At 41.4% G+C, this 72,089-nt stretch overlaps 2 protein-coding genes and 1 pseudogene across 5 annotated transcripts; all 3 read right to left on the reverse strand.

Moving 5' to 3' along the window:
• Positions 1-32,047: 32,047 nt before the first annotated feature.
• Positions 32,048-57,437, reverse strand: LOC137647128 (putative zinc finger protein 66). 3 transcript variants are annotated; one of them, XM_068380379.1, is made up of 2 exons: positions 57,171-57,437; positions 32,048-33,813 (listed from the first exon to the last, which is right to left on the reverse strand). In XM_068380379.1, exon 2 carries the CDS (start codon positions 33,758-33,760, stop codon positions 32,663-32,665), a length of 1,098 nt encoding a protein of 365 aa, XP_068236480.1. In that variant the 5' UTR covers positions 33,761-33,813; positions 57,171-57,437; the 3' UTR covers positions 32,048-32,662. The 3 variants fall into 3 exon arrangements, with proteins under 3 accessions (XP_068236480.1, XP_068236482.1, XP_068236481.1); XM_068380381.1 differs by lacking the exon at positions 57,171-57,437 and adding an exon at positions 56,757-56,852; XM_068380380.1 differs by lacking the exon at positions 57,171-57,437 and adding an exon at positions 39,492-39,612.
• On the reverse strand, positions 42,818-42,936 carry LOC137647377 (5S ribosomal RNA; annotated as a pseudogene).
• A 3,625-nt stretch (positions 57,438-61,062) lies between the features above and the next one.
• LOC137647129 (POU domain, class 6, transcription factor 1-like) lies at positions 61,063-70,863 on the reverse strand. 2 transcript variants are annotated; one of them, XM_068380382.1, is made up of 4 exons: positions 70,659-70,863; positions 69,054-69,137; positions 67,714-67,850; positions 61,063-65,814 (listed from the first exon to the last, which is right to left on the reverse strand). In XM_068380382.1, the coding sequence occupies exons 1-4, from the start codon at positions 70,736-70,738 to the stop codon at positions 65,594-65,596; spliced, it is 522 nt and encodes a 173-aa protein (XP_068236483.1). In that variant the 5' UTR covers positions 70,739-70,863; the 3' UTR covers positions 61,063-65,593. The 2 variants fall into 2 exon arrangements, with proteins under 2 accessions (XP_068236483.1, XP_068236484.1); XM_068380383.1 differs by lacking the exon at positions 69,054-69,137 and having other exon boundaries at positions 70,659-70,862.
• Between the last annotated feature and the right edge of the window lie 1,226 nt (positions 70,864-72,089).

Here is a 72,089-nt window from a genome sequence, read left to right on the forward strand (position 1 = left end):
CTCCCCCTCTCCCTCCCCTGTGCATTCGTGGCTCCCACGCCACCCCCAAAGTGTCTTTAAACCGCGTCGGTTTTCGCTCGCTGCCTCCGACAACCAACCTGCAAGTAGAAACTAAAAAGCTCCATTAATCAGTCAGATGTAATTTTGAATTTTTCAAATTTTTAACATGGAAATATACTTAACTTTTAGGTTCTGTGATGATCAGCTGCTGCAGGCGTTCGTTGGTAATTATTGCCATAGTTCTATAGTTTGTCATGCTTCAGGCAAGCTGTTAAAAGAAAAAGTTATTTGCTTCAGGCAAGTAGTTAAAAAGAAAAAGAAAAGAAAAAAAAAGGTTCTTGATTAGAAATAAAGATTGTATTCAATTTGAGCTTTATGGAGTAAATTTAGCAACTATTGGTCTTATTCCACAGTTTAAAAAAAAAAATTATATATAAAAGTTTTGCTTGCTTTGAGCAAACTGTAACAAGAAAATTAACATCCCTAAAATATCTACTAAAATTTAGCAATTATTGCTCTTATTCTAGGTTTTTCTAAATAGTTTTGCTTGCTTCAGGTAAGCTGTAACAAGAAAAATAACAGGTTCACTTAAAATGAATTAATTCTTGTTAATTTGACCTTATCAAAATATAGAAAATTTAGCAAATTTTGACATTTCTGTCTACTTACCGTTCGTATTTGTTGAAGTCTTTGGTCGTCAATATTACTCTATAATTAGCTTCTTGAAACTGTTATCGCCGTTGCCCAGTTTCATACAATCTGTCGAATATATAGTAGATTAATTCCTGACAAATTTAGAGTGTTCGTTAAGATTAAATTCTTTAGTCAAGCAGCAAACTGGAAGTTGCCAATTTTGGAGTCAAATTTACTAGTCAAATATTTTAGAGAAGCAACAGTGTTTTAAAGTTATATTTTAAACTTAAGGAAAGCCTAGTAAAAATTAAAATCTTTAGGTTAAAAAATCTTTGGGTTAAAAAACTAAAATTATTAAAGTTTAATGATGAAATTTATGGAGATTTTAAATAAAAATTGTTAAAAAGAGGAAAATGATAATTATATTAGATTAAATTCTTTTATAATTACATAAATAAGCATTAAAAAAGTTTAATGTTAAAATTTATGGAAATTAAAAATCAAAAATTTCTAAAAAAAAAAAGAAAAAAAAAAAAAGTGATATTCATTAATATATCACTTCATAAAAAGTTACTCAAAACACCAATAAATGTAAAACATTTACTGGTAGTCTGGTTGCAGCTATTCACTGTTAAAAAATAAAAAGTAATAAAACACAAAATATTTCGAAAAAAAAGTTATACAAGAACTAATTTTAAGTTACAAATAATGTGAAGCAATAAAAAATAAAAAAGTTATATAAAAAATTTTCATTGTAAATTAAAACGCAGAGCAAGGGATAAAATCCCTTAAATGAGCAAAATACTCTAAACTTTAATTACTTTAAATTGAAAAGTGAAAATACATAAAGCAAATTATTTCTGAATGGGCAAACTACATCAGAACTTTAATTACTTTAAATCAAATTGCGTAAAGCAAATTATTTCTGAATGAGCAAAAACCTAGTCATTAAAAAGAAAATATAAAGGAATCAGTACCATTATACTTAACTTTGCATGTAGGCAATCTTGTGCAGTACTGCAACAGGCATCCGAGAATATAAACCCATAAGTAATATTAATAAAAAGGCAAATAAAAAAAAAATTGCATATCGGCTTAATATTTCAAGATCAGCACTCAATGTATACAGATTGCCACATGGATAAGACGCTCAAAACACTAACCTTTCTATATTGGTTCAGCTTAGTTCATACTGTACCTAAAACGCAACAGAAAGTTATGACAAAAGTACAGTATATGTATGAAAATAGTCAACATAATCACCTTTATATTGCTTCTGCTAAAGTCAAACCATTGTTTAAAAGGTAAAATGAATAGCATATGCGTTAACATTTATAACTTTTTACTTTATATTATTTCTACTAACTTCAAACCGTAGCTAAAATACAAAATAATCTAGTAAAAAGGTCATATAATTACACCAAGACTATAAAAACAAGAAAAAGCTGTATTGTAAAAACTCACATCATTTTATGTCCACCAGCACTGGATTGGGTTAAGGTTTTCTTTTCAGAATAGCTTTTAAACTTCAAAAGTTCCATAACACATTAGGAAGATCCTTCAGCAATCCAGTCACAGCTGGAAAAACACAAGTCATAAATACATTTTATTCTTGAGCCCTATGAAGAAAGAAGCAAGGAGGTTTGAAATTTACTGCATATCTAGTATCACGACCGAATAGTATTGTCAGGGAAAATTTAACTGCTAAGGGCAGACCTCATAATATGTAAGTAACATCATTGACATGGAATGTTTTATGGCAAAGACTGACCTAGCAACAATTTATACCATTGTCACAAATTTTATTGCAAAGGACAAACCTAGTAACACTTAATTGAAAACATATGGAAAATTTTTATTGCAAAGAACGAACCTAGTAACACTTAATACCATATCATGGAAATTTTTTATTGCAAAGGAAGGACCTAGTAACACTTAATTAATAACATGCCAAGGAAATTTTTTATTGCAGAGGACAGACCTAGTAACAATTAATAACATTGTATTGGAAAGTTAAATAGCAAAGGACCGGACCTAGCAAAACGTAATTAATAACATTGTATTGAAAGTTAAATTGCAAAGGACAGACCTAGTAACACTTAATAACCTTGTCATTTAAAATGATATTGTAAAGGACGGACCTAGTAACACGTAATTAATAACCTTGTCACTGAAAATTTTATTGCTAAGGACGGACCTATTAACACGTAATTAATAACCTTGTCATTTAAAATGATATTGCAAAGGACGGACCTAGTAATACGTAATTAATAACCTCGTCATTGAAAATTATATTGCAAAGAACTGACCTAGTAACACGTAATTAATAACCTTGTCATTGAAAATGATATTGCAAAGGACGGACCTAGGAACACTTAATTAATAACCTTTTCATGGAAAATGATATTGCAAAGGACGGACCTAGGAACACTTAACCTTTTCATGGAAAATGATATTGCAAAGGACGGACCTAGGAACACTTAATTAATAACCTTTTCATGGAAAATGATATTGCAAAGGACGGACCTAGGAACACTTAACCTTTTCATGGAAAATGATATTGCAAAGGACGGACCTAGGAACACTTAATTAATAACCTTTTCATGGAAAATGATATTGCAAAGGACGGACCTAGGAACACTTAACCTTTTCATGGAAAATGATATTGCAAAGGACGGACCTAGGAACACTTAACCTTTTCATGGAAAATGATATTGCAAAGGACGGACCTAGGAACACTTAATTAATAACCTTTTCATGGAAAATGATATTGCAAAGGACGGACCTAGGAACACTTAATTAATAACCTTTTCATGGAAAATGATATTGCAAAGGACGGACCTAGGAACACTTAACCTTTTCATGGAAAATGATATTGCAAAGGACGGACCTAGGAACACTTAATTAATAACCTTTTCATGGAAAATGATATTGCAAAGGACGGACCTAGGAACACTTAATTAATAACCTTTTCATGGAAAATGATATTGCAAAGGACGGACCTAGGAACACTTAACCTTTTCATGGAAAATGATATTGCAAAGGCCAAACATAGGAACATATAAATAATGACCTTGTCATTGAAACTTATATTGCAAAGGATGGACCTAGTAACACTTAATTAATAAACTTAGTCATTGAAAATTATATTGCAAAGGATGGACCTAGTAACACGTAATTAATAACCTTGTCATTGAAAATTATATTGCAAAGGACGGACCTAGTAACACTTAATTAACAACCTTGTCATTGAAAATTATATTGCAAAGAACTCACCTAGTAACACTTAATTAATAACCTTGTCATTGAAAATTATATTGCAAAGGACGGACCTAGGAACACTTAATTACTAAACTCCATTGAAAATTATATTGCAAAGGACAGACTCAGGAACATGTAATTAATGACCTTGTCATTGAAACTTATATTGCAAAGGACGGACCTAGTAACACTTAATTAATAAACTTAGTCATTGAAAATTATATTGCAAAGGATGGCCCCCGCAACACGTAATTAATAACCTCACAGAAAATTTTGTTGCAAAGGACTGACCTCGTAACACGCAGTTAATAAAAAAAAAGAAAAAAAAAAAGAGGAGCCAGACTTCGTATTACCCAATGAATAGCACTATCGGGGAAAATTTCTGTATAAGACCTGGTATGACGTTATGAACAAGTGTCGGGGAAAACTTTATCACAAAGGACTGACCTAATATCACGTAATAACACTAAATGCAAATTTGAGAGCATAGTTATGTAAAACCCCATGCAACGTGCAATTAGATAAATAACTGACCATGAGTTAAACTGATTTTAAAAAGAAATTTACAATAACAGAGAAAATCTTTAAATTAATTATCTAAAAAGGGTCCATCGAAAATAACAGTATAATGGTATATAAATCAGGTGGAAAATACTCTTAGCAAGTATTACACATTAACAGATATAAACCAAAGAAAAATTCAAGAACCTAAAACTTACCTGTTCAGTTAGACGACTCGCTTCCAATGCATATGCAGTCTGTTATTAAATTTCAGAACTTCGTGACAAAGTTCCAATGCATGGGCTGCCTTTTCTTATAAATTTCAGAACTTCATGACAAAGTTCCAATGCATGGGCTGCCTTTTCTTATAATTTTCATAACTTCATGCCAGGGTTTTCCTCCAGATTAGAGTTTTAGATGTAATCACCTGCCTAAACGTCAGTCATCGTCACCTCCCTCCACTAACAGCGTCTAAACCTATTCCTACCCAAGTTTCAAGTCATGCGTCACATTCATCTCTTAATCAATACATCCATATCACAGACATATCTGTCGTGCAACCTTTAGTCATTCCTAACCTAACTCGTGCCTAGAAATGGACCCACAAATCTAAATACCACCCCACAACCTACCTAAAATAATACGCTAAAAAGATAAAAGACAGTTTCGTGCATGGCACGTTCACTGGCATATGCAATATTCACAATTTCGATCACTAAAATCACCTCAATGAGCGTACATTATAATCACTAAATCCAGTAATATCACTTCAATACGCATACAGTTTAATCACTTCGCGTATAATCACTTCAATCATTAAACACTTAACTCACTGATATGTGTAGATTAACTACAATGTATAGCCAATTATTATAGAAACTCTTAGGAGAGAGTTCTAGTTTGTACTGACCGGCATAACTTCGTCAGATACGAAGAAAGCGAATAACAGGCCTAAACTACCAACTATTTTTACTTCAACAAGGTGCTGCTAGTTAAGATAGTTAGGAAACCAATAGGCCTTTACCGGCTTCTTGTTAGCTGATTACAATTTCAAATGTATGCTATATCGCTAATTACAATAAACGTTATTTTGAAATAACTCTAATTTCTTTATGTTGTTTCCGATTGATTCACGCGAAAATCGAAATTCCTTGCATTATATTTTTTCAAATATCTTATAATACAACTACGATTCACTTTAAAGTAATTTATATTTCTCTTGAAATTAATCTAGTTTTAAATTTCATTTGCGTATTGGTTTTACCAAAATGTTTCCTTAATAATTCAAGTAGTGACTTTTATTTCCTTTATAAATAGCAGAATTAAAAAAAACCTATTAACGTATTCAAGTCATACATATTTTTCTTAATTTTAAAATCTATTGTAAATCTCGTATTTTATTGATATATCAAAGAGTTTCATTAATATAAATATTTTGACCGTGAATTTTATTTATGTAATAAACAACAGAATTTACACCCCCCTACCAAAAATTAATTATTGATATATCAAAGTGATTAATTAATATTAACATTTTAACCATGAATTTTATTCATTTAATAATAATAAAAAAAAATGAGAATTAACAAAAGCAATCGGGGACGTCAGAAATAATTCACTAGTATTTCGAGATCGGAAATTAGGAATAATATTAGTGAAATTAGTAATAATAATTGTCACGAAATAAAGGTAACATTAATGTGATTAATAATAACAATTATCATGAAGTAATCGTAATAATAATACGGTTAATAATAACAATTATCACGAAATAAAGGTAACATCAACGTGATTATTAACAACTATCACGAAGTAATCGTAACAATAATGTGATTAATAATAGCAATCATCACGAAGTAATCGTTACATTAATGTGATTAGTAATAACAATTATCATGAAGTAATCGTAATAATAATGTGGTTAATAATAACAATTATCACGAAGTTATCGTAACATTAATGTGATTAATAACAATAATTATCACGAAGTTATGGTAACATTGTGATAATTAAAAACAATTATCACAAAACGAGAGTAACTTTAATGTAATTAACAATAACCATTATCACGTGTTGTTAACAATAGGGGTACTAACAATATAAACATAAATCCTGCATATACTCACTAAAAATAACACTTTAAAAATATTTAAAGGATACGATAGAACATTAATACAATTAATAATTATCGTTGTTGTGTATTGTTGACGATATATACAATAAAATCATGAAACTTGTATATGGTTACTATAAAATAATACATATATATATATATATATATATATATATATATATATATATATATATATATATATATATATATATATATATATATATATATATATATATATATTAAAGGATTTGGTAGTTATTTCAGTACGAGGAAATTATTAATGCTAAGCCAACTCACAATTGGGAAATCCATTAAGTGACAATTGAGAAGTTTTTATCGCTATTAATGTCAAACTTAATCAATTAGTTTCCCGTTGTTCATTCCTATTTCGAGAAAGGAGAATAGCTACGGAGGGGTGAAGATAGGCAGTGAGAGTTATCAAGAATACGTTAAAGGAAGGATTATACAGTAATACGATAATGAATAATGATCATGATGAAAGGCCAGAAATAACCGGGTGAGTTCGCCCACACCCCTTCTCTGTTTGTTTGTGTGTGCGTGTTTAGCAAGTACCCCAACGATGGGTAATACCATTCGGTAGTTACAATCAGTTTCTGGCTCTGGACTCTTTCCTTAAGGACAGAAGTTGACAACTGACCAAAATGAAATCTAGACAACAGTGAACATCAAACTTGCCTCGAGACGGGAGCTGCTGAAGTTCTCACACCAAGAGATCACAGTAAGTAAAGGAGTTTCAAACTATTAATTTTTTGTGTTTAAGCATAACGCAAACCTTTTTTTTTTCTTTTCTTTTTTATATGTATCGTTGGATTTTTTTTATTAAACTTTAATACTTCTTATGTTTTTGTGAATTTATTCTTCTATTTTTTTTTTATTGTACTATTTATATATCTTCAAATAATCTTATTGGGAATTTTTAGTTATTAGTCTTGTTTCTTGCAGTAGATGACTTTGTACCTGTATTTTAGGTGTCTTGATAATTTTCAAGAACTGTTTTTGAGGACCTTTAATTTGGTCTTTAAATTATAGATATTTAGTTAGACTTCGTTATGAGCTTAGCGCAATACATCAACATTTATACCACTGTGACTTTTGAAAGGCATTTGTTCCGTAAATTTAAACCCCTAACTTGTAATTAACTTTTAATATATGCATAATGCTAAAATTCCATATATTTAAATCATTAACTTGGTACTTCAAGTATAGACAATGCTAAAATTTCTAGGCTTCCTAATAGCTTGAGTTATGGACTTTGAATTTGAATAATTAGCTTTTAGACTATTTAAAACCAACTTGGTACTTTTAATTATAGAGGCTTCATACTTTGATACTAATGTTTTAAGACATTATTGACAAGATTAATTTGGTCAACTTTAAGTATTAAACTCTGTTGCATTACTTTGATTTAACGCTCGGTTCAGTTCAGTTAGATTGCCTTACCTTATTCTAGACACGGGCTCTTGCGTTGGCAGCCCGTACGATTTTAAACGCTGGTTTGAATTCCTTTGTACTTTATTACTAGATCTTCATTATGTTAACGCTACGTAACATTTAACTTTCTTTTATCCAGGTGGCAGTTATATTCGCTATAGGAAGAACATGCTGGAGCCTCGAGCCATAGGTCTTGTGCCCCCAACAATCTACGAAGCCCGTTACCCCTTAACAGAAATAATTGACACTAAATGTGATCACGCAAATGACAACCAGGTTGCTGCGAACTCGCAAGACTGACTTTAAAATCTTGACTGAAGTAAATGGATGGCTACACTTTAATAATTGGATAGCTGAAGTCTTCGCTTACTAGATGGACAGCTGCAATTTTAATAATTATGAGCAGACAGCAGAAATAAATTTACGTAGTTACTCTTGTTTAAAAACTTTTTCTTTGCCGTGCATTTTGTTACTGGGTTTATGATTTGGCCTGGTTTCCGAAAATTGTTAAAATAAAACTTTTTAATGGCTAATTTCCTGTTATTTTATCCTGACTAATTAATACATTTACTGTCCTCTTCATACCATATTGATATAGTCATTGAAAGTTAAATACTTCCTGTAGTTTAATTGGGAGGTTTTCTGACTGTGCAAGAAATTTAATTTTGGATAACTTGTTAAAACTGAAATTACCTAACCGAGCAAATGCGCTCATTTAAAACTGTACGGAAGAGCAGACCAAGATCTAAACTAGCTACACTATTAACCATAAATGCAAACCGGAATGAGTAGCGATTCAACTTTGCATAAAAAAACCATACGATGGACTCTCCTAAACTAGAAAATAATTGTGTTTCTGGAAACTTACCTTTTGGAGCAGCATGATCTCTAGACAAAATGATGGTTTTCAGCAAGAGGTTATTTTTTATCCACTATTGCATACTGCTCACTCACAGGAAAGTTTCCTAGTTCATCGGTTACTTTTCTTAAACTGGGATAGGACCAAAACTGATTTTCAGATTTTAGACCACAATCTGAAAGGACAAAAATCTGTGTTCTCCACCCTCTGGAATGTGACATAAGATATATCGTTTAGTTCGCTTGTCTTAAGTTAGTGATTGAGGGTGAAAACCGTGCTTCAGATAAGGTCTCGAAGGCTTTATGCATTTAGGTTTGTATGGGGGGTTACTGGAAGGCATGTAGATCCTAGGTCGCCTCCCAGCAGGGCAAAGCTGCTCAAAACTTCTAAGGTTGAGTTCCTAAGTGGTACCCAGTCCTGTCGGTTTGAATAATTGGCTCGAGGCCAAGCGGTAGCCTTAAATTTCAACTACATGAAAGGGTCTCTCTTCCACAGTAATTGAAAACAAAATGTAAGTCTGGAGTAGCGGCCTTGATTGAGCAATATTCCCCTTATATCGCCAATCACAGAATTGGTAAACTGCTGGTTAGATTTGAGGTATCCTGATAGAATTTAAGTAGTTGGTTTTGGAAAACCTTTCCTTCGAAGGAGAGACTGGATAATCTCCAGCCGTGAAGGGATAGGCACTGTACTGCATCATGGAATTTTCTTGCGTGGTTGGCGTAGCAGGTTTGGTCATCCTGGAAGTTCTCTGCATTTCCGTGAGAAGTTCCAGTAGGTCTGAATACCACTCCACTGCTGGGCACTTTGGGGCTACTAATGTTACTGACTCCTTTACAAGTTCCTATTCTGTCCAATGTCTCGCGAATCAAACTGTTGGAAGGCGTAGAAGTCTAGACCATCCCACAGGTGTTGAAATGCTTTCTCCATCACTGCAGCTTGGTCTGGGACTGGAAGGAAATACACCAGGAGTATGCAGTTCAGGTGGGTAGCAAACATGTCCTGAGACAGGGAAAGTCAAGTATCTTTGCCACAAAAGGAAGCAAAGACCATTCTATACCAACTGTCATCCCTCAATGGGTCAGATGATCTGCAATTAAGTTTCTCTTCCCAAGGATAAACCTTGCTGAGAGAGATCACCTAGGACTGACTCCACTTAAGAATCTCTACTGCTAGAGTGCATACCAAAAGAGAGGCTATACCTCCTTGTTTAGAGATAAAGGTCACTACTGTGGAGTGGTAGTCACAGAGTGACCTTTCAGTGTCATTGCAAAGTGGAGTAATGTTAGTTGCGCCACTTTTATTTCCAGGAAGGTTGTGGAAGCTCTTGTCCTCTTCTGACCATAAGCCTGAAATTTGTTTCGTTCCAAGATGAGCGCTTCACCCCTGGCGAGATGCATCTGTGAACAGCATGAGCTGTGGGGCAGGAGCCAGAAAGGGGTTCCTACTAACGGTCTCCTTGTTCAGCCACCAAAGCATGTCTGATATCACCATCTGAGGTACAGTATTTGCAACAGGGTTGCATGATGGTTTATGACCACTGGGTCTTTAAAGCCAACTTCACCAAGTCCTAGATGCAACCTCCCCATGGGAACGAGTTTCTCGGAGGAGAGATTGCCTAACGTCACGGCAGGCAAGAGATTCCCTTTCAGAAAGGTTATTGCTAATGTCCTTAATCTTGCTATTCTGTCTGCTGCAGGGAAAACTTTGGCTGCCCCCGAGTCAATGTCCATGCCCAGATACCTGATAGACTGATTGCGGATTAGAAGAGTTTTCTGCCAAGGACCCCTAGGTGTACGAAGAAGGCCTTTCTCATTAGCACGAGTTGGAGACTGGTAATTCGGATCCTTAATAAGGCTGCCACGGGGGGAGTTGACAAGGTCAACTCTAAGGTCCCTCCGGGAATGAGATGCTTTCACTGTTTTGATAGGAGACACTTCTGAAGGGGTGAACATCTTATCTGCATAATCTGGTAAATACAAATCTGCCCTTAGTGCACTCATAGAGGGTGAGGGAGGTCTAGACATAACCAAATAATCAGGTATAGAAGCATCTAATAGAATCGGGTATAGAAGCATCTAACAAATCTGGCTCGGAGCGCAGCAGCAGTAGCCAGGGGATCCCAAATAAGAACAGGATCAATCTCATAGTGCACAGTACTTACACTAGGTGATAAAATTTTAACAAATTTATGGCCATCGTCCTCCGTGACAGAAACCTCAAAGGGTTCCTAACACGAAGACCTAAGTAGAGAAACAACGTTTGTCACCGAACCCATCTTACACTTCTCACAGAATGATACCCATCCCACTCCCTACAACACTCACATGGAGATTCCACCGATGATCTTTTACCTCGACACGACAGACATACCAGGTGAGGATCCACTTCTACCCGGTTCATGAAGGTACCACAGGGGCGACTATTATGGCCTGGGCAGGTACGCATCAAATTCAAGTGTCGAAAAGCTCATCCTTGTAACTCACAAATACGGAAGTACGCAAGTGACAAATTATGTAAAAGACACAGAAGACAAGTACAAGCACTATAAAGGCAAGAGTAGGTGATGCGGATGTCTGATCATAGAAGTGAAGAAAGGCACGTTCGACCTCCTTCATAGCCAGAAGCAATGTGGGGAAGTGCTTAATATAAGCGGAGTGGGTCATGTGCAGCAGTTGCCTAGCAACGCAACATGACGTAATCTACCAATTTCTTTTTGATTGTCTGGCCATAGAAAACGAAACTACAAGTAACCCCATGTAAATGACTCCGAAGTTTGTATCTGCATAGGAATAAATATTTTTTTCCTTTCAATCTCATGCTTATCTATTTACAATTATTTTACAGTATATTAACATGTACATTTTTAAGTTAAAAAACACAATGAACAGTGTTGGATTGTATGTACATACGCACAATGCTACTGCGCTATTGGCTGATTTTGTAGATCGCGGATAGCAGACGTTGATTGGTTGTTGTGAACGTGGCGTGGTCAGTTTTGCGCGAACCATCGACTTGTTAGTTGTTGTGTTCTAGTGCTGTTGTTTGCTGTGATTTTACTATCATCTTACGCCCTCAGATGCCACCTAAATGTGCAGCTTCTTTCAGAAGAAAGTAATGATGCTGTCGAAGAAGGTAGCCCTTCTTGATAAGCTTAAGGAAGGTAAATTGTGTTCTGCCATGGTTCGTGGCTACGGCATTAATGAGAGTACTATAAGGTATATCAAGAAGAGGAGGCTGAGATTCGGAAGACTGTCAACATAAGTACTGTATATTGTGGCTAAGCCAAGGTGGTTTCTACAGTCTGGGATAAGGCCATTGGAGGATGGAGTCAGCCTTGGAATTGTGGATAGGGGATTCCAGGAAGAATGCCCAGCTCAATATTGTGGTAATCTTAGATACGCCCTTGAAAGCTCTACAAGCGGTTTTCTAATGATGCTGCAGTAGTGGTGGACAACAACAATGACATCGAAGAAGAGGCAGGACCCTCGATATCACCCAAAGGTTTCCTTGCAAGCAAGGGGCAGTTTCATAGATATATTTTAAAACTTTTAATGTGCAAAGTGTCGAGTCTTCCTCAGACGTTGAAGCGGCTCAAAAATATCCACCTGAATTAAGAAGATAAATGAGGGAGGTAATTAGTCCACAGCAAGTCTTCAACAAAGACGAGACTGGTTTGTACTGGAAAAAGCTGCCTTCCGATACTTTAAACATGAAGGATGAAGTGCGTGCCTCTGGGTTTAAGGCTCAAAATGACAGAGTCACACTCATCATGTGTGGCTATGTTGCAGGATTTATGTTGAAGCCAGGCCTTATTTATAAGTCTGCAAACCCCAGGGCATTGAAGAATAAAAACAAGAATTCTTTGCTTGTTTTGGATGCATCACCAAGGTCCTCCCCTCCTACTGGTTCACCCAGAGCCTCATCCCACAAGTCAAGGAATAACTTGATGATCTCTGTGTGGAGTTGAAGGTTCTACTCCTAATGGATAACACTGGTGGGCACCCAGCTGATCTGTACAATGATGGTGGGCGCCTAGAGTTTCTGCCTCCCTACACCACTTCACTTCTTCAACCAATAGATCAGGGTGTCATCCGTGCCTTTAAGACACTTTACACTCGGCATTCCCTTCCTATCTTGTGAAAGAGATGGATAGTGATACCGAGTTTGCCTTGCAAGTGTGCTGGAAGAAGTACACCATTGTTCATTGTCTGAATGAGATTGATCAAGTTATCAATGAAATGAAGAAAGTGACCTCTAATTCCTGCTGGAAGAAGTTGTGGCTGGATATAGTGAACAATTACAAGGGCTTCTCTCCTAAAGATATACAGCAATCAGCCATTAAGAAGGCTTTCCTACTACAGTAGCGAAGTATCCTGGAGGCGATGGGTTTGATGACATCACAGAAGTCAGTTCCCTCATCGATACCCACTCTGACCCCCTGACAGATGAGGATCTTTGAGGAGTTAAAGTCTGCCAGCAAAGAATATTCCACATGTTTCTTCTTCTAAGGAGGGGGAAGAGGGCCTGTTATTCGAGCGTGTTGCTTCCATTATCCGTGACCTCATGAGTGCCAAGAAGTCCATGACATGGGATTCTTATATGGACCACTCCATTAGATTTGAAAATATTGTCACGCCTGCTGTAGAAGTATACAAGGTTCTCCTTAATACACTGAAGAAGCAACAGCAGCAGCTCCCGATCATCATGTTCTTCGAGCATGTACCGAAACCTCAACAGCCTCCTGATCCTGAAGAACGGGAGGAGACAACCCCAGAGGAGATGTAACTCCTCAGCTTTGCTGTGCAGTCATCTCTCTTATCGTCATTCATCACTGCACAGCTTATTCATCATCACCCTCATCTTCAATCAAAATTTATCTTAAGGCAAGTTAAAATACTATTTACTGTACAATTAAAGTTTATTAATTCTACAAAGTAAGTACACATACATACTAACATCAATGAATCTTGCTTGTATTACAATAAAATAGCTTAAAAATATGTGTGTAAAAAAACCAGGTTATTTATTGACGTATCATCAGTGAATCTTACTTGTATTACTGTAGAATAAATTAGCTATGGTTAAAAATATGAGCTTAAAAATATGAGCGAGTTAAAGAATACGGTTGGTTATGCCCGATAGAAAACGCACCTCTTTCCAGTAAGGGTATTATTAATAAAATACACTATGTACGGTATAGTTCGTATATGTACAGTGTTGTACTATACATTACTGTATGTACAGTATTGAGTTATGGTAGTGCGTTAACAGGTGTTCATGAGCCACATTCAGTATATTTTTCTGGAAAATGTCTTAACACTATTCTTAAATGATTCTAAATTGCTTATGATGACATTTCTTGATGTTATTACGTGTTTTAAATATCAAAATAGGCATTTATAAGAATTTTTGAATGGCATTTTAAGTAATCACAAATTTGACCTATTCGCAGGGGTCTGGTCCCTAACCCTCACGAATAAGGGGGTTAACTGTATATATATGTGTGTAGGAGTTATCTGGAGGTGAAACTCCCTAAAATCCTGACAGCATCAAACATTATAAAATTAAACCATGTTCAGTTATCGCCAGAACATTTCTATTGAGAGAGAGAATAATATTGCCATGTTCACTTGTTCTCTCTCTATCTGGAGTGACCTGAGGCAGATCAGATCTCGATACTGCCGCCCATTCCCCATCCCAATTTATGCGACAAGATTTTCGGTTGGAGCAGAATTATCTGTGCTAGTACAATGGGGTAAAAAGCCCTCAGTTTGAAGCAAAAGCTGAAACAGATTAAGTATATGAAAAGGATTAATTTGGCTTCTGTATTATAACAGGTCCAAATGCAGTCAGTATGCAGTCTTGATAAGGTTTAAAAGTTATTAAAATATGTGGTGTGAACTGAGCAACCAACCAAATAAGGTATACAGAAACTTTTGATAAAGTACAGGTCACATCAAAACCATACACCACTGGTCCCAGTCTAACTCATCTTGCTCGTCTGCAGCACTGTCCCACAAAACCTTGGACTGTGGATATATATGAAAAAGTTCACCCAGTAGCATTTGTAGTATCCACACACACACACAAAACAAAACCAAAAGTCAGCACTGGTATTGAATGTTCTTGAACTCTGTCTCGAGACAATATATACAATTGGTCAGAGCGATAATGGGCATGCCAAGTCACAGGATGTAGACCTGAATAAAAACTGACAAAAACTGGGGGAAAAGGGAGTAGATAAAGGAGATCTGGACCTGATATTTGGTTTTACAGAGAAAGTAACAAATAGAACTCACTTCGCATCTAATCTATGAAGGGAAAATTTGAATTAGATGTATCATGATAATGAAGAAGGGAAAGAATATAAGCTTAAGGACACACATGATCTCAGGAAGAGCAACTGAAATATTTCCGGTCAAATCGTCATATACAATCTGGAAGACCAGGAAAAGAGCAAGAATTATGGGATCAACTATTCAATACTGTGACTGAAATGCCAGTCAGATGGGACACTGACAGGACCCCTAAATGGTCAGAGCTGGTTTTGAGGACATGTGTAGATACAGTATAGCAGGAAGAAAAGTTATGATATGCCATTTGCAATGTTCCCAAAGAAAAAGACTAGAGTTTGTGAACATTGTTTACAAAATACAGAAAAGTATAATATTCTGAAATGAAGACTGAAAGAAGTAAGGCTTAAATAACACAACACAGACTTTTGAGAGTTGATGCAATTGTGAAAGATAAAGTCAGTGTAAAGTTTAAAAACACAACTTGAAGATCAAGTCAAAAAGGCATAGTTATATAAAAAGTCATTCAATATATATAGCAACAAAAAACAGGTGACTGTAACCATTGATGCTGGTGGAGTGTGTCCAGTAAAGTAGTGTGACATCCAGGAAGTTTAGAGGGAAAGACAAAATAGTGGAATGGAAATATTAAAAAAAAAAGGAGACCGAAGGAAGACAACCCTCAAGTTCTGGGCAATCGACATTGTATCAATGTAATTAAATGAGCATTATGAAACAAGAAGATACCATTAAGTCTCCTTGTGTTCTTGATAACGCTCCACAACAACTTAAGATCATGCCATCACATAGTTGAAGGGGTGACAGAAGATCTTCATATAAATATGTTACTTTCATTAGTAAAATAAATTTTTGAATATACTTACCCGATGATCATGTAGCTGTCAACTCCGTTGCCCGACAGAATTCTACGGACGGGATACGCCAGCGATCGCTATACAGGAGGGGGGTGTACTCACCAGCGCCATCTGTGGTCAGGTACTCCAGTACTTCTTGTCAACACCACCTCAATTTTATCCTCGGTCCACTGGTTCTCTATGGGGAGGAAGGGTGGGTCAATTAAATCATGATCATCGGGTAAGTATATTCAAAAATTTATTTTACTAATGAAAATAACATTTTTCAATATTAATCTTACCCGATGATCATGTAGCTGATTCACACCCAGGGAGGTGGGTGAAAACCAGTATACATGTTAATCAAGAAGCTAAGTATCCCGTATTTCATTTTTATTAGTTATTCAAAATAACAAATAAAATCGATAAGTACCTGGTAAGGAAGTCGACTTGAACCATTACTCTGCCTTTAATAAGTACGTCTTCCTTACTGAGCGCAGCGGTCCTCTTAGGATGCTGAACGACTCTTAGGTGCTGAAGTATGAAGGGCTGCAACCCATACTAAAGGACCTCATCACAACCTCTAACCTAGGCGCTTCTCAAGAAAGAATTGACCACCCGCCAAATTAACTAGGATGCGGAAGGCTTCTTAGCCGACCGTACAACCCAAAAACAACAATAAAAGTATTCAAGAGAAAGGTTAAAAAGGTTATGGGATTATGGGAATGTAGTGGCTGAGCCCTCACCTACTACTGCACTCGCTGCTACGAATGGTCCCAGGGTGTAGCAGTTCTCGTAAAGAGACTGGACATCTTTGAGATAGAATGATGCAAACACTGACTTGCTTCTCCAATAGGTTGCATCCATAACACTCTGCAGAGAACGGTTCTGTTTGAAGGCCACTGAAGTAGCCACAGCTCTCACTTCATGTGTCCTTACCTTCAGCAAAGCAAGGTCTTCTTCCTTCATATGAGAATGAGCTTCTCTAATCAGAAGCCTTGTGTAGTAAGAAACTGCGTTCTTAGACATAGGTAGTGAAGGTTTCTTAATAGCACACCATAAGGCCTCCAATTGTCCTCGCAAGGGTTTTGACCTTTTAAGATAGTACTTAAGAGCTCTGACAGGGCAAAGAACTCTCTCCCGCTCGTTACCTACCATGTTGGAAAGGCTAGGTATTTCGAACGATTTAGGCCAAGGACGTGAAGGAAGCTCGTTTTTGGCCAAAAAACCGAGCTGTAAGGAACATGTAGCCGTTTCAGATGTGAAACCTATGTTCCTGCTGAAGGCGTGAATCTCACTTACTCTTTTGGCTGTTGCAAGGCAAACGAGGAAAAGAGTTTTTAGAGTGAGGTCCTTGAAAGAGGCTGACTGGAGAGGTTCAAATCTTGATGACATAAGGAACCTTAGGACTACGTCTAGATTCCAGCCTGGAGTGGACAACCGACGTTCTTTAGAGGTCTCAAAAGACCTAAGGATGTCCTGCAGATCTTTGTTGGTGGAAAGATCCAAGCCTCTGTGGCGGAAAACCGCTGCCAACATACTTCTGTACCCCTTGATCGTAGGAGCTGATAGAGATCTAACATTCCTTAGATGTAACAGGAAGTCAGCAACTTGGGTTACAGTGGTACTGGTAGAGGAAACTGCATTGGCTCTGCACCAGCTTCGGAAGACTTCCCACTTAGATTGATAGACTCTGCGAGTGGATATCCTCCTTGCTCTGGCAATCGCTCTGGCTGCCTCCTTCGAAAAGCCTCTAGCTCTTGAGAGTCTTTCGATAGTCTGAAGGCAGTCAGACGAAGAGCGTGGAGGCTTGGGTGTACCTTCTTTACGTGAGGTTGACGCAGAAGGTCCACTCTTAGAGGGAGAGTCCTGGGAACGTCGACCAGCCATTGCAGTACCTCTGTGAACCATTCTCTTGCAGGCCAAAGGGGAGCAACCAACGTCAGCCGTGTCCCTTTGTGAGAGACGAACTTCTGAAGAACCCTGTTGATGATCTTGAACGGCGGGAATGCATACAGGTCGAGGTGGGACCAGTCCAGCAGAAAGGCATCCACGTGAACTGCTGCCGGGTCTGGAATCGGGGAACAGTACAATGGGAGCCTCTTGGTCATCGAGGTAGCGAACAGATCTATAGTTGGCTGACCCCACAGGGCCCAAAGTCTGTTGCACACGTTCTTGTGAAGGGTCCACTCTGTGGGGATGACTTGACCCTTCCGGCTGAGGCGATCTGCCGTAACATTCATATCGCCCTGAATGAACCTCGTTACCAGCGTGAGCTTTCGACTTTTTGACCAAATGAGGAGGTCCCTTGCGATCTCGAACAGCTTCCTCGAATGAGTCCCTCCCTGCTTGGAGATGTACGCCAAGGCTGTGGTGTTGTCGGAGTTCACCTCCACCACCTTGTTTAGCTGGAGGGACTTGAAGTTCATTAAGGCCAGATGAACTGCCAACAACTCCTTGCAATTGATATGAAGCGTTTCCTGTACCTGGTTCCATGTCCCCGAGCATTCCTGTCCGTCCAATGTCGCGCCCCAGCCCGAGTCTGATGCGTCCGAGTAGAGATGATGGTCGGGGGTCTGAACAGCTAACGAGAGACCCTCCTTGAGAAGAATGCTGTTCTTCCACCACGTTAGAGTAGCCCTCATCTCTTTGGAAACAGGAATAGAGACCGTCTCGAGCGTCATATCCTTGTTCCAGTGAGCTGCCAGATGGTACTGAAGGGGGCGGAGGTGGAGTCTCCCTAACTCGATGAACAGGGCTAGCGATGAAAAGAGTCCCTGTTAGACTCATCCACTGCCTCACCGAGCATCGGTTCCTCCTCAGCATGCTCAGGATGCACTCCAGGGCTTGGTTGATTCTTGGGGCCGACGGAAAAGCCCGAAAAGCTCGACTCTGAATCTCCATCCCCAGGTAAACGATGGTTTGGGAAGGAACGAGCTGGGACTTCTCTATATTGACCAAGAGGCCCAGTTCCTTGGTCAAATCCAAAGTCCATCTGAGACTCTCCAGACAGCGACGACTTGTGGGAGCTCTTAAAAGCCAGTCGTCTAAATAAAGGGAGGCTCTGATGTCTGCCAAGTGAAGGAATTTCGCAATATTCCTCATCAGTCGCGTAAACACAAGAGGTGCCGTGCTCAGGCCAAAGCACAGGGCTTGGAACTGGTACACAACCTCTCCAAAGACGAATCTCAGAAAAGGTTGGGAGTCTGGATGGATGGGAACGTGAAAGTAGGCGTCTTTCAGATCTAACGAGACCATCCAGTCCTCCTGTCTGACCGCTGCTAGGACCGACTTCGTCGTCTCCATTGTGAACGTCTGCTTGGTGACATAAGCATTGAGCGCACTGACGTCCAGCACCGGTCTCCAACCTCCTGTCTTCTTGGCCACCAGGAAGAGACGGTTGTAAAAGCCCGGGGATTGATGGTCCCGGACTATCACCACTGCCTCCTTCTGTAGCAGGAGCGACACCTCTTGATGTAACGCTAGCCTCTTGTCCTTCTCCTTGTAGTTGGGAGAGAGGTTGATGGGAGATGTGGTCAGAGGGGGATTGCGGCAGAACGGAATTCTGTAACCCTCCCTTAGCCACTTGACAGACTGAGCGTCTGCACCTCTGCTCTCCCAGGCTTGCCAGAAGGTCTTGAGTCTGGCTCCTACAGCTGTCTGGAGAGGAAGTAAGTCAAAGCTTGCTTTTCGTGGACTTGGCACCTTTCTTGGACTTGCCCCGGTGACTGTCTGCACGGGTACTTCCTCTACTGGAGGCTCTGCCACGAAAGGGCGGAATGAATCTGGTAGCAGGTGTATCAGCCACAGGGGTGCGGTAAGATCTCGGCACGGAAGGTAAGGTTTTAGCCTTACGTGCTGAAGAGGCCATGAGGTCATGCGTATCTTTCTGGATAAGAGCCGCAGCCATCTCCTTGATTAACTCCTCCGGAAACAGGAACTTGGAGAGAGGAGCAAACAGCAACTGTGACCTCTGGCAAGGGGTGATACCAGTCGATAAGTAGGAGCATAGATGTTCCCTTTTCTTGAGGACTCCTGAGACAAAAATAGACGCAAGTTCGCCAGAACCATCGCGAATTGCTTTGTCCATACTGGACATGATCAGCATGGCCGAGTCTTTGTCAGAAGGGGCAGTCTTCCTGCTTAAGGCCCCCAGGCACCAATCGAGGAAGTTAAAAATTTCGAAGGCGCGAAAGACTCCCTTCATCAAGTGGTCCAGATCAGAAAAAGTCCAGCAGACCTTCGAGCGTCTCATAGCCGACCTGCGGGGAGAGTCAACCAAACTTGAGAAGTCGGCCTGGGCAGAGGCAGGAACCCCCAAGCCAGGTTCCTCTCCCGTGGCATACCAGACGCCCGACTTAGAAGCCAGCTTAGGAGGAGGAAACACAAAAGAGGTCCTTCCCAGTTGCTGCTTGGACTGCAACCAATCCCCTAAAACCCTCAAAGCTCTCCTTGATGATCTGGCGAGGACAAGCTTGGTGTAGGCAGACGTAGTAGGCTGCATGCCTAGAGAAAACTCGGATGGAGGAGAACGAGGGGTTGCAGATACGAAGTGTTCAGGGTATAACTCTCTGAACAGAGCCAGGACCTTGCGAAAGTCTAAGGAAGGCGGCGACGACTTGTGTCCCTCCACATCAGATGTAGGATCATCCAGGTGAGCAGCTTCATCCTCAGAAACCTCATCGCCTGAGAGTTGAGTAGCGAGAGGTAAAGGTAGAGCGGCAGGCTGAATGGCTGAATCCTGCAGAACGGGTGCATGCGCACTTGCGGATCCATCATCATGCCTCTGCTGAAGAGACTGAGGGCTGGCAATGACAAAGTCAGGAGGCTGGAGTGAGGGAGGTTCTGCGGTGGTCTGAGGAGCAAGCGTGGTCAGAAGCGAATGCTGGAAGGCATGAGGCTCATGCTGCATGGTAAGCGGCTCATGCTGTATGAGATGAGGCTCATGCTGCGAAGAATGCGGCTGCTGCATGGTAAGAGGCTCGTGCTGCATGCGTTGAGGAGGCTGCCTCATAGCATGAGGCTCCTGCCTCAAGGGTTGCGCCTGCCTCAAGGGTTGAGGAGGTTGCTGCGCAGAGTGAGGCTCCTGCCTCAAGGGTTGCGCCTGCCTCAAGGGTTGAGGAGGTTGCTGCGCAGAGTGAGGCTCCTGCCTCAAGGGTTGAGGAGGTTGCCGCATAGCATGAGGCTGCTGCCTCATGGGTAGAGGAGGTTGCCGCATAGCATGAGGCTCCTGCCTCAAGGGTTGAGGAGGTTGCCGCATAGCATGAGGCTCCTGCCTCATGGGTAGAGGAGGTTGCTGCATAGTGCTGGAACCTGGCAACTCCCAAAGCGGCAGCTCACGCATGGAAGCAGGAGGAGCCTCAAGAACATGCGTCTGGCAGGGAGGACTGCGCAGAGGTGGAGGAGCGCTCGCAGGAGGAGGTGTGTTAACCTTCTCTGCCTGATACTCCTGCATCAAAGCCGCAAGCTGAGACTGCATAGTCTGCAGCATAGACCACTTGGGGTCCACAGAAGTTGGAGCAGAGGCCTGTTGAGGCACCGCCTTACCTCTCTTAGGAGGTGTGCAGTCATCAGATGACTGCGGCGAGTCCGAACTGGCCCAGTGGCTACACCTGGGCCGTTGGACTAGCTCGGAAGGGACCTTACGTTTGAGAGGTCGTGAGACCTGGGTCCACCGTTTCCTCCTGGAAACCTCTTCCGCAGACGAGGAATTTAAGGGCTCAATCGTCTGGGAGTGGAAGTGACGATCTCTATCAGATACGCCCGCAACCACTGAGGATACAACTGTGCGCCGATCAAGGCCTGCCGAACCCTTTTGCCCTTCGACGTTGCTTCTCCCCTGGGCTTGGGAGCTTGCAAGAGGTCCCGGACTGGGAGGAGGACTGGCACGCACAGAAGTATCCTCATGCGCAACACTGACACTGACACTAGGCACAGCACTGGCACTAACACTTCCCACTGCACTCTTCACTTTAAGTTCCTTGACATCTGCCAAGAGAAGATTGTGGTCACTAACTAAAGACTCCACCTTATCACCAAGAGCCTGAATGGCACGCAACATATCCGTCATATCAGGCTGAGCACTCGTAGCAGGTTCGGGGGTCACCACCACAGGGGAAGGAAAAGGTTGAGGGTCATGGGGGGAGGAATAAACCAAAGAGCGAGAAGAACTCCTCCTAACTCTCTCCCTCTCTAACCTAGTTGTATATTTTAGGAATTCATTAAAATCGAATTCCGAAAGCCCAGCACATTCCCCACATCGATCTTCCAACTGACAGGATTTTCCCCTACAGTCGGAACAAACGGTGTGAGGATCAACAGAGGCCTTCGGAAGACGCCTATTACAAGTCCTAACACTACATCGCCTAAATTTAGGAGCTTGAGAGTGGTCGGACATCTTGAATTTAGAGAACAGTCAAGGGGGAATTCCAAAGTAAAGCAAAGATCGTTAACCAATAAATCAATTTAATTCCAAAAGCTATCTAAGCTAAGGGAAAAGCTTCCTGTACAGCGAAGGCTAAATTTTAGAGCAAATACTTCACCAAAACCGTGAACAAAGACTCCAAAATCAACAGCGTATCCATGTAGGTCTTGCCGGCGGCACGACAGAGGAAAAATTGAGGTGGTGTTGACAAGAAGTACTGGAGTACCTGACCACAGATGGTGCTGGTGAGTACACCCCCCTCCTGTATAGCGATCGCTGGCGTATCCCGTCCGTAGAATTCTGTCGGGCAACGGAGTTGACAGCTACATGATCATCGGGTAAGATTAATATTGAAAAATTGATGTTTGTCAAGGACCAGTTCTTTGCTATTTGGATGGATGTATGGAATAAGGGCGATAAGGAAGGCCATTCAGCACTTAGGTATATTAGGAATGAATTTCACAGTTATGTTACAAAATATAAGTCAAGAGAGATTGGATATCAATGATGAAAAAAGGCTGCAGGATCAGAGGTTAAAAAAGTTAAAGTTGCGGGTTTTAGGTCTCCCCTGAGACGATCTACATCATTCTCCTCGGGCGTCCATAAGCCAGCAGGGACTATCACTAGCCCCCTCTAACCTCCCCCCCCCCCCCACAGGCGCCACCCTGGTGAGTAACCCCCGGTAGAAGGTCTCACATATTCACGTCCTAGCAGGGACGCAAACTCGGGACCTCTGAAACAGAAGCCCGCGACACTACCAACCTAGATATCCAGAGTATAGAAGAGGATTTATAAGCCCATTTAGTAATGTTGTTTACAGTACACCCTGAAGGTATTGTCACCTCATACGGGCATTTACAGTTTATAATTAGAGTGGCACTCAGTAGAGTGCAGACCTCCACCGCGGCAGCTTAATTCACGACCTTGACCATAACATGTATTAATTGGCGTGGATTTTCATACACTCAAATATGAACCAAGTTTGAAGATGCTGTGATAACGATGTCAAAACTTATGGCTGATAATGTGAATTAGACATTTTGCTTGACAGTGACCTTGGCCTTCCAAAATTTAATCATTTCAAGCATTTTACAAAACAGTTAATCCGTGCAAGTTTCATTACTCTACGATTAAAATTGTGGCCAGGAAGCTGTTCCCGAACACACACAAATACACAAACATGGGGTAAAACATAACCTTCCAACTTTGTTGGCAGAGGTAAAAATAATGAAGGATGCTAATAAAGAGAGCAGGAAAGGGAATCTTGGTAGTTAACTCATGAACTGACCTGGCATTAATCATACATACATATACCAAAGGCACTTCCCCCAATTTTGGGGGGTAGCCGACATCAACAAGAAACAAAACAAAAAAGGGGACCTCTACTCTCTACGTTCCTCCAGCCTAACCAGGGACTCTGCATTAATAAGAGGATAGAAAAGTTAAAAATGAGAACACCACTCCAAAATCAAACCATTGTTCTCTAGTCTTGGTGGTGCCATAGCTTCTGTACCATGGTCTGCCACTGTCTTGGGGTTCTCTTGCTTGAGGGTACACATAGACACACTATTCTACCCGTTTCCTTATTTCCTTTCATCACCGGGCTATTTTTCCTGTTGAAACCCTTTGGCTTATATCATCCTGTTTTAGAGTTGTAGCTTATGTAGTAATAATAATGATAATAACAAAGGGCAGAGAAAAAAACAGAAATCTAATTAGATAAAAAAATAGCTAATCATCACAGCAAAACAAACCTAGGAAAGGGGTTATGGGATTACAAGATTTGAAATGTCTGAAATGGCGAAGAAAGAAGAACAATATGTTGATATCTTATGGGTAGGCCTTAGAAAAGGTAGAGGACTGTGTTGTTTTGGAGACATGCTGGATTTTGAGGCAGAGTTGAAAAAACACTCAATTCAAGAGAGTATCAGCAGACACAAAGGTGGAAGTGAGAGAAAAGCCTTGATGACTGGTAATAAAAAATCCCCTACAAGAAGAGAGAGCAATAACAGCAGTCATTGTTAGTAAAAAGATCCTAAAAGGTACTTGAAACCTACTGATCTAAATCAACAGTTTCATTGGAGGTTTAAGTAAAGATGGCAGCTGAAAAATGTTATTTTCATTAGTAAAATAAATTTTTGAATATACTTACCCGGTGATCATGTAGCTGCAGCTCTGCTGCCCGACAGAAAAAACCTACGGGCGGGATACGCCAGCGATCGCTATACAGGTGGGGGTGTACAACAACAGCGCCATCTGTCGAGTAGGTACTCAAGTACTTCTTGTCAACAAAGAACCAATTTTCTCCTCGGTCCACTGGGTCTCTATGGGGAGGAAGGGTGGGTCCTTTAATTCATGATCACCGGGTAAGTATATTCAAAAATTTATTTTACTAATGAAAATAACATTTTTCAATATTAATCTTACCCGGTGATCATGTAGCTGATTCACACCCAGGGGGGTGGGTGGAGACCAGCATACATGTTAACATTAGAAGCTAAGTATCCCGTATTTCATTTTAGCAGTTATTCAAAATAACAAACATAAAATTAATAAGTACCTGGTAAGGAAGTCGACTTGAACCATTACTCTGCCTTTTTAAGTACGTCTTCCTTACTGAGCCTCGCGATCCTCTTAGGATGCTGAGCGACTCCTAGGTGCTGAAGTATGAAGGGCTGCAACCCATACTAAAGGACCTCATCACAACCTCTAATCTAGGCGCTTCTCAAGAAAGAATTTGACCACCCGCCAAATCAACCAGGATGCGAAAGGCTTCTTAGCCTTCCGTACAACCCAAAAACAACAATAAAAAGCATTTCAAGAGAAAGATTAAAAAAGGTTATGGGATTATGGGAATGTAGTGGTTGAGCCCTCACCTACTACTGCACTCGCTGCTACGAATGGTCCCAGGGTGTAGCAGTTCTCGTAAAGAGACTGGACATCTTTAAGGTAAAAAGATGCGAACACTGACTTGCTTCTCCAATAGGTTGCATCCATTACACTCTGCAGAGATCTGTTTTGTTTGAAGGCCACTGAAGTAGCGACAGCTCTAACTTCATGTGTCCTTACCTTCAGCAAAGCATGGTCCTTCTCATTCAGATGAGAATGGGCTTCTCTAATCAAAAGTCTGATGTAATAAGAAACTGCGTTCTTCGACATCGGTAAAGCAGGTTTCTTAATAGAACACCATAAAGCTTCTGATTGTCCTCGCAATGGCTTCGTACGTCTTAAATAGTACTTAAGAGCTCTTACTGGGCATAGTACTCTCTCTTGTTCGTTTCCAACCAAACTGGACAGACTTGGAATCTCGAACGATTTGGGCCAAGGACGAGAAGGGAGTTCGTTTTTAGCTAAAAAACCAAGCTGTAAGGAACATGTAGCCGTTTCAGATGTAAATCCTATGTTCCTGCTGAAGGCGTGTATCTCACTGACTCTTTTAGCTGTTGCTAAGCAAACGAGGAAAAGAGTCTTCAAAGTGAGATCTTTAAAAGAGGCTGATTGAAGCGGTTCGAACCTTGCTGACATCAGGAACCTTAAAACCACGTCTAAGTTCCAACCTGGTGTGGCTAACCGACGCTCCTTTGAGGTCTCAAAAGACTTAAGGAGGTCCTGTAGATCTTTGTTGTTGGAAAGATCTAAGCCTCTGTGGCGGAAGACTGCTGCCAACATGCTTCTGTAACCTTTGATCGTAGGAGCTGAAAGGGATCTTACCTTCCTTAGGTGTAAAAGGAAGTCAGCTATCTGCGTTACAGAGGTACTGGTTGAGGATACTGAATTCGCCTTGCACCAGCTTCGGAAGACTTCCCATTTTGACTGGTAGACCTTGAGAGTGGATGTCCTCCTTGCTCTGGCAATCGCTCTGGCTGCCTCCTTCAAAAAGCCTCTAGCTCTTGAGAGTCTTTCGATAGTCTGAAGGCAGTCAGACGAAGAGCGTGGAGGCTTGGGTGTACCTTCTTTACATGCGGCTGACGCAGAAGGTCCACTCTTAGAGGAAGAGTCCTGGGAACGTCTACTAGCCATTGCAGTACCTCGGTGAACCATTCTCTCGCGGGCCAGAGGGGAGCAACCAACGTCAACCTTGTCCCTTCGTGAGAGGCGAACTTCTGCAGTACCTTGTTGACAATCTTGAACGGGGGGAACGCATAAAGGTCTAGATGGGACCAATCCAGAAGAAAGGCATCTATGTGAACTGCTGCTGGGTCCGGAATCGGTGAGCAATAATTTGGGAGCCTCTTGGTCATCGAGGTAGCGAACAGATCTATGGTGGGCTGACCCCACAGGGTCCATAGTCTGTTGCAAACATTCTTGTGAAGGGTCCATTCTGTAGGGATGATCTGACCCTTCCGGCTGAGGCGGTCTGCCATGACATTCATGTCGCCTTGAATGAACCTCGTTACAAGCGATATGTTTCGATCTCTTGACCAGGTGAGGAGGTCCCTTGCGATCTCGAACAACGTCATCGAATGAGTCCCTCCTTGCTTGGAGATGTACGCCAAGGCTGTGGTGTTGTCGGAGTTCACCTCCACCACCTTGCCTAGAAGGAGGGACTTGAAGCTTCTCAAGGCCAGATGAACTGCCAGTAGCTCCTTGCAGTTGATGTGTAGTGCTCTTTGATCCGGATTCCACGTGCCCGAGCATTCCCGACCGTCCAGTGTCGCACCCCAGCCCGTGTCCGATGCGTCCGAGAAGAGAAGGTGGTCGGGGGTCTGAACAGCCAGTGGTAGACCTTCCCTGAGAAGAATGTTGTTCTTCCACCAAGTCAGTGCAGACTTCATCTTCTCGGAGATAGGAACTGAGACCGCTTCTAGCGTCATGTCCTTTCTCCAGTGAGCAGCTAGGTGATACTGAAGGGGTCGGAGGTGGAGTCTCCCTAACGCGATGAACTGGTCCAGCGATGAAAGGGTCCCTATCAGACTCATCCACTGTCTGACTGAACATCGGTTCCTCTTCAGCATGCTCTGGATGCATTCTTGGGCTTGACTGATTCTGGGGGCCGACGGAAAAGCCCGAAAAGCTTGACTCTGAATCTCCATACCTAGATAGACTATAGTTTGGGATGGGACGAGTTGGGACTTTTCTATATTGACCAGGAGACCCAATTCCTTGGTCAGATCCAGAGTCCATTTGAGATTCTCCAGACAGCGACGACTTGACGCAGCTCTTAAAAGCCAGTCGTCCAAATAGAGGGAGGCTCTGATGTCTGCTAAATGCAGGAATTTGGCAATATTCCTCATCAGTTTGGTAAACACTAGAGGTGCCGTGCTTAGGCCAAAGCACAGGGCTTGGAACTGGTAAACCACCTTCCCAAAGACGAACCTTAGGAAAGGTTGGGAATCTGGGTGGATGGGAACGTGAAAGTACGCGTCCTTTAGGTCTAACGAGACCATCCAGTCTTCCTTCCTGACCGATGCTAGCACCGACTTCGTCGTCTCCATGGTGAACGTCTGCTTGGTGACAAAGACATTTAGAGCACTGACGTCTAGCACCGGTCTCCACCCTCCTGTCTTCTTCGCTACTAAGAAGAGACGGTTGTAGAAGCCCGGGGATTGATGGTCCCGGACTATGACTACCGCTCCCTTTTGTAGCAAGAGAGACACCTCTTGCTGTAAAGCTAGCCTCTTGTCCTCCTCTCTGTACCTGGGAGAGAGGTCGATGGGAGTTGTTGCTAGAGGGGGCTTGCGCAAGAATGGAATCCTGTACCCCTCTCTGAGTAACTTCACAGACTGTGCGTCTGCACCCCTGTTCTCCCAGGCCTGCCAGTAGTTCTTGAGCCTGGCTCCCACTGCTGTCTGGAGAAGATGGCAGTCAGACTCTGCCTCTTGAGGACTTGGAACCCTTCTTCTTGTTGCCACGTTGACTATCGGCACGGGTACCTCCTCTGCTGGAGGTTCTGCCACGGAAGGGCGGAATGAACCTCGACGCTGGTGTGTCCATCCTAGGTCTAGGCACGGAAGGTAAAGCTGTGACTTTACGTGCGGATGACGCCACCAGGTCATGGGTGTCTTTCTGGATCAACGAGGCGGCAATCCCCTTGATCAGCTCTTCAGGAAAGAGACACTTGGATAGCGGAGCAAACATCAGCTCTGACTTCTGACATGGTGTGACTCCCGCCGACAAGAAGGAGCAAAGGTGATCTCGCTTCTTAAGAACTCCAGACACGAAAGAAGCCGCAAGCTCGCCAGACCCATCCCGAATGGCTTTGTTCATGCAGGACATGATGAGCAAGGCAGAGTCCTTATCCGAAGGGGAGGTCTTTCTGCTCAACGCTCCCAAACACCAGTCCAGGAAGTTAAAGATCTCAAACGCACGGAAAACTCCCTTCAAAAGATGGTCCATGTCCGAAGAAGTCCAGCAAATCTTGGACCGTCTCATAGCCAGTCTGCGGGGAGAGTCTACCAGACTTGAGAAGTCGCCCTGGGCAGAGGCAGGAACTCCCAAGCCTAGAACCTCTCCTGTGGCATACCATACGCTAGATCTGGAAGCAAGCTTGGTCGGGGGAAACAAGAAGGTTGTCTTCCCAAGTTGCTTCTTGGCCTGCAGCCACTCTCCCAGTACCCTTAAAGCTCTCTTGGACGAGCGAGCGAGTATGAGTTTCGTAAAGGCAGGAGCTGCTGACTGCATGCCTAAAGCGAACTCAGAGGGAGGTGAGCGTGGAGCTGCAGACACAAACTGGTCCGGATACAACTCCTTAAACAGGGTAAGGACTTTCCTAAAGTCTAAGGAGGGAGGCGTAGTCTTGGGTTCATCTATGTCGGAGTGTTGATCATCCAAATGCGCAGCTTCGTCGTCATCAGAGATTCCTTCATCCGAATGCTGAGGAGGAAGCGGCAAAGGAGGAGAAGAAAGCTGAACGGCTGAATCCGGCAGCACGGGTGCATGCGTAGCTGCACTGGATCCAACATCATGCCGCTGCTGGTCAGTCTGAGAGCTGGCAACAACCAAAGCGGAGTGGCGGTGCTTGGTGGGGACTGCCGTGGGTTGCGGAGACTGCCGCATCGCGTCAAAACACGGCAGCTTGACTGCACCTTCCCACTGCTGATGCGGTAGCTCACGCATGTCAACGGAGGGAGCCGCATCAACATGCGTCTGGCAGGGTCGACTGCGCATCGGTGGTGGAGCTCTCACAGCCGGAGTGTGGGAGCAGGCAGCCGCAGTGTCAGCTGAGCGCACAACCGTGGCAGGTTGTAGGTTAACGGGTGCAGCGTCAACCTTCTCAGCACGATACTCCTGCATGAAGGAAGCTAGCTGAGTCTGCATAGACTGCAGCAAAGACCACTTAGGGTCTACAGCAGTTGGTGCGGCAACAGACGGAGTGATTGCCTGCTGCGGAACCACTCTACCTCTCTTGGGAGGTGTGCAGTCTTCGGAAGACTGCGGCGAGTCCGAACTAACCCAGTGGCTACACCTGGGCCGTTGGACTCGCTCGGAAGGGACCTTGCGCTTGAGAGGTCGTGAGACCTTGGTCCAGCGTTTCTGACGAGAAACTTCTTCCGCAGACGAGGAATGAATGGGCTCACTCGTCTGTTTGTGGGTGGGACAATCTCTGCAAGATACGTCCTCAACCACTGAGGGTACGTCTGTACGCTGATCAAGGCCTGTCGAACCCTTTGGTCGTACGACATTGCTTCTCCCCTGGGCTTGGGAGCTTGCAAGAGGTCCCGGACTGGGAGGACGACAGGCACGAACAGACGCACCCTCATGCGTAACACTGACACTTTTCACTGCACTTGCACTCACTACACTTCCCACTGCACTTTTCTCCTTCAACTCCCTGACGTCAGCCAGGAGTTGATTGCGGTCATTCGCTAATGACTCAACTCTGTCACCAAGAGCCTGAATGGCACGCATCATATCCGCCATCGAAGGTTGATGAGAGCTAGTAGGAGGGTCGGGTGTAACCACTACAGGGGAAGGAATAGGTTGTGGGGCATGGGGAGAGGAAAAATCAAAAGAGCGAGACGAACTCCTCCTGATCCTATCCTTCTCTAGCCTACGTGCATTCTTGAGGAATTCTTGAAAATCGAATTCCGAAAGCCCAGCGCATTCCTCACATCGATCTTCCAATTGACAGGCTTTACCCCTACAATTGGAACAAACGGTGTGAGGATCTATAGAGGCCTTCGGAAGACGCCTAGAACAGTCCCTAGCGCTACACTGCCTGTACTTGGGGACTTGAGTAGGGTCAGACATCTTGAATTAGTCAAAGGGGGAAATCCAAAATCTATCCAAGTCGTCAACAAATAATCCAAAATCTAATCAATGAAAGTGATAAAGTATTGATGATAACTTCTGTACAGCGAAAGCTAATAACTAGAGAGAATACTTCACCAAATAGCGTGAAAATCAACTCCAGAAACAACAGCGTATCAAGTAGGTCTTGCCGGTGGCACGACAGAGAGAAAATTGGTTCTTTGTTGACAAGAAGTACTTGAGTACCTACTCGACAGATGGCGCTGTTGTTGTACACCCCCACCTGTATAGCGATCGCTGGCGTATCCCGCCCGTAGGTTTTTTCTGTCGGGCAGCAGAGCTGCAGCTACATGATCACCGGGTAAGATTAATATTGAAAAAACAATTATATATCCTACAAACACTGGTAAATAAAATAGGAAGTCTGTAGGGGGGTAAAAAGAAAGCGGAAGAGATAGAAACAAAAAAAAAAAAAGATTCAGTCAATATAACATCATGGAAATGGAAGAATTAAAGATGTTAAAAAAGATTCTCAAGAAATAATGCTAGTAGATATAGCATCATAAAGTGGTTAGTGGAAACCATTGGAAGATGGTAAATAAATTGCAGAAGTAGATCTTTTGACAAAGTATTATAAAACAATCAAATATTATTTAGAAAATCATAAAATATAAGACTGATGAAGCTTATGAAGTGACTCTACAATAACACTGGGAGCTGCCTTATTCTTACGGACTTGTGTCAACTTCAGAATCTTTAAAAGATGGAGGTGAAAATGTTTAAAAGGTGAAAGAGTAGAATGCAGAACTAAAATAAAAGAATGGAAAACAAAAGCTTTTGGCGACTAAAAAGACACCAAAGGAAAAAGTACAATCAACAAAGAGTAGGATGAACTTCGTGTTGAAAGATAGTGCTGCAAGAAATGTTATGAATACTGAATATATTTGGAATATGAGAAAGGGAGTTTAGAAGCTAAATTGATATATAAGAAAGAGGTGGAGTATTTCTGTTACCTAGGACACATACTGAAAAGTAATGGAGGAGTTGAATGAACAGTTAGAGGGGCCCAAGCATGATTGAAAGTAGAAATACAAGCTACACTACTAGCTGAAAGAGCATAGACTTAGGATGAGTATACAAGATCAGAATTAATCAATGCAGCAGAAACATTAATGAGGACAAGCAAAAGGGAGATTTTGGAATAGCATAACCATCAAATGTAAAAATTCATGACCAGAGTAAAGTGAGATCATAAAATCAAAACATTGCAAATATATGTGGTGTTCCTAAGCTGGGACATATTCTGAAATATCAAGAGACTAATGATTGGGACGTTAAGTGAGAAGAGACTAAGAAAAGTTGGTAAAAAAATCAGTAACAATGAAAGTACCAGGACGGTAAAAAAATCAGTAACAATGAAAGTACCAGGACTAAGAAGATCTATTGGATAAATGAAGACATAGATTCAATGGGAGTTCTGGCGGAAAGATTAGAGGATATCATTTCCCTTCTCAAACAAATGTAGTGATAATGATAGGATTTTCAAGATGATGGTGATGACAATGAAAAGTTTTCATGACCAAAAAAGTGCACATTTGAAAGAGAGAATCGAAGAATCGTGTTGCAATAGGTGGGCAGGTCTCAATAGAAGTTAAGTCCTTATGTTACCTAGCTGACAATGGAATGATGCTGAAGATGAGAGAGCAATCACAAAGTAGCCACAGGACGGTTGATATGGATGATGAAAAGATACACAAATGATGTCGACGACCTTTACATGAGACCAGGAGGAAGTGTTAACATATTAATTGGGATTTGTTAATTTATATTCATCTCTGATGTTATGGGTTATAAACTGTTCATTAATTAGAATTATAAACCTTTCAAAATGAGTGTATGTATACATGGACAATTGAAATGCATCATGTGAATTTCCATTAATTTGGGGGATTAAAATTATTTTAGTTTACGAAAATTCTGGTTTGCGAGCTCGATCTCAGAATGAATTAGACTCGTAAACCTAGGTACCACCATACAACCTGTCCTTATCCTTTAGTTGAATAAACAGTGTTTAACTCGTTAAATTCCACTCTGCGGTGTAGGAGAACAGTGTCCTTTTGCCTGATGACGCTTCAGACTACCAAGATTAACGAAATGTTCTTTGCACAGAGCGCAAATATACTTATCAAAAATTGGTGGACACTTCATCTCATTATGTGCAAATGAATTTGAGTGTTCATTTTCTATCCCATGTACTTTCAAATGATTCGCTAGATCCTCGAGATTATCATACCTTGCTGAACAATGCTGACAAGCAATGGTTCTGTCATGCACGTGAACTGCCATGTGCTGCTCTAAATAAGCTACTGAAGGAAATGTAGAAGTACAAAATTCACAATTGATAGAGGCATCTCTCCTATTCACAACTGTTAATTCTACAATAGGTTCCAAAGGTTTCTCCTGGATATTGTGAGAGTCCTGTTGATTATGAGAAATGCTAGGCAAAGCGGTTTCCCGAGTTGAAATATCTCCATCTCCAATAGCTAAAGGATCTACACTTTCCTCTAAGAAGCTTTTTGAGTTTCCATCACCAGAACTGGTACCTTTAGAATCAGTACTACAGTCTGCAGTGGTTAAGAGGAAATCGTCATTACAACATTCTGAGTCGATTTCTAAATCATGTGCTTGTTTTGCATGAATGGCCATATACTTGCGCTCTTCAAAGCCACACTGACACTCAGGACAGATGTGAGGCTTAGGTTTATGAATCATTTTCTTGTGCTTACTCAGTGAACTTCGACTGGAAAACCTTCTTTCACAAATATCGCAAACATGTTTCACATCGTCATTTGCATGAGATGCCAGATGAGTTTTGAGCTTGCTTTCAGTTTTGCAAACTTTACCACAAAAATTGCACATGAATGGTTTAACTCCTAAATGCAATTTCAAATGCGTATCAAGGCCTTGACTGTTTAAAAATTTTTCCCCGCAATTTACAACATGACATACATAAGGTAAGGTATTATTTCTTGTTTTCTTTCCAAGCCTTACAGCTCTCAGTGGGGATAAAAAGGGTCGCTGGTGAGCTCCTACGACCGCCTCCCTTTCCATGGATACCCTTCCCATCACATCTGGAAGGTATGTATCAGGAACAACGTACTCTCCTTGATGAAACATTCCCCCTCTGTCTGCAATACTTCCTCTACTCGCTAGTTATTACTGCACTTTACCTGAAAGAGAATATACATTGAAAACTAACTTATTTAAAATGGATAAAATTAACCCTTTTACCCCCAGGCTCTTTGGAAATTTCCAACCCTTAACCCCCAAAGGGTTATTTTTTCCCCAGCACATTTTGCAGATATTTTTTTTTTAAATTGCACTAACAGCCTTAATTTTTGTCATAGAGAGGTCAGGTTGGTCTCATTCTCTTGGAAAATGCCTGAATTTTCTGAAACAATTATCAAAAATATGAAAAAAAGAAATTTTATAGCATTGTTTTGCAAGGACGTACCGGTACGTCCATGGGGGTAAAGGGATGAGTTTTGTGAAACGTACCAGTACGTCCTTTGGGGGTAAAAGGGTTAACGATTCAGTATAGTGCAACCGGTTACAAACCAGCTTCTATTACTATAATCTAATCACTAGTAATAACATCACCAATACTACTGCTGTTTCTCGCACAATGCTCCCAGTCATACTAAAGTTATCGATAAAGTCATACCTCTTGTTAAGTTGGTAATTAGTAACGAGACTTTCTACTCACAAAGAAATAGATTTTACACAAATTAAGACTTCAAAAAAGTAATCCCATACTGTCCCATACTGTCACTATTACAATAAATTGTACAAAGTGCAACAATTTTTACTTTTTAATATATCCTATGATGGATTATTCATATAAGCTATTAAATATTTAATACACTAAATAATACCTCAAATTGAATCTCAGAATGTGGCAGTTTATTTTAAAAAGTCAGACTAAAATTATGCACACAGTTATAAGTAAGAAAAATAAATAAAAACTAAAGTACAGGTACAGTATTAAAGAAGAGATCGGTCATAGAATTTACGCACACACACACAGGGAATACGAACTTGATATCTAGGTTTTATTTAGCAGAATTTTTATAATCTTTATTAAATAATGATCATGAAAAATACATTAGGCAAAGATTTTTTTAAAAATTCAAGTACTGTATAGTACATTGTAAATTGGAAAAGTCTTCAGTCATAAAAAAAAAAAATTTTCTCTCTCTCTCTCTCTCTCTCTCTCTCTCCTATGTTCACATGCATGCACACACACAAGCACACAAAATGCACACTTAATACTGTACTGTATTTAGAATTAGTTACAGTCCCCCCTACTTGTCAGTGGATTCGGCAACCGCAAATACGTACTACCCTGTACACAGTTAATAACTTGGTAAAAAATTAGAAAATGATACAGTACAGTACACAAATATTCACTTCTACATAGGGAAAAAAAAAAAAATTGTAGTTTTGACCAAATAAATTATTTTTGGGAGGAGCTGCTATGTGATTTCCAAGCATTTCCTTGTAATGGGTAGAACAATAAGATATAGCCTACCAAAGTAAAATTGTCTTCCCTGTCCTATGACCAGTGTATCAACATGAAAGGCTCTACTAAACCTGTCACAGTACCTCCAATACTGAATTCATCTGCTAACTGACACCACATAACTAACCGAGAACCATTACCAATACTGAGGACAGTGCTTGTATGGGCATTTGTTTCCCACTCAGAAACAAGCTTTGCCATTCAGGAGAATGTCTCAATTCTCTTCACAAGTCTAGGGAGGATAGAGGGTCTTGAGGATCCCATAGCAATTTGCCCAAAATAGGTTTTTCCTCTGACAAAATCTCTTTTTTGGGGGTTAGGGTGCTGTGTAATTATAAAGGACTAATACCAGATCATCATATCATATCATATACCAAGGCACTTCCCCCAATTTTGGGGGGTAGCCGACATCAATCAAATGAAACAAAAAAAGGGGACCTCTCCTCTCTACGTTCCTTCCAGCCTGACAAGGGACTCGACCGAGTTCGGCTGGTACTGCTAGGGTGCCAAAGCCCACCCTCCCCCGTTATCCACAACAGATGAAGCTTCATAACGCTGAATCCCCTACTGCTGCTACCTCCGCGGTCATCTAAGGCATCGGAGGAAGCAGCAGGGCCTACCGGAACTGCGTCACAATCGCTCGCCATTCATTCCTATTTCTAGCACACTCCCTTGCCTCTCTCACATCTATCCTCCTATCACCTAGAGGTTTCTTCACTCAATCCATCCACCTAAACCTTGCCTTCCTCATGTACTTCTCCCATCAACTCTTGCATTCATCACCTTCTTTAGCAGACAGCCATTTTCCATTCTCTCAACATGGCTAAACCACCTCAACACATTCATATCCACTCTAGCTGCTAACTCATTTCTTACACCTGTTCTCACCCTCACCACTTCGTTCCTAACCCTATCTACTCGAGATACACCAGCCATACTCCTTAGACACTTCATCTCAAAGGCATTCAATTTCTGTCTCTCCGTCACTTTCATTCCCCACAACTCCGATCCATACATCACAGTTGGTACAATCACTTTCTCATATAGAACTCTTTACATTCATGCCCAACCTTCTATTTTTTACTACTCCCTTAACTGCCCCCAACACTTTGCACCCTTCATTCACTCTGACGTACATCTGCTTCCACTCCACCATTTGCTGCAACAACAGACCCCAAGTACTTGAACTGATCCACCTCCTCAAGTAACTCTCCATTCAACATGACATTCAACCTTGCACCACCTACCCAGATCATATAACAAGATAAACTTGTGCACCACAAGGGTCAAGTTACCAATAACCAAGTGAATGCCTAATTCACGCTTACAAATGTGAAAGGAACCCGATTGGGTTCAAGAGATGATATCCCTGGAAAAGGCAAGCTAGATAACCATCATGGTTCTTTTGCTAAGGGAGCTGGTTGAGGATCCCTCTCTTTAGCCCAATTTCCTTCGTAGATGCCGTGATCGAGCGGAGTACCACATACTCCTGATGCACTGCTTGGATTTGTTTTAATTGATTGATTGCCTTGAAATTTTCTGACATCCTGACATCTAAGATCATTGACGCCGATATCGTTTATTGTAAATAGAAAATAAATGAATATTCAACTAAAACCGTAAAAGCAAAGATGTCATTTTAAAAGTTAAATCTCTTTCAGAAGACCTACTTCTGAAATACAGTTAAAAATACCATTAGCATGGTAGGACACCTCATGTCCAAGAAGCTTGGCAAGGATGAACCTGACATCCTCACCTCAAGCCTCAAACAGATTTGTTTTAGGTACTTTCTTATCAATACTTCATGCCTAGACCCACCTGTAAAGATCTGGATATCCTGAAATTGGATATTTACAAAGCAATATTTCTCACATCACAATTTTCATGGATGCAGAGTGGTTCAGTCTTCTTGATGAGGTAGGTCATGAGACATGGATAGCACCTGTAAAGAGGGACAGGTTGTTCTGAGTACAGTAGAACCATTTATAACAGATTCTGGATATATCGGACCAAATCCAGATAATCAGAATTGCCTTAACAATGATAATGTCACATCTCAGGAGAAGAAGAAATTCCAACTTGAAGTGGAAGTCGTTACTTCACTTGCCATGACTAACAGGTTTCATCTGAAGAAGGTTTTCTTAACTTTTCAAGTGTGTTATTAGATACTCTTCCAGGAAGGGAAAAAGTACAATCGTCTTTTCTATTATTAAAAAACCAAGGTGTAAAAGTTGATTAAAACATGCTATTTTTGTCAGTGGTGAACATTTAAAAATCACTCCAGTAGACAGGAGATCGAGCTAGATGAATAGAAGACTGAGCTGTGCCATGAAGGATGTTCTATCCTTTAGCATATGGAATTTCAAGAATAATATTCAGAAATGTTAATTTTGTGCCAGTACTTACCTAGCAATCCAGCTCATAATAATAATGTTATGCAGTTTAACAGTTTTTTTAGAGGTCTCTGTTACTTATGCCCACCGAAGATTGATCCAGATATTGCACTTGGCCGAACCCAAAGGTACTTTCGAAGTACCATGGCCCTTGAAAGAGACAGCACGGTGGATCAGAGCAGAGACGTGGCACCCCACAAAAATGAGTTCCTCAACGCAAACGCCACCTCCAGTTAGACCTGCTTTGAGAAGCGAAAAAACTACTGCATACTGCCTTTTTGAAACCAAGTTAGCACACAGGTTTGCTGTCTGGTGGGCCAGGAAGGTGAATGCCTTCCTACCACACAACACAGGGCTCATGTATTTCTCCAAAGCTATCAACTTTGCAAAGTAGGTAACTGCTCCTGACCACTGGTCAAACCAGGAGACAGGCAAAGGCTGAAGCCTCCATGGCCGCCAACTCAGAGACTGAGAAGGATGTGCCTTCTGACTCGAATCTCTTCAATGATGTGCCCCATCAGAGCACACACGGGTCTACCTGTAGAGGCGCAGACGCAGCTATCTCTAACTTATATAACCTCAGCTGCCTAGAGGGTGGGGGGTGGCAGTTTCTTGCTTGATCTGCTGGAACTGAGTGAATTCTCAGACCCACAGATCTGATCATCCACTAGGTCAATGGCAAAGAAAACAAGATCTGACCAAGGCAACTCCAACCAAGGCTTCAATCATTGAGGGTTTGACTGGATACTATTGCCATTATAATCCTGATTATGCTACTATTGCTGCACCTTAAATTGGTCTTGTAAATAAATCTCAAACCAATGTCAGAAATTGAAGCCTACTGGAGCCTGTGTCACTAAGAATTTTTTGAGAAGTTCAAGAACCTTTTCAGTACACATCCAATAGTTAGGCTGCCTAATTTAACTAAAGATTTTGTGTTACATGAAGACACATCTAATTTGGGTTTAGGGGCAATCCTAAAAGCCATATGTTGATGGAGACCATTGGCCAGTGCAATATGGTAGCAGAAAACTCAAAGGTGCAAAGCAAAATTAATCCATAATCGAGAAAGAATGTCATGCAGTAGTGTGGGCTGTAAAGAAGTCTTAACAGTATCTGTAGAGGAAGACATTTGTCAGAATCTGACCATCAACCTTTGAAGTACTTGAACTCGGCCTGTCACATCAACAGTAAACTAATGCGCTAGCCCATGTATTTACCTCACTTTGAATATACCATACATAATAATCCCTGGCAAAGAAAATGTTGGTCCAGGCTGGAAACCAGGAGGAGGAGGAGCTAAAGAATTTCTTTGGCAATAGCTTGAGTGTTTCCACATTCGAAACCAAAGAATCTCTATTCGCCTTCTTCTGCTCACCGAACTCTACCTACTGCAGAGGTGAACTGCAAACAGTCATGACCCCTGCAAAAAGTACAAAGCTAATGAGGATCCAAGAAGAGCATGTTCATAAACTTAAAATACTGTACTGCTGTTAGGGCCAGGCTTACCAGGGAAGACCAGAATGTCTGCACATAGTCTCTCCATCACACCATACACACAATACTGAAAGAAAAAGCAGAAAACATAACTGCAACCAGTTAATGAGGCAATAGAATAGTACATCTGTATTATACTGCGGCTGGAATCAAAGGGGCTACTCAGTAGCTTGTCGTGTAGGTGGGGCTTACTGACACTTGTTAAAGGTTCTAAAAGCCCTTTTCCAACTTGGCTGAAATCATATTTCTATAAAAGGATGATGGTTTGTAACCATGAAGGAACAAATAATTTTAGAATTTTTCATCAGCATGTGAATAAATCACCAACAGGCTTAAAAAGGAACTACAACCTTCACGATCTCAAAGGCTATGATACTACAGTAGGAAGGAAAATGTCTAAATACACTAAAAGTTTTAAATAGGAAAGTATACATACTTCACGCTGGGAATTCTTTTGTGTTAGAAGAATGTCATCTTGATTACCTCCAAATAAAATTTACTGTAATGCATGGATGAATGAATGCATACTAACGCCTTATTTGCCACCACATACAAACGGCCTATTAAGAAAATTTACCAAGTACAGTATGTTATGAACCAAATACTTATATGAAAAATAAACCACAAACTATTCAAATCTATCAGACATATATTCTTGAATTCTATTTCTAGAATGATGGTCTTCAGTTAATCCATGTCCTCGTACAAAAGTGAAATTGAGCTTCACAGAAGCAACCATTGTTTCAAGGTTGTTTGCTGATTGACAACTGAGAAGTAAGGTGCCTGCTTGGTGAGATGATTGGTCAAGTCGATTGCATGTGGCTTCAAAATGTTGTACAAAGTTAGAATGAAAAAATGACAAATTCGGAGATAATTTGTATTTTTCCTAACCATACAAACCTTAGCTATTTACATTGGGTTTACCTTTCGGTGTTGCTGAAATGGCGAGCCATTAGAATTTAACGAGGGTGTATTACCCCCGCGCTAGTTAGCAGGGGGGTAGGGGAGTGGTAGCTAGCTACCCCTCCCCCCCTCACACACCGGTGAACTGCTTCACTTCACTTAGAGGTAGGACTTGTCTTGGGGGACAGGGCTGGTGGGCAAATATGTGTAAATAGCTAAGGTTTGTATGGTTAGGAAAAATACAAATTATCTCCGAATTTGTCATTTGTTCCGTAACCGAAATACAAACCACGCTATTCACATTAGGTGACTTACCCCCTTAGGAAGGGTGGAAAGTCCCCAGCCATACTGGCTTTGGCTTTACCCGGGGACTCAGAATTCGAGTGAGTCGCACTCGAGAAAAGGAGTCCCTGCACCTCACAAGTTCCTTGCTCCGCAAGGAAACGTGTGGCCTACATAAGCTTGTGTGTGAAGGAAGAAGTGTGACCCATCCTAGGCAGTTGACCTGGAGTTCCAGAAGGAACTCTGGGTTAGGACGTTCCCAATACCACCTCGTCAGGGTATGGGGGACGCGACAGTATTGACTCAATACTCGGAACACAAGGAAACATGGTTTACCTGCAGAGGTTTGAGGTCAGCTATGCAGAGACCAGGATGCTGCTTCCCCAGTAGAGGGGACGATGAAGAAAGAAGTAAGGGCCAGACATACTTCTTTCGTTCATGCAGACTAAAACCTTATAACAATGCCCTCAACCTTCTGCTACCTGTCCAAAAAGGAGCCTGAGGTTAGACCAGCTGTTGTGTAGCCACCACAGAGCGATAGAAACGTATCGATACTCCTGTGGGTCACGTCCTGCAGGAAGCGGGCTGCGAAGGTCATTAGACGCTTCCAGACTCCAGCTTGTAGCACCTGCGTCACAGAGTAGTACTACTCGAAGGCGAGGGACGTTGCGATGTATCCGACATCGTGCTGTAGAGCGACGTGACGGGGGAGGGTCTGGATTCAGGTTGGGATGAATGTCCTTGAGTCTGAGCTGAAGAGGTATACTGGTGACTCTCCCGTGTCCTTCCTGTGCTCCCAACCCGGCTGCACGTGAGGACAAACTGCAGCTGTTTCCAAGGATAACCCCTCGATTCCTTCACTGGCAAGAAGGAGAAGGTTTGGGTCATCTGATACAAAATGGAGACTCGAAATCTTGAAAGAGTTGGACCGAAGGGCCGGGACCCCAAGATTCTGAGTCTAGCAAACAACTCAGGAGCGAACCAGAATGTTGCCTTCCCCTATTCCTTAGAAAGGGCGGAGTCGTACGAGACCAAGAAGATTGCTTACGCACTGGCCGAGGCCAGAGTGAGCAGGAGCACCGTCCCCCAAGACAGAATACGATCAGAGGCCTGACGTAATGGTTCTTGAGAAGATCTCTCAAGGGACTAAAAAGTCCGAACCATGCTCCATGGAGGAGGTCTCACTCAGACTGGGGGCAGGGACGTTTGCAGCCTCGCATGAGCGAAGAAAGGTCCAGCAGGAAGGAAAAAGTCTATTCCTTTCAGCCTGAAGGCCAGGGAAAGGCTGAGAGACAGGCTTCCCTGCCGAGAGCGGAAAGGAGTTTCCTCCCGCCGAAAAGCAATAAGTCCGTTGTTGCTGGAGAAGAGGCCTCAAGGGAAGAGGTATCTCTCCCACAACACCAACCACAGAAGACTCTCCACTTCGCCTGGTAGACCCCTGTGGATGACTATTGCAGGTGAAGCGACCTCCGCTCCGCGACTGTAGCGCGTTGTCTTCTTGAGGCGGCGGCGTAGTGTCTCCAGGCGTGAAGCCGAAGCGATGCCACGGCTCGTGAAAGATGTTGTAGTGTGGTTGTTTGAGTAGCCTATGCCGTGGGAGAAGCTCTCCCGGGAGTATCGTCAGGGGAAGCAAAGGGTCCGGAAACCGTTCTGCGTATAGTCACAGTGGAGCTCTCAGGGCCATCGAAAGGTTGACAGACAACCTGGTCTTGTTGAGACCCATTCTCAACAGACAACAATGGTGGGAAGACGCAGGCGTCGATGTTGTCCCACCATCACCGGAAAGCATCTTGCCAAAGAGTCTTGGGGTCTGAGACTGGGGGGAAGAACAGCGGAAGCTTTAAGTTCCAGGCTGTCGCGATCAGGTCCCCCAGGCCAGGACTTCCCTGGTTACTAAAGGCCAAAGACCCCCAGGTACCCTCTATCTGCGAGGCTCTGCTCAGATAGTCGGAGAGAACATTCCTCTGCCCGGAATGAGCGAGCCGATAGTGGTATTGAGAGGACCTCGGATCATCTCAGTATCTCTACTGCAAGATGCGAAGGTATGAAAATGCGTCCCTTGCTGGTTGGAATACGCCAGTACCATGAAGTCGTCGCGCACGGAGCGACTCGGCAGGAACTGTAGGATCTGTAGAGGGGCCAGACTACAGCCCCTAAGCCTGCCTGAATGATGGAGAGGTATCCTTCAGGTCCTGACCATAGGCCTAAACCGGAACATGCCCCCCCCCCTTTTCTTTGACGAGTCCGAGAACAGCATCAAAATGTGGGGAAAGGACGAGAATATCCACTCCCATCAAGAGGTTCCATAGGTCAACACCCATTGCAGGTCTAAACGTTCCGCTGGTCCCATAGGGGCCAGAAAGTCCGGTTAATCATTGCTTTGATACCACCGGAACTTGGGCTGCCCCACAGGGAACTTATCCTGAGGCGACCGTTCGGGACTTTAGACGGGTCAATGAGGAAAAGAGTCCCAGGAAACGTTCCAAGGTAGGGCTGAAAGCTCTGCTTGACTGAGAACAGGTACTGCGACTCTCCTCAGCCTTGCCACAGTCAACTGAAGGGAAGGCTCGGAGAAGGAGGCAACAGCATCTGGCGTCCCCAGGCGGTCACCCATCCAAGTACTGACCAGACCCAACGTTGCTTAACTTCACTGATCGGACAAGAAGCGGTGTTTCCAACGTGGTAAGGCCGTTGACTCAATATCATGGCTAGATACTCCAGATGTTGAGGCAGAAGTAGAGAAGGCTCCTAGCAAATTACCATGATCCCTCACTCATGGTAAGGACCCGGAAGCTTGTCCCGGCGTTGAAGAAGGTCGAACCCGAGCCTACCGGAGTTGACCAGACCTCCAAAAGGCGAAGGAGGCGGAAGCCTGCTCCTGAGCGGCCATGAGGAAAGCAGGGAGAGTTCTCTGGGGAAAAACCTGTGATGCCGCGGCGGGATCGCCACACCGCATCTTAAGTCTAGGCTGAATTCCAAGAGCTTCCTGGAAGATGGATGGAATGGAAACCGGAAGTACCCGTCCTTCCGATCCAGGGCCTAAGGAGTCCTGCCGCCTCGTTACCAGTCTGATCGATTCTGCTGTTCCACGCTGGACGAAGTTTGTTCGACAAACTTGATCAGAGCTGAGAGGTCGACGACGGAATTCGCGTCTCAGATGCTTTCCTATGAGAAAGGATCGACTGAAGAAGCCGGGGGGTGAAGCCGTCGACGACCCTATGGAGGACCTTCTTCTAAGGCATGGATCATTCTGCCCAAACGGGCAAAACTCTAGCCGACCCTATGGCATAGAGGTTCAGTGACACTGAATTCGCTGACAGAGACGGAGAGATGGTAAGAGCGAGGCGTGATATCCTTGGCTGATCACGGAGATCGTGCAGGAATCGGCATCGGGAAGCTGTTACCCGGATGAGTAACCTTAGGCATCCTCCCAGCGTGAGACCTGCAAGGGGGGGTTGCCAATCCTAGAGTTTGTGAACTCTGCCGCTCCCTCAAGGATTATGCCCCTCCGGGAGAGCCTCCCGTGCTACCTGTCCCTGACAGGAGAGGACTGCTATTGGACACCTTGTCTTAGCTGCCGTAGCCGGTCCGATAACTTAGGCCGACGAGGCTGAAAGAAGAGGCGCTGGAGGCCTGCAGGGTCTGGAAGAAAGCGCCTTGGAGGAGTGAAAACAGAAGTCGACTTCCTCCGCACAACTGCTGTCCATGTCTCTGTCCTTGGGCACAAACAAGCTCTTCCCAAGGTTAGAAGAGTGTCTGAGCTTGTCGACATCCACAGATGAGACACCCAAGAGGAAGCCCTCGGTCACTGCGTCTAGATGGTCCAACATCGAGCTTGCCCGCAAGTTCGAAACTTGGCGACGAAACGCCAAGGTGCTTGAGCCCGAGAGGAGGAAAGTACCCATGATCTTCCTGGAGCTTCCTTGTACAAAACCTCAGGTCGCAACCGAGGAGGGAAAGGACCTGGTAAGCCCCTCCCACGAGATGGAGAAGAGGAAGGGCTAAACCAGTCACCCCTTGCCCGACGGAGAAATCTCGAACGGAAAGTTCCCTGGCAAGACCCTTCCAGAGAATGACGAGGAAGGGCTAACCCAGGTTCTGGAAAGAAGAATGTTGCTCAGACCTCCCTGAAGATTCTTCCTGCTCTTGCATGTGCCATGCTCTGCGTTTACGGGGTGAAGACCGTGTTCTGGAAATACGCTCCAGAAGACTCGCCAGGCTGGCCATGTTGCGAAACCCCGACGGGAATCGCGGTCGCAATCGCCCTGGCGCTCGCGCGATGGTAAATCAATGGTTTGCGCCTGGCCGAACGTGGAAGCGCCCATGAGCGGGCACGCAGGAGCGCAGACAAAAGTGCGCGAGGGAGCGCAGAAGGAGGGCGAGCGTGGTAGGAAGGGCGAGAGCTGATGGTCAGAATCCGAAAGTTCACAGGCGAGCGATGACCCGTAGGCGAGCAATGGATACTGCAGGAATCAAGCCGACGTTCGCGCGACGGAACACCGTTGGTTCGCGCGCGGGCGAACATTGGAGCGCATGGGTGTAGGCGCGCGGGCGAACATTGGAGCGCATGGGTGTAGGCGCGCGGGCGAACATTGGAGCGCATGGGTGTAGGCGCGCGGGCGAACATTGGAGCGCATGGGTGTAGGCGCGCGGGCACGTGGGCGTGTGGTCGCGCAGGCACGTGGGCGTGTGGTCGCGCAGGCACGTGGGGGTGTGGTCGCGCAGGCACGTGGGCGCGCGGGTGAGTGCAGGCGATCGGGAGACCGATGGCGCGTAGGCGGGCGATGGCGCGTAAGAGACAAGGGATGGTTAGCGCGCATCGCACTAAACAGAAGGCGCGCAGGTGCATCAGGAAGGTGAGCGCTGAAGCGAGCTGTCAATCAGGCGATCCTGGACGGTCAGGAAAAACCGTTGGCGCTGATAGGTGCGTGGCAGGAAAGGGCGCGCAGATGTGCACTGGCGATTGAAGAAAGCTGGCGCACAGACGGACAGAAGTAAAGGTGAGCGCTGGCGAGCAGGAGGAAGATCTACGGCAAGACTCAGCTACCGGAGATCGTCCACAGCAGGAGAGCGCTAGATTGCTACTGATGGTGTCCAGGGGACCTGACACGCATGGCAGATCGATGGCGATCATTGACGCGCACGAGATCGCTGACGAGCAGGCGAACGTTGACGCGCAGGAGATCGCTGACGAGCAGGCGAACGTTGACGCGTCTGTGGTCGCTGGCGAGCAGAAGGCAACGCGTGGAATCCTGTGCGTAGAAGAAGAGTCCCTGTCCAAGATCTGAACCGAAGTTCTAGATTGCGCGGGCGAACGTGGGCGCACATGGCGCGTATCAGGAACCAACAGGAACAGCAGCGACGATCATCAGGAGAGCGCTGGCGAACAGGAGAGCGCTAGCGATCAGGAAAACGCTGATGAGCAGGAGCGCGCCTGTGCGCTAACACTGAGCAGGAGAGCGCCTGTGCGCTAACACTGAGCAGGAGAGCGCCTGTGCGCTAACACTGAGCAGGAGAGCGCCTGTGCGCTAACACTGAGCAGGAGAGCGCCTGTGCGCTAACACTGAGCAGGAGAGCGCCTGTGCGCTAACACTGAGCAGGAGAGAACACTGCAGAAGGGCACGCAGGGGAACCCTGACACGCAAGGGAAGCACCCCCGTGGGAGGCAACCGTTTCGAAGGGACCGTTGTCCGTCGGAAGACCGTTCTGTGTCGGAAGACGAGGTCAGACTGCTGTCCATCTGCACCAGGGGCGGAAGGTCAAGAAGGCATTGGAGATAGATCCCCAGAGATATCTAAAGAGGAAGGAGCTGCAGGCTTCATACGGAGATTCAAAAAGGCGCCTCTTAGCACCCTTATAGGGAGATGGGAGGTCCTTACGACGTAGCGGACGGTGAGCCTTACGGCGACGGCGGCCAACAGCAGAAGAGTCCTCCGAAGAGGAGTCTCTATGAGTGTACCCTCTCGCGAACGAAAGAGAAACACTTCGTAGAAGAGACGGGTCAGCCAGTGACCTAAAAAGAGCAATCCTCCGAAGAGGGGCTCCTGCAGTTGCCCAGCCCCTTGAGCGTAACTGCAGGTGCGACCGCTCAGCACCAAGAGCATAGTCGCACAAAAAAAAGGCAAGAGAAGAACCCCCTAAAGGGGAAAAACTCAAGCCTGGATGGGAAAACTTCCCTCGGAAGGAAAATTACCCACCCAAGGAGGCGAGCCTCCTGAGTGTTCTAAAATGAACTGGAGAGCTGTCAATCGTCACGGGAGTACTTCCAGGAGAAGGAGACACGCCCCTGACGAAGATCTATAGGGGAGGCAGCAACAGCCGAATCCCCAGGCCTCAACAAGACAGCTCACTCCGTTGTCACATTACAGAAATGAACTAGATCGGTAACTGTGAAAAATAAAAACAAAAATCATTAATTAACATTCATTCCCCCGGGAAGGCTCCGAAGAGGAATCCCGAGGGAAAGGAACACAAGAATTACACAACAGGCACGTGCCCTCACAGCCACTTACACTCACGGAAGGAGAGCTGTAACCAACACAGAATTATAACAATTATAATTATGTAACTATGTAATTATGTAATTTAAAAATGAATGAACACTAAAGAAAGAACGAAAACCCTGAAAGGAACTGTTCTACAAAGCTGAAAAATCAACAAATACAATTAGATTCATAAACTAATTGAGACAAAACGTACGGCGTAGCAACCCCACCCACACGGGAAGGAAGCTACTCAGACGTAGTAAAAGTAACGTAGTAAAAGGGTGAACGACCTCAAAGAGAGAGAGAGAGAAAGACCGTAGTCAAACTCGATCGCGACCCATGAAATTACACCATGGTGGCCAAACTGCTGAGGGCTCCACGGAGATATCGTACACTACACACACAAGCACAAACTCTGAAAAGGAAACTTACTGATTTCTATACTCAAATATATACATAAACACGAAAAAATGTTTACATATATATTGAGTAAAAGATAAGTGATTAAGTAAAGACAAAACAAACAATGGCTGCCAAGCGAGGACAAAGACAGAGACGTCTGTCCATTGTCCGAGCCAAAAGTGAAGTGAAGCAGTTCACCAGTGTGTGAGGGGGGGAGGGGTAACTAGCTACCACACCCCTACCCCCCTGCTAACTAGCGCGGGGGTAATACACCCTCGTTAAATTCTAATGGCTCGCCATTTCAGCTACGCCGAAAGGTAAACCCAATGTAAATAGCGTGGTTTGTATTTCGGTTACGGAACAAACAAAGGTTTGGAACCACAGACTGCAATACGACATGACAGATATTTCCCAATTACTGTACTAATGTCTTGAAGGCATGATTTTTTTCACTTAACATAGCACAATATTGAAAGCAAAGAGGAGGGGGTACATCACAGTCCTAAAATCACAAAGTCTTCAAGTAATTTGTATTTTTTTTTAACTATACAAACTGAGTCCTTTAATAGGAGACTCATCCTTGGGAAAGATAAAGACACTAAAACCAATCAGGCTGGTTTATTAACCTGGGAAATGTCAATGCACTTTGGTCTTAGAGAAGAGCAAAAGTCAAAAACTCCTGTCAACTTCCTAATAACCTGAGCATGAAGATGTTGCAGGTGTTAGTCTAGATTCCTACTAGAAGACTGTTTGGCAGTTGTGGAAAAACCTATATTCGTAAGGCTATGGTGTCTGAATGTATGGTCATCATGAGATGGGTCGCATACATTTTCTCCATTCTCCTATTCATCTGGAAGGATAGGGGCGACATTTCAATACAAAACTTCTCTATAAAGAAGTTATTCAGTCTTGAGGCTCGCCTGCATTTATTGTAAAATCCATCATAAAACAGATTGACTCCTTCACCACAAAGAGGGAAAAGGAAGAAACATTCCCTCTCTCCTTTTAGACTTATGTCACAACTGCTATTTTAGGCGAGATGCTACTTGCCTTGTGAGGGAATTAGGTTTAGAACACGATTTATTGAGTATCTACCACATGACCAAGGATAATCTTTCCCCTGAGTAGTGGGTAGTGAAGGTTGTCTGTTATACCAAACTCCTACCTTCACGACTAGCGCCACCGACATGTTCTTCCTGAAAGTTAGGGTAGATCTGATACCCCTGACTTCATGCCATCGAATCAAACTAGTACTTCCGGAATCTCACCAAATCGGCATGACTGAAAGTGCTTGAGTCAGAAGAAGCAATGTTCTTGGATATTTTCCTCTTTACCCTTTCAGGACAAGAAAGTCTTTAGTGCTCTACAAAGGAACCTAAGATCTTTAAGGAGCATTGCCCTGTTCTCACAGGAAATTTTCATTTCTACCCTTTCAGGTCGGGAAAGTGTCTTTGGTGCTCCAAAAGGGGACCTAAGATCTATAAAGGGCGTCGCACTGTCTGAGAAAAATTCAGCCTCTCACTTGTAAGGAAGAGATGGAGGAGGACATGATATTAAGTTGTGCTAGACTAGAAGTTGGCTCTTAGACACAAACTCCAGAAAATGGGAGGAAGGTGTTCCTCCGTTGAGGATGACCCGCGACATACGAAATGTAATGCGGTATGCTCATCAAAATGCAGAGCCTCTCGAGTAGTTTAGGGGTTGAATCCTATTTTAGGCCGGATGAAGGGTACAGGAGGGTCCGCGTGGGAGACCTGATGACTCAAGTGACATCTCAATTTCCAGGAGGCAAGACTACTCAAAGCTACCTGAGCCTGGGCTGATTCTACGAAGGGGAAACAGTCAGAGATCCTCAATCCAAGTGACCATTTTTTATCCCAGAGACTGAGAAAAGCTTCCTCAGTAAAGGATGATGAGAACTGTAAATAATTGCAGAAAATCTGGATGCCACCAGGTATGTGTATTTGGGAGCCATCAAAGTAACATGCAACCAAAATTGTCCACTGACCATTGAGTACAGTATCTAGAGGAAATGGGGCTGGAAGGTGACCCAAATTCTGATGATGTCCCTGAGACGAGAGTGGCTTACTGGAAGATGTTTTAGAACTGGACTTTTGGATCAACCGGGAGACAAACAGGTCCTTTGATGACAATACCTTAAACATAATAAGCTTTTCTATCACCCACGAAAGTGAGGAGTCACTGACCCTACTTCCTGCGCTTGGTGATTAAGTGTGTCAGTGAGAGCATCCCACTAGTTGGAACGTATCTTGTGTACAGTTCTCTTACTTTTTCAGCTGTCCAAGTGCGTGATTGCTTACCCAATAGCAAAGGGTCTATGAAACAGCACCCCTTTGCTTGTAGACATAAGTCACGAAGGTGGTGGAATTGTTCCTCAACACTACCTGGCAACAGTAAACTCTGTTGGAAGGATAGCAAAAAGGGATTTTGACGAAGGAAAAATCTATTTCTGGGGAGAGACCTGTGACACCCGGTGAAAAGGGTCCTTCTTTACACTTTTCTGATATAAACCCTTCCAATTATACCAGAGAAAGATAAAAGCATGGAATGCAGAGGTTACTACCCTCGCGCGAGCACCTTGTGGGTGTCGTGTATAAAGCAGGGGCGTGTGAAAGCCACTATTCACAGGCTGTCTTCCATTTAGATAATTCCATCATCAAAGGGAAGGGCCGTAACAGAGGCTCTAGATACCGCACTTGAGCCACTCCACCGATGGCCGACGCAAGCGCCCTCTGAGACATCCTTCTGTTTTGGACTTGCTAGCTTGGTCTTAGAATTTTGTGTTCTCGGTTTTTTCACGTTGCGTGGATTATTTTCATCATGGCCGAAGCTCCAACTTCACCGATACCAATGTTAAGTACCATAGTTTGTTTTGACAGCTTTTTGCAGTACTGGGCAGTTGTACTTTTCCCAGTATTGTGTTTTTTATTTCGACCGGCTTGGCCTTCCGCGGTGTCGGCAGCCATTGTTGTTTTGATTTGCCTCGCTGGGAATTTCACGATAGTCTTGCCCATTTGGTACTCTGTCAATTACGCCTTACGCCTTTTGAACCATTATTATTATTATTATTATTTTCCTATGGTACTTTTAGCTAGCAAGTCAAGTCTGGACGAACGAAGAATAGCGTTCTGGCTTTATTATAGTTTAGTATCCGCCCTGAGAGGCTTTTAATTTTTGGACTTTCAGTAGGTTGAGAAGCAGTTATATTACGTCCTTAAGGGATTCACTTACTCCAGGTGTGCCCTGCCATCCTTGAATGAACGGCAGGATCCCTGAAGGTGGAGGTCGAGTGATGCTCTCCTGGAGAGGAAATCATCAATCAGCCACCAAGCACTATCTGCCTGTATCTTCTATTCTACTATAACCAAAAGGAAGGGAAATTGCAAGCTGCTTACCAGTCATTCTTCCAAAAATTCTGGAGTAATAGCTGTTGTGCGAGGCCGTTTAAATAGTTACCCAATGACGAAGTTCTTGTTTGTGGGGAGTAACTATGCTACTTCCCTCCATTCGCCAAAACGAATGTTTAATGTGTTATGAGCATGAACTGATCCTCAATTTCTGCTTGGTCATGCAACTGATTTATTGATTAAATACTATTCTAAGATCGTGACAAAAGGAGCTCAATTGTCTTGGTCCTAGAACATTGCCTTCCGGACAAAGACAGGTCAAGACGATTGTCGAGCAAACCCAAGAGGCAAGTCTCGATTGAGCAGGCACCAAATAGATAAGCGGGAATGCTTGAGGCAATAAGCAGTCTGAAGATCTGGTTTTGAATTGAAAACTAAAGGCTAGGGGACAAGGAGGAGATAATTCTGACAGACCAAAGTACTATATCGGTAACTAAATATATGTGTCCTTTAAGCTCACTGAGAACAAAAAGTCTTCTTCCTGATCCAGACCACACAGTTTTTGCCGTTTTCCTTTTGAATGGGAATGTAGTCAATCAAGGGGTCCAGTCAACTTCTTCACTGGAGAACTGCAAAGACCAGGAGTGTATTCCTCTCACTCATGTTGCTTTGGGATACAAAGGACCACTGGTAAGGTGGCTATAGAATCAGAAAGGTCCCTGCCTTCTGCCTGTTTTGGGACTGTCGAGTTCTGGGTTGAGGTGAAGCATAAGACTAACCTAACCAAAGGTCTAACAAGAAGTTGCTTGGTTGATCCTGGTGGCAACTTCAATAGCAAGACTCCAGGACCAAGAACAGTGTGCCCCAATACCGAAGTCTTACATCTTATCTCTGTTGTACTGTATGCGCTGCAATAGCTGAATTGATAGTGGCTACTAGCATCCTGACCCGTAGTGCAGATGTTCGGTTTCTTACGAGACCTATCGCTGGTAGCAGAAGAGTGCGCTCCCGTATCTAGTACCAAAATCCCTTCGTAGGGCACTTGCCAGCCAGTCCGCAAACGAATGGGTTAATTGAATACGTGTTTGGTTGGGATCGATTTTATTGAAGACCGAGCAAACACTACGTAGCATCTCCGTGCTTGTAAGTGCTGAGATCTAACCTGAAAAATCTCCTGTTCCAATTCCTTTCATGCAAATGAGTTGGAAGACCTTTGTGCCGAGGAAACTCTTGGACGTGGAAGGATCACATGTCCTAGACCATTTTTTGAACAAGGGAAGATTTAGGTTGAGAAACTATTTCGGTGTATCAAAAGATCTCGTTGAAAATTTCTGGTCAGGTAGTGCTGGGAAGGGACAAGTGACGGATATACCAGTTCCCTGGCGATTCTAAAGTAGTGTTTACTCAAGGAAAGAGAGTAAATTCTGATCAATGAGGGTCCTGAAAGCATGATTCTCATTCATTTGCTTCCCAATCGCAGCACACACCTGATCCTGTTGGAAACGATAAGCGTGGAGAAAAAGCCCAAGGAGACTTGTCTTCCTGGGAGAGAACAAAATCTGGATGTTTTCTTGAAGATGAAACATGAAGGAAAAGAGCATGAGGAATCCTCAGTATTTGGTAAGGAAAGATTTCGCAGACAGTAAAAGCAATGAGAATGACCATATGTTCCTCTTCTACTGCTATTGTGTACTAACAAAGATGGAACGATGCAAATGTCAGAAGTACTGTGACCCGAAAGTTACTGAAGAACAGGCGTGAGGTATCCGATTACACAAGAGTCCGACATGAGCTGTCAGTACCCGAACTGCGTGCCAAAACACATTCTTGGGATGGGATTTTCCCCAGTAAGTAACATACGTACTGTATATCATGTAAAAGGCAAAACCCTACTGAGATTGTCCTCCCAAGTAAATGCTTTTCAAGTAAATAATGTACCTCACACGGGTATGCAGGAAGTGATGAGTTAGGAATGCTCTCGTCATGTGGCTGGGTGAAGGGAAAACACCGATCAAGTAGTAACTGTCACAACGAGATAGCTCAAGCAATGATGGAGTGTTTGGACACTGGATGTGTAATCTGGAATGGAACGCATGAAGACCATTTGCGTGGTGAACGTACAAGTGGCTATCGTGTCTGGAGAGCTCACGAGTGTAGAAGCTTGTGCGTGTGGACAATCGTGATTGCAGATGATCGTGCGCATTGACAATCATATTCGTGGATTATCCTTTCTGTGGAGTTTGTGTACGTGAATCATCGGGGACATACTACGATCCTTTTTGTGGAGCTCAAGCACATGGAAGTTAGCGCTGGTGGAAGCTCATGTACGTGGACCATCGTGCACAGGGAGACATTGCTCGTGAGCATGAAAGACAGTACGATCAGAGACTGTACACCTGGAATTCTGTTACAAATGGAATCATTTTACGAGTACGGGAGAAAGGCTGCACTGTACGATAAAGGACCATATGTAGAGTCTGTGTATGTAGAAGTCAGGAGTTTAGAGAAAGGTCTCCGCATGGAATTCTGTTGTGTGTGGAATCCTGATGCACGTATGCATTCGAGTCCTTGCATGTGTATGCATGAGTGGGAGTACGGTTAGCGTACACTTAGCCCTCCGTCTTAGCAGGTTCTGATGTCTCCATTTAATTTTTTCGTGGTAGAGAGATCCACATAATATTTTTAAGTTTGAATTACTGTCAGCCAGACATTCTCAGACCGCCGTGTTTCTTTACACCCACCATTCTCGCAGTTTCCCTTCCTGCACAACGCCACTATTCTGGTTGACTCTGACTTGCAATCCCAGCGTCTGTCATCACAAAAGCATTTCCAATAAGTGTTTGTCAATCAAGCAAAAATTTTTTTCACAGGTGTTACCTGTTACGTAAGGATTTTTATTGTACTGTATAGCACAGGTGCTGAACATGTTATGTAAATTTCACATTCAATGACCAACTCCTCAAGTTGGCCTGAAGGCATTCTTCCACTGGTGGTGAGATGGAGGGGAAACATTCTTCATAAAAAGAAGTTTTCCTTTGCCTTTCTGGTGGGAAGAAAAACTGAGATGAGGAGTTGTTAAGTATGGATCATTCAGGTTAGTACCCAGCTCTCTGAACCGGTTTTCTGGGCTGGGACGGTTGAGAAGCTGTCCTGCTCGGACCTGATGTGGAAGGTTGAGGCTGTCGAAAACAACACTGCACACTGCAGAATAGTTTCAAGTATCCTTCCTCTATCAATTCTGGCAAGAAGAGATTACTTCTTCAAAGATGAATTACAAAATATAAGTCCCTCTAGGCTGCCAATCCGTTTGTGGAATCTTGAAGTACTGTAATGGAATCATGACACGTTAGCTCCCAATAGGCCTACTAGTTGCCCACCTGGTGCATTAGGAAATCAACAGCCCTAGATCCCGTCAGGACAATGTCCATAAGGGGCTGCTTCTTACTAGGGCTGGTTAGGTGCTCTGTGTCAGCTTGGTAGCCGAGTGTACTCGACCAGTGGTTGATCCAAGAGGACAATTACATGGTAGCCATGGCTGTGACTTCCATACCAGACCCCTTTGTCGCTGAGAAGAAACTGGAACCGCTGGAAGACATTTTGCTAAGCAACACGGTGTCAAGGTTGCAACTGCGAGTTCTAGTGGAAGAGGGGAAGAGAGAGCCCATAAGTCGGATATTATTTTCTCTGCCTCATAAAGACCGAAGGACTTAAGAGGGAGGATCTCCCACCCTTCAAGGAGTCCTCATTTCTGAAGAACTAAGACTTCCCCTTATCTAAGGGTTCACTGACTAACAGTGACCAAGGGAGCTTAAGTTTGGGTCTTGCGCTGCTAGGGGCATAACAGAAAAGGTCGATGGCTGCCTTCCTGTCCTTCAAGGAAAAGACAAGGCCTCTCAAAAGCCGTTGACCTTTCTGATACCCATAACTCCCTCTTCCGCATCTGGTAAACGACAACAACTTCCTAGTGGATGTGAAACCTGTCATGCATACCCGAGAGACGTGCATGGGAAGGATGCATTGGGAGGAGAGTACGAGTGTGGAAGATGCAGATCCAATATGGCATAAGGAGCAACATACGGAAGGGAGGCCATCTGGCAAATATGCTTATGGTGAATATACTCCTGTGGTAGCACGCCTGGGGGACAAGTCTAGAAGATGCACCTATAAAGCACAAGCATCTTGTACCCTTAGTAAAGCATGCGTCTGGTGCCAATACATGCAGAGAAGAAGAATTCGGGATGGCACATCTAAGAGACGTGTCTGGGGTTTTCCCACTACTGGCCGCTAACTAACGACACCTCGTTAAACATTAAATGTCCAAGTTCCGGCTGTACTAAAATTGATCTCCTAAATAAAGGCCAAAGGTTTGTATTCATGTAAGAATCCACCCTGTTTCAGGAGTGAAGCTGGTTGCAATACAAACAACAGGATTGAGAATTAGTCTTAGCAATGTTCTAAGGAGGAGTTGCAGGGGTGCATAGCCCTTGGCCCCCATAGGTAAGTAGGTAAGATTACATGGGAACCTTAGGTTAGGTGGTGCTCTTGTGTTGTTTCCCTTTTAAAATAGCTTATGGGTAGTAGGTTGGCCTGGCCACCTGCCACCCGTTGAGATACTACCGCTGGAGATTTATTAGGTCCTTTGACTGGCCAGACAATACTAGCCTACATTGGATCCCTCTCTCTGGTTACGGCTCTTTTTTCGTTTGCCTACACACACACACACACACACCGAATAGTCTAGCCTATTCTTTCCACATTCTCCTGTCATCATACACTTGACAGCACTGAGATTACCAAACAATTCTCTACATTCAAGGGATTAACTACTGCACTGTAGTAGTTCAGTGGCTACTTTCCTCTAGGAGGACAGTCCGAAATGAAACCATTTTTCTCTAGTATTGGTTAGTGCCACAGACTGTCTTCCACTGTCTTGGGTTACAGTTATCTTGCTTGGGGATATACTTGGGTATACTATCTTATTTCTCTTCCTATTGTTTTTTTTCTAAGTTTTTATAGTTTATATATGTAAGATTTGTTTTAATGCTGTTACTGTTCTTAAAATAATTCAATTGTTCATTAATTCTCCTGTATTTTGTTTATTTCCTTGTTTCCTTTCCTCACTGGGTTATTTTCCTTGTTGGAGCCCTTGGGCTTCCAGCATTCTTCTTTTCCAACTCATGTTTAGGCTAGCTAGTAATAGTAATAATAATAATATGGTTTTCCAGTCATAACTTCTGGAATTTCAAAACTTCTATAATTTGAAAAATACAGAGATCCCCCAATTACCTGCATCAGAACAGTTTAAAGCACAAATAAATATCCAAGGACTTTCTTCATTATCAATATTGTGCTACAGCAAATGGAGCCTTTATAGTTCGTTGGGACAGACTGAAAAACCACATCTTAAAAATAGATACAACACCCCTTCACCTAAGGTTCCCCACCTAACCTAACCTAGGAGCCATATCCTTACCTACCGGGTGGCTAAAACCCCTGCGACTCTCCCTAGTCTACCCTATTCTTACCTTAACCTGTTCCAATGAACTACGGTACATTCACCCTCCGTAAATATTTACCGTAAATCATAGGTGCGTAAAAGTACGCCTAGGGGGTGTATGTATGAAAGCGACCACCTAAAAGGAAAAAGGATTACGAATCAAACATACAGTAAGCCAAGAATATGGTAGAGTAAGGGAGTTCGCAGAGGGGTGTTAGCCCCGCTGTTAGGCAAGTAGATATGGATGCGGCTTGTAGGTTAGGTTAGGTTGGGGTGGGGAAGTTTAGGTTAGGTGGTGTTCTTGTGTAGAGGTTTTGCAGGAAAACGGACAGAGTTTTAGTAGTGCCATACAGCGGACAGGACTTACGAACGAATTGAAAATGGGAAGAAAATTCATATTTTCTATGCACGAGGGAGGAACTGGCCGTTGATATACAAAGGCTCAGCAGTTAGAAATGCAGGAGTGCGACGGCTCCACTGTAGAAGGGCAAAAGTAAATAAAAAAAAGTAAATAAAAGATTGTGTACCCCTTGAAACGTTAGGCTAGGTATTGAATGGATGCAGCTTAGGCACTTAAATCGTAAACTAAATTCAAATGGATTTTTGAGCTACAAAAATTGGAGCTTTAACGCCAATAATAATCAGCCGAAAATGTTGCCTTGACCGATACTATAACTTCAATCTACACTAGACTTCTATGCTAAAGGAACACTTTCTAAAATAAACTACAAAGTTAAGTATCTCAAGAACACTTAGGACATAACCATAAAACGGAGTCTGACGTAAGAAAAATCTATTTTTGGGCTCGAGCCATATCGTCCTGATGGAAGTTCCTTCCGACAGCTTCCTACTGTATAATATTCCTGCGAGTGATATTACAAGATAATTATTGTCAGGTATCACGGGGACGACTATCCTAAGATATCGTGTATAATCAGGGACGTATCCGTAGATAACCATGGATATCTGCACCCTCAATACTTAAAAACGCCCATAAGTAGGTTAAACTAGGTCGAAAATACGGAATTTATAATAAACGTTTTCACTACTGGCAGTAATGATGGCCTCAAAGGAAGAATTATATTGAAATCTATAATACGGTCCGGTACCATATTCGCCTTGTAAAAGGCTAATAAAGGTCAGGTAACAGATTCGCCTTGTAAAAGGCTAATACTTACCTTTAATAAAGATTTATAAAGGAGTTTTGGCCCCGAGATTCAAATTGACACTTCCAATCACTGCGGCCATTTGTTTACAAATGCAGGACTTCCTCTTCTTCCTATTTTGAGAAGACTCCTGATCCCTAATGGCTAACTATGCGGAAGGATTCAATAAAACCTCACTCGTTTAAATGCGTTTGCAGCCACTATATCAATTAATACATATGTACAAAGTTCCTATACTTATACTTATTACTGTAGTCGAGCCTCTTCCTGTAATATATAAAAGGCAATGAAAATTTCAAGTTTTAATTTTATCCAATTCTACCTTGAAATCAGTTGGGATAATACCTTATCAGTTTTAACAACACTAGGTGAAATGTAAAAGAGCTATAAGCAACTGCCACAGTTTGGAAGAGCTAAAAAATACTTTTAGCACCAATCTACAGATGACAGATGTGTTAGTAATAAGAAACAACAGAGAAGCAGTTAGAAAGACTAGTGGAGTGGTTAGAAATGGAATGGTAGGAATAATTAAGAAATATATATATATATATATATATATATATATATATATATATATATATATATATATATATAGCCGACTTAGAAGAATGGTATTTAGAAAAGGGAAACCATAGCAGTCCTTTTTATAGTAATGTGCCTATAATCACAGAGCTGTGGAGGAGCAACTGGCAAAGTGCCAATGATGAGGTGGGAACCTAGAAAATTTGGTGGATTTAACTCTTATAATACTTGAACTTTAATTCACCACTGAATAAATATAACCATACACAATTCTAAGTCTCATAAAGGTAATAAAAGCACGGGTGTTAACATTTACACTGTCCACCCATGGCCACTTGTATGTTTCTTTTTTTTTTTTTTTTTTTCATTTCCCCATTTTTTGATAGAACATTTCCATCTATTATGATTTCTCTTTTTTTTTTATTTATACATGGCTCTCGAAAATTATTCTTATATTTTTTTCTTTCTTCATTGAGAATCTCAGTTAAAAAGAAAAAAAGTCTTCTGTCTGCTCCGCAATGCTTACAATCTAAACTTTTCTCATGCATATATTTTTGTAACCTTTCTTTATCCATCTTTAACCATCAACCTCTCAAATAGGCAGAACTTCAAAAGTTTCTTTATATAGTTTTTATACGAAAGATCTGTTTTAATGGTGATATTGTTCTTGAGATATTTTGAGTGTTCACTGCTCCTCATATAGTTGATTTATTCCCTTTCCTCTCCGGACTATTTTCTCCCCGTTGGAGGCTTTGGGTTTATAGAATCCTGCTTTTCCAACTACAGTTGAAGCTTGGCTAATAATAATAATAATAATTATAATAATAACAATAACAATATAAACTCGTGATGAGCTAGTGACCACTCCTGCAAGCAAGCAAAATGCACTGCCATCCAGAACATGGTGCAATGAAAATCAAAATCAGATCCTTCACTGAATGAAACACTATGGCCTAGATCATGCCATAAGTTAGGTTATTAGAAGCAACCGTCCAGATAAGCAAGACTTACCGCCTACAAACAGAGACTTGTTGGCCTTCTGAGGATAATAAAGTTAAATAAGCTTTTTTGGGCTCAAGCCATGACGTCCTGATGGAAGGTTCCTTCAGTAGCTTCCTAAGGGTATATATGACTACATATGACGTTATGGCTATCTCACCCAAAAATAGATTTTTCGCTTCGCTCAAAAGCCGTTTTAAGGGTAAACACTATCAAATCTTGGCTGGTAAGCGATTATTTGGGCCTGTGATGTAGCCATCAACTCCACAATGAACTAGCCTAATCTCCTCTGGATTTTCCCTTTACTGTAATTAAAAAAAAAAAAGTTCTATCTGAAAACTATTAAGCCTGAATACAAATGCTAGCGAAATAACTGATAAGATACAGAGCAAAATATTAACTGGAAAGAAATTATTTTCACACCAAGGCCTGCCAGAACAGACTTTTAGTGTCTGATGGAGGGAGGGAAATAAACCCGTAAAAGTAAAAGTGAGTATGAGCACTTGAATTTGAAACAATGCATATTATAAAATGTAATGAAAATGTACTCCAAAGGTTTAATTTTGGGAATTTTCCCTATGCTTAAATTTTGTATATTTGTTTATTTTCTTTTCTAACAATAGTTTGTTATTCTTTCAGGAGAAATATAAGAAAATTTTAATTTATTTTATAGGTGGATTAACCCAGCATACAGGTAAACTATATGAATGAAGATCATCTCCCTTTAAAAACCAAAAAATTCTTCTCAGATATTTTCATTATCTACAGTTTCGACTTGTCACCTTTTGTAATTTAATTATTGCATGATCTGTACTATGGGCTTACAGTACCAGCAAGACGTTAAGTTGATATGTTTTTTATATTTTAGATTTCATTTAAGAAAGAAACATGCAACACGGTGCAAACTTATGGAACATATGGTGTACATTTTATCAGGCAGTATGCAGAGATTACCTTTGCATGAACACTTATGTCATGTTTTTTTAGGATAGTCATGGAGTTTTTCTCTTTTAACCCAATTACACATTTGAGTGTAATTGTAATCTTTCTTTTTTATAGAGTGGTGTAAAATAAACAGAGCAGAAACATATAGCTTACGGACAAGAAACTGCAAAGGAAAAGATTACAAACGTAGCATGCAATGGAGCACTCAGAAATAAAAGAACTCCAATTCGGGAGACGGGTTGCAGTGCTGTTTTCTTGAATTTGATTACCATTCAGTCCAATATGTGTTAAGTATATAGCTAATGGATGGTAAAGTCTTTTGTAGGAAATAAATATCTTTTATAGAACCGAGCTATCTATATCAATCAAGTTATTTGTACTATCCAAGAACAACTGGCACATTTCCTCAATGGGTGCATAACTGGTAGCCTTCCAATGTAGGAAACAGCGGAAACCATTAGTTCATAAAATACATTGATACAATTTCCTATTGTATTTGTAGTTTTATTGTTGCAATTGCAGTCTTTTTATTGTGCTGCATTCAATTTGCGGAAAAGATTATTATATTACAGTATTGTTATTACAAGTTCAGCTACAATCCTGGTTGTAAAAGCAGGATGCTATATGCTCAGGGGATCCAACAGGGAAAAATAACCCAGTGAGGAAAGGAAATAAATAAACAATGAGAGAAGTATTGAACAATTGAAATATTTTAAGAACACGAACATTAAAATAGATCTTTCATTTATAAACTAAAAATGTGAAAAAAAGTGGAGTAATAGAATAGCAATTATAGCTAAGAGAACTCTTACCAAAGACAGCGAAAGACCATGGTACAGAGGCTATGGCACTACCCAAGACTAGAGAAAAATGGTTTGATTTTGGAGTGTCCTCCTAGAAGAGCTGCTTAACATAGCTAAAGTCTCTTCTACCCTTACCAAGAGGAAAGTAGCCACTGAACAACTACAGTGAAGTAGTTAACCCCTTAAGCAAAGAAGAATTGTTTGGTAATCTGTGTTGTCAGGTGTATGAGGACAGAGGAGAATGTAGTAAGAATATGCCAGATTATTCAGTGTATGTGAAGGCTAAGGGAAAAAAAGAGCCGTAACCAGAGAGAGGGATCCAATATAATACTGTCTGGCCAGCCAAAGGGCCCAATAACTCTCTGGTGGTAGTATCTCAACGGGTGGCTGGTGCCTTGGCCAACCTACTACCTACTACTTTAGCTTTGTCAAGAACATCCTTCCAGGCAAAATTTGTGTAAAGACCAGTTAGGGAGAAAACAATTATGTTGCTTACAAAGACAAAGAACAGTTCAGGCATATATAGTTTATAATACATAAAGCTATAGAAAATACAGCATTTTAATAAACATTTTCAAAAGATTACTGAATTTAATTTATGATATTTTCAAAGGATACGGAGGAAAACAACAACAGAGAAAGGAGTCGATGTTTTATTACGCAAATTTAAAATTGGAAGAGATACATACACACATTTCCATAAGAAGATGGTTTTATAGTGCCCATGCGAGATCCTATTCGGAGTTAATCTTATCAAATATATTAGTTTACACATCAGACTAAAAACATAACCATTATCACCCTTTTTAGTTGGCAAAATATCATCAAAGGCAACTCTCTAAAGGAACCTCTGTGTCTGATTCTGGGAGAGCTCCAAAGCAGATCCAATGGGCACTTACTTTGTGATGTTAGGAACTTGTCATTTTATACTCACAGATGCAACTGTTCTCTCCATATAGAATTGTCAGAGATGTCAAAATACAAATCAAAAGAGATATCATTATTGTCTTGGTTTAAAAGGTGGCAAAAATATTGGAAAATTTTATTTTTGTAGCAATCACAAGTTTATTGTCAAAAAGGGATGGGAATATACAGAACATGGTACTCCTAAATCTATTGATATATCAACACACTAAGGTAGAACTTAAAAGTAATTGTAATTACTGCCAGAATAATGTTTGACCACACATCATTGCTAGAACAGAACAGTTGTACAAGTTATATAAACAGCAGCATAAGAGTACTGTAGGGTTACCATCACAGGGGTGTTATGATACGGATATTTATGTCAACAATGTCAACCAAAACATGTTAATCTGGGAACCGTGAGTATTTCTGCAAATTCCAGTCCTGCTAAGCATTTATCACAATCTAGTCAACTACATCAGTTAAGAAATAGGTGTTGACATCCATAATTTTGAATACAATCCTAGTATGGAGTCTGACTTAGTGGTGGTTTCAGCTAAGCAGTACTGGAGTATGTTATTTTTTTTTTTTTTTGTTAACCTTACAAATATTTGTACAATTTTTGGAAGTTTGTAACTTCCATATCAGTGAAGCGAAGCCACTTCTTCCTTAATAGGTTAGGTTAGTGATTCTTCGTGTTGTTCAAAAGGAAAATGTTTCTTATCAAATCGGTGCTTAGATGCACGCACTAGTCTGGCAAATTCATCTTCCCATAATGATATGTTATAAATAATCAATCATAAGTCATACAGTTAACAATATACACCTAAAAGTCTCATGTTACATACTGAGTGTACAAACTCAAAACCTTAAAGCTATTCATTCTACAAATTGCTGGACATTTTGTAAGGAAATATAGGTACAGTACAGTAATAAGCATTGCACCTCTGCAAGTTGAATTCTTTAATTGCAGTTTATGAAAAAGATAAATCTTTTTAATCAAGTAAACTGGACATCATCATGCCCAAAGTTTTTATTATTTTTCCTCAACTTGTTGCATGTTACTGTTAGACTAATTGGCTCAAGGCAACATTAATGGGGGCAGGGCACTTTTTTATTTATTCTTTGATAAGTTTTTTTCTAAAAAATATCACTTGGGGATCAAAAAACAACTAAATCTTTCATCAACACACCATTTGTGACTTATAATGCTAATGTAAAATTATTCTACTGTCTCAGGTGCACAAGACCACTCACTTAAAACTCCATTTATCAGTATATCAAGCAGGTGACTGTAAACCTATATCAGATATGAAATTGTACACTTGTAACAAACTTTAAAATATCTATCATACTGTAAAATGCACCATGTTACTAATAATATTGTTAAGCTGCACTTACTTTAACAGTAGGTAATACCCCTCTAGTTGTAGGGCATTAAGTTGAATCTATGGCAATACATATTCTATCAGAATGGGAGGTCAACTCGGCCAGACTAGATGACCTAATGTGACAGATTGTTTATTAAGATCAGCATACCACAACAGGAGATCAGATAAACTTTAGTACAATAAAGAATCATTACATCACAACAGGAGAGTTAGTGTAACCCCAGGGATGGGCTCAATGTATCAGTGGTTAGTCTATATATCAGTGGTAATTATATATTTATATAAAAAAAAAAAGATACCACATCACTCATAGATACCTTATGCCACATTGGTAGAAGTAGCTTCATTTTGATTAGCAAATGCAGCATTATGTCTTGGACATAAAGGAAAGTACATATACCTACATCAACTGTACAGTATTAGATGCATAAACAGGTCGCATGGGACCTCATCTCGGCTACACAGTACACACAAGCAGCAGCTACTAGGCTGGAATATTTTAGAACTGTCCAAAGCGGCACATTGCCTCACCACTTCAACTATTGGCACAAAATAAATATCACAGAATAAGAAAAGAAATGAAAATAGAAAAGCAAAAATAAAATAAAAAGTTTATAACTCCATAAATTAGTAGACTGCAGTCTAATCAGGAAATATACTGGACACTTTGTGTATACTTTATACTTTAAGAGCACACATGGATTATTTATCATCTAAAATATAAAGAAATTACGTTTTTTAAACAAATTGCTTAATGAGACATGAAATAATACAGTATCTGATGTCTCTGAACTGCTGTGTATAAATTATTTCACTGGAAATGACTAGGTTATGCTCAACTCCATTTGTATGAATAATGTGAAATGCACTCGAGCATTGTCTACAAACTAAATACAGTACTGTATTGAAAAAAAAGTTTACTGATTTGGAGAATCTCAAAAGAATACATATATCTTTCAGTGACTATTGAGCTATTTCAGATATTTACATAAAGATAGATATTTGAACAAAATATATATAATTTTGAAAATTATACTGAATATCCAATATATTTAGTACTACAAAACAACTTCCAATCTGTATGAATATACAAACTATCAAAAAATGTAAAACTGACAATAAACAAACAATAAAACATATTGTAAATTAATAACTTTCTTTACCAGTAATAAGTTCCTGTGTTGAATATATATGTAGTAACAAACAAAATAATGATTAAAGACCCGACTCGTCAAGGGTGCTACCGCATGTCATTTATTTATGATTTTTTTTTTCTTTAGTACATGGCGTGGCCCCAACAGGACGAATAGAGTTAGGATAAGGACCACTTCAGCATCAACATGATATGCGTCAAACATTTCTGTGAAGTCATTGTACTTGCTGAAGAAACATTAGTAAAGAAACACAACACTGAAGTGTAGTAGTAATAGTAGTAGTAGTAGTAGTAGTCACTGTAGTGGTCCTATCTACATTAGAAATTAATCTCAGCTGCCACCTCAGTAGATTAAATCATAATGCATATACATAATGGCACAGGAGTTTCTGCTTTTGCTAAGACAATGGCGGCCAGAACGAGCCAACTGGGCACGTAGATCAACTTGGTTTCTCTCCTACATTACAGTACACAGATACAAATAGCACAGATAACCAGGGGCTAGAGCGGCATAGACGCTATATGATATGACTTAGCAAGGTCAGGGACCCTGGGGCAGTTCACGATGGCAACCTCATTGTTTATCAATAGTTTATGGATACAGCAAGTATTTCAAAAGCTTAAGTATTATTAACGACAAAGATTTTCTCAAAGACGAATAAATATCCTACAATTAACACACTGTGTCAGTAATAATTGTTACACTTCACAGTATAACATAACCGTCTTTCAAATGATGCAACGTACATCATTTTATCATTAATACATAATTTGAACTTGAAATGCAAGCAGCTGCTTCAAGCTCTACCTACCACATTTAGGAATGCAAGAGATCCATGTCAATTAAGACAGTAAATCGAGCAATATTTCAGAAGTGACCTTTCTATATAACTCTGTAAAGCACACACATACTTCACAATAATCCGTTTCACAGGAAACACTAAAACAAAATGTATTTTACATTCACACCATTTCTATCTTAAACTGATGGCATTTTAACTCTTAAAACACACACCTCCACGATTTGGGTAATGTGTTTCTAGGAACGTTATTTTCTTTCATCGCGCATTGAAGGCAAACACATTCATCTCCTATTACAGTGGGAAATAGGAAACCTTTGCACTAACCCTTGAAGACCCTTCCCAGGTTACATGTGCTTTTCAATTCAGAAGCACAGAACTGGAAGAACCCTTCCCCTCCAACATGTTTCCAAACCTACACACACACACAAGAAGGCTGTGGACTGAAAGGAATGGGTGCGTTCTAGTAATTCCACTTCTCTTTAGTATCACTTTAGAAACCTTAAGACACCTAAGCAATCTACACTTTTTAAACTTAGAAATTTTCATCACTGTCACACACTAACTACTGATCAAAGGTTTGGGGGCTTTGCATATAAAGCCACATTTTAATCATGTGCTGTCATTTTCATAGGCTATTATCAAAAGCCGATCTTAGTAGCTTTTCTAACACAATAAAGCCTCTTTGTAGCCTAACATCAGATAAAAAGATAGATTATCACATAGTTCAGTACATCAGTTCATTAAAGAAAGAATGTGGTGAATGGTGAGATTAAGGAAGGATTGAATTGTCTTTTTCTGAGACATATCATGAAGGCTCTGTTTTTCATAAGTTATCTCTAAACGATATGTGGCTACTGGAGATATTTTGCACCACATGAGCTTCATTTTACACCAGACAACCACATGAGTACATTCAATTCATAGTAGGGTGTGGTGACGGATTAAGGGAAGGGTGGGTAGGGGGGTTAATGGTTGGGAGTTGTGGTGGTGGAGGTGGTGGTGGCTGCTGGTTAGGAGTAGTCTTTGCCATCATACGGACGGTGTTCTTGAGCGCCTGCCGCTTATTGCAGAACCAGATCCTGACCACTTCTCGTTCATAGCCTAGTTGTTCCGCTAAAGCTGTGATCTCGGCACCTAAAATGGAAAATTTCAAATAAAAAAGTATTCATATAAATGGTTCAAGACAGTGCATAAGGTGTGTTTTTGATATTGCAATAATATAACCTTGGCAAAGCTCATATATTGCATGAAGCATTGTCAGTGTGTAGGATGACTTGAGATGGAGTCCTTTAGCTTATCTAGTCAATAGGTTATAGTAATATTTATGTGATCATAGTTAATGTATGGACATAACAGAAGTCCTTAAATTTATTTTAATTAAATTAATTTTCTTCTACATAGAATTGCAAACTGTATATTAAAGAAACTTAAGCTTGATTTACTGTATATGCACACATTTTATTAATGTTGCTTCATTTCAAGTTCAAGAGTCAGCAACCTCTGGTATTTCAATATCATACACATGTAGTATTGCTAAATAAGCTGGACTCCTCTATGTGTTGAAGCTTTACTTAGAACACTGGTATAAACACATCACCATGGGTAATGTTCCTTTAAAAGTTTATCTTTGAAAGATGTCTGAACATAGGTTTCTTTTTATAATGCACTGATATCACAGTAGCATTGCAAAGATATGGATGGAAGGTCCACACAATCGTGGAAAAAGGTGATAGAAGATGATCTGAATGTGATATCAGTTCATGTAGACAAAGCACAGGACAAGGGAAAGTGGAGAGAACTCATTTCATATCTAAATGCCTTAAAAGTGAAAATCTGATGTAAAAAGGTTTCATGATAATGATATAGTGAGGGAATTGCAACCTGCAACCATCTTCTTCATTGGCTTTATGACTTTGCTTGTACATGAAAGCAAGATTTGTAACATGGGGTGTGGACAAAGCACATTTGTGAGTTCTTAGGTTTTAAATTGCTTAAAGCAAGTGTACCCATTTCACGCTTCCTGCCCATGTAATGTTGCAATAAGAGTTGCTGATGTTTTGTTCCTATGTATTAGTGAGTCAGTATGGATATGCAACTTTCTATCTCGGTGCTGAAACTTCTTACTGAATGTGATTGATGATGGACGATAAGGTCTGGCGTGCAGGTTTGATAATTGAGTGAGAATGCTGTGTTTGTTAAGGCTAGTAACTGAAGAGGACAGTATTACATCATGTTGCAAGCTGGAAAACTTGCAAAAAATGGTGTTAATTACCCTTTCAGTATTATTTACCTAAACAATTTTACATTTTATAAAACAGCTACAGCATGCAGCAGTAGCTCATCAAGAGGCAAACTATGGGCTTTCAGTCTTTCCAGTGAGAGCTGATCAGCAACAGTTTGTTTCATTCTTGAAAGTAACAGATGTTTCATAATTGCTATATGCTATCCTCAAAGTCGAATACAATATGTAGTACAGTACAGTACTTCAGCAACTCATGCTTAGTTGCCGAGGCACCTTTCATCCCAGGAAAATATCTTAGCCCATCATGATGACCAAAACCTCAATATCAAAACTACAGATTTCACCAAAATTTAAATAGCTCTCATCATAGCATTGCCAAAATTGATTTGGATTTCCTTTACTGAAAGATAGTGGTCAGTAGAGAGTAGGGTTCCCCTGCTGTACAACACCAGATAAGCAGCTCGAAGTAAATCCTGTAGAGAGTAGGGTTCTCCTGCTGTACATGACCTGATGAGCAGCCCTTAAAGTAAATCCTGTAGAGAGTAAAGTTCCCCTCCTGTACAGGACCAGACAAGTAGCCCTTAAAGTAAATCCTGTAGAGAGTGAAGTTCCCCTGCTGTACAGAACCAGATAAGCAGCTCAAAGTAAATCCTGTGTGGAGTAGGGTTCCCCTACTGTAAAGGACCAGATAAGCAGCTCAAAGCAAATCCTGTGTGGAGTAGGGTTCCCCTGCTGTACAGGACCAGATAAGCAGCCCTTAAAATAAAGTAAATTAAGTAAAACAGACTTACCAGATGGATGAGTGTTCCTCTCAAAATGATTGTTCAGGACTTCCAGAGCTTGAGGGGTAAAACTCGTACGCCTCTTCCTCTTCTTTGATGGCTCTGAACCCATGAATTCTGTCAGTGTGTGCTGGCCATTCTTATATCTGCAAATTGAACATAAACCATGAATAAAATTGCCAATATATTCTTAGTGAGTGACTCTCTCTCAAGACTAGTGTGCAAGATAATGAGAAAAATCTATACATAAGGACCAGGTTTTACTTCAAAGGAGATTCTCAATCTGTATAATCTAGAAACCAGATAGACTGGTTTATTATGACACTTTTTAAAGAATGAATAATTTAAATTTTTGAATCTTCAAAATTATCAAAAATAATTTAGATTAATGAATGAACTCCAAAGGGGTCATCTGAAAAAATTAATTCAATACAATTAAAGTACTTGAAATAATCCCTGTAAAGGAACTATAAACATTAGCTCAGAATGAGGAGTGGATACCTGCATTTGGCAGACTAGTAAAAGGGGTGGAACAAAACTGCCAAATTTTTGCATATTGAAAACTTTCAAAAATGACTTAATTTTCTCGGGAACGTTACCGACGTTGGCTAAAGGACTAAATCGTGTATATCTTTGTTTTTCTCAATGACATCAAACTATGTTTATAACAATTTCTGATATATTTAATTTTACTTGTGCTAAATATAAACTTCACTACTGATAATCATATTTGTAAATAAGGCAAAAAGTATTACATCTGTACAATGCAGAAGTAATCTATATTATTCTGATATGTGCTTGTCTTGACATTCTTAGTTAGCATTAAAGTGTATAGGGCAACTCCTTACATCTGACAATGTAGTAAAATTCTTTGTTATAAGAAATTTCAACTTTTCGAATTCATTGCTGTTTATGATTGTTTCCATTTGCCATTAGTTTAATATATTTCCCACAAAAGGAGCAACTTTCCCATTCCTGAAATGATTCAATATACTTTTAGCACCTTGTTGACTTGGAGGCCTTTCAAAAATATATTACAACTAAATGATTTGAGTGAATGAATGTCGCTAAACCGATCACTGAGGATTTCTAAAAGGTGAAAAAAAACTACTGTCGTTTTAACTCGGTCGCACACGGATCGATTGACTTCGAGTGGCATATTATCGTGCCTCATTCTAAATAAGCTTTTGTCATATGTGTAGTCTCCAGGTATCGCAATTCTCCCTTTTCCCCTCTGACCACTAGCATACCAGGTATTTTAAGTACCCCCTGTTTGGTAGCTAAGGTGGTCAGGTATTTCGCAAGTGCCCCAATGAGGACAACCGTAACCAGAGTGGCGAGTGGTTTACCTGTCCTCGGCTTCCAGCATCCATCGCTCTAGAACTGGCTTGATCTTTTGTGCACTTTTTGGCGTGATGTCTAGTTTTTCAAACCTAAAACGAGAAAACAGAGCTCGTGAATTTCTTGCTATTGCTTCGTTTCAGGCTATTCTAACTTAGAAAGAGTTTGGTTACATAGCATCATCAGTCTTATTACTCTACTGAGAATAATCTACAGTAATTTGTTAGTTGCAGTAAACATGTGGGCTAAGAGCAACGGAGGGTGAAGCATCATCTGTTCTTTCTCATTTCTCTTTGGCTGTTTTCAATTTTTTTTCATCATTCTTTAAAGTGAGTTTCATACGACCGGACCCGCAGCGTTATTTGAGCCCACCACCCGTTAGTAGGCAAAAAGTTTCTTCCAAATTTGGTTTTATTACTTGTAACTGTTCATTTAAACAGTGGTTTGTGAACCTCTACGCGAGGACGTGTAAGGTTCTCCCAGCTCGCCACCCTAGTCAAAGCTCCCTCATCTCGAAAGTCTTCGGATTTTTTTTTTATTTGAAAAAAAACTTTTTTTTTTTTTCTCCTGTTAAGAGAACAATGTGGCCTTGAACAAAAACACCGAAGAGGAACATGCGACCAACGTTGTTCAGGAACGAAAGAGAGGACATCAGAGAGAGTATGTTAGTATGAGTTTTTAGCATGTTAGTATTGGAGACACATGAACAACATACAAAGTCAAATTCAAACCAGAAGCAAATTGAATTTTAGTGGAGTCCCAGTGACTAGGGTAGCATATGCTGCACCCTCCGCACCAAAACACACAATTCATGTTAGGTATGATAAAAAGAAGCATTTTGGAAAAAAAAAGGGAATGAATACTGTAAGTATGGCGAAATGCTAGTTTTTTTTCAATCCTATAAAAGCTCGTTTGGCTGACATGTAAGTTTACAAGGTATCCTTGAAGATGATTTTAGCCTAATGCATAATCTGTCAATCAAATTATGTATTAAGACTAAAAGTCTTTTTTTTTTTTTTTATCTACAAGGTGACAGAGTCATAACTAAAAGCATTATAGCCTGAGTGGTTAATGCTTCTTCTTTAGATAAGTAACTCTCGACTAGTACAAGAAGATTAACGATTGTCAACAACTCAAAAAAAAAAAAAAAGGAAAAACTTCTTGTGTGTTTCGGTTTAACTGTTAAAAAATGTTGAGCGCAAAGGTAGAGCCCTAATACAAAATTCATGCATGGAGTAGATATCTCTTAAACAAAGGTTGGAAGTCAGTAAATCAGCATTCTGGACTTGCTAAAGAAGAGTATGTAATGCATTTATTAAGGGGTTATTTATTAAGGAAAAAAAGTAAAATCAACATGAAAACACTGATAATGTTTGAGTACATACACTAAATCCTGATTAAATTGAAGAAAATAAATAAAAAAAAGGTTGGCAAACTTGGATACAAAGTGAAATCCTCTTACTGGAAAGATATTGATATTAATAAAATTGAGCATAACGGGGGGCAAAAAGGGGGTTAACAAAAATCATGCAACACAGCAAACTCTGAGCATCCAACAGAACTAATTAAAAAAACTGGCTGTCAATACCTGGGAGGGGGGGCGAGACACCTACCTGCAGATGGCTGATTGAGAGTAAGCTGGGCCTTCTGTGATGCTTAGGGCCTGTCCAACTTGGGTCTGTGTGAGACCCATGGAAAGTCTGCGGATTTTAAAGGCCTTAGCAAATTCCTTGATCTCGTCTAGATTGACACCGTCTACCAGATTCCCAGTAGATTGGCTGATTGTTGGCTGGTCTGGTGAGAGAGGAAGTTATGGGTAATGTACATCTTCTTTTCTGTTTCTATAAGTAATTGTGTTTCATACTGGCTAGCAAAATTTATCATGGTGAAGTTTATTGTTTTTTGTCTATTTTATTTATTTTCTGGAATGTATTTAATGGAAAACATGAATTTTCTTTGCCTTTTATTTATTTCTACAATATATTTAATAAAAAACATGAGTATATCTTGTGAGTACTGTCAACCACTTGTCTTTCATAGCGGTTATAATTCATCATGGTGTAGTTCATTTTTTAAATTGTTTTTTATTCATTTTCTAGAATATATTTAATGAAAAATATGAGTAAATCTTGTGAGTACTGTCAAGCAATTGTTTTTCATACTGGCTAGCAAAATTCATCACGGTGAAATTTATAGTTTTTGTCTATATTTTTCTTGAATATATTCAATAAAAAAACACGAGTATATCTACCGAAGCATTTTTTCAAATCTTTGATTTGATAATTCAATTAATAAGACAATAATTGAGCTGCTAGAGTTGTCTACAGATTTTATTCTTAGAATTTTAGATAATTGTGTTCCAAAAGACATAAAAGATCAGGTTGGTATTGGAGATAAAATATTTACCTTGAATTTAAATTAGTTTATTATTTATATGATACTGTTTATCTTTTATTGTTTGAACTGTTTACGTAAAAAGCTGATTTATCTATAAGTAGAACCATATTGGTGCTCGAAAAATGTATTCGTTCGAAATGAGTCTCGAATTTAAATTAGTTTATCATTTATGTGATGTTTTTCATTTTTTGAACTGTTTACATAAAAAAACTGTTTTATCAATAAAAGTAGTAAAACCATATTCGTACTTGAAAATTTCATTCGTTCGAGTCTTAGAGTTCAAATTCTGTCAAGCATTATAATAAAGGCTTTCTGCTACAGCAAATGTATTCGTTCGAGTCTTGGAGAGTTCAAATTCTGTCAAGCATTATAATAAAGGCTCTCTGCTACAGCAAATGTATTCGTTCGAGTCTTGGAGAGTTCAAATTCTGTCAAGCATTATAATAAAGGCTCTCTGCTACAGCAAATGTATTCGTTCGAGTCTTGGAGAGTTCAAATTCTGTCAAGCATTATAATAAAGGCTTTCTGCTAATGCAAATCATCTTTCTACTTAAGCAATGATGAATAAATTGTATTATGCGAACTTCTAGCGTTTTATGTTGAAGTTACTAATAAACTCTTTGGACATAATTAAAAACTATAGCAAA

This window comes from Palaemon carinicauda, chromosome 9, assembly GCF_036898095.1.
Source record: "Palaemon carinicauda isolate YSFRI2023 chromosome 9, ASM3689809v2, whole genome shotgun sequence".
In the NCBI taxonomy this organism is placed as follows: domain Eukaryota; kingdom Metazoa; phylum Arthropoda; class Malacostraca; order Decapoda; family Palaemonidae; genus Palaemon; species Palaemon carinicauda.

Coding starts and splice junctions, on each gene's coding strand:
- LOC137647128 (XM_068380379.1), bottom strand. CDS start 33,760: ATGTTTCATCAAGGAGAGTACGTTGTTCCTGATACATACCTTCCAGAT.
- LOC137647129 (XM_068380382.1), bottom strand. CDS start 70,738: ATGGGTCTCACACAGACCCAAGTTGGACAGGCCCTAAGCATCACAGAA. Junction 69,138..70,658: donor TCTCAATCAGCCATCTGCAG/GTAGGTGTCTCG, acceptor TTCTCGTTTTAG/GTTTGAAAAACTAGACATCA. Junction 65,815..67,713: donor GAGGAACACTCATCCATCTG/GTAAGTCTGTTT, acceptor TTTCCATTTTAG/GTGCCGAGATCACAGCTTTA.